This window comes from Poromitra crassiceps (assembly GCF_964638095.1).
Source record: "Poromitra crassiceps genome assembly, chromosome: 11".
Taxonomy (NCBI): Eukaryota; Metazoa; Chordata; class Actinopteri; order Beryciformes; family Melamphaidae; genus Poromitra; species Poromitra crassiceps.
This window is the reverse complement of record NC_139643.1, coordinates 10,696,695-10,768,783: the sequence shown is the minus strand read 5'-3', so window position 1 is coordinate 10,768,783 and position 72,089 is coordinate 10,696,695. Positions and strand designations below refer to the sequence as shown.

At 44.7% G+C, this 72,089-nt stretch overlaps 1 protein-coding gene and 1 pseudogene across 2 annotated transcripts; one reads left to right on the top strand and one right to left on the bottom strand.

Moving 5' to 3' along the window:
* Positions 1 to 32,764: 32,764 nt before the first annotated feature.
* LOC310784826 ((3R)-3-hydroxyacyl-CoA dehydrogenase-like) lies at positions 32,765 to 40,262 on the bottom strand (annotated as a pseudogene). Its single transcript has 7 exons — positions 40,178 to 40,262; positions 39,765 to 39,967; positions 39,009 to 39,123; positions 37,797 to 37,892; positions 36,621 to 36,706; positions 36,414 to 36,498; positions 32,765 to 32,788 (listed from the first exon to the last, which is right to left on the bottom strand). The product of its transcript is annotated as a (3R)-3-hydroxyacyl-CoA dehydrogenase-like (transcript).
* A 14,585-nt stretch (positions 40,263 to 54,847) lies between these two features.
* LOC310784825 (class I histocompatibility antigen, F10 alpha chain-like) lies at positions 54,848 to 64,332 on the top strand (the record flags this gene model as incomplete). Its single annotated transcript, XM_083645865.1, has 5 exons — positions 54,848 to 54,914; positions 55,442 to 55,714; positions 55,963 to 56,253; positions 59,865 to 60,149; positions 64,223 to 64,332. Exons 1-5 carry the CDS (start codon positions 54,860 to 54,862, stop codon positions 64,330 to 64,332), a joined length of 1,014 nt encoding a protein of 337 aa, XP_083501991.1. The 5' UTR covers positions 54,848 to 54,859.
* Positions 64,333 to 72,089: the final 7,757 nt, after the last annotated feature.

The window sequence follows — 72,089 nt, the reverse complement described above, 5'->3', positions numbered from 1 at the left end:
GGAATAGGTGAAACGAGAGATCGGACCAAAAAACAGGAGGTTTTGCCACGGATTGAGAAGCGGCGAAAAACACGCCAGCGTCCTCTCACATAAATAATTGTCTTTGACTGTCTGTGTGCCTCCCTCCCTCAGTGGTGCCTTGGTGATCTTGTGAGTAAACGGCTACAGTCGATTGAAGAGGCCTATAATGATCAACTCGAGAAAGAAAGGGTGAGGATGACACTAAATAAGAATGAGTACAGCTCCATCTTTGGATGCACAGATACTGAGACAATAATCTCAAACTCATCAAAGAAATCCGAAGCCCACTCAGAGTTATCAAAGAAATCCTCCACGGTCTCTGAGAAACGAGCAGACGCAGAAGCCGAACTTGCAGCAAAACTTGAACAGGCCAAAGCTATGCAGAAAATCCATGCTCAACAAGCAAAACTGTCTAAACTGGAGAATGAATGGAAACTAAGTGAAACAAAAATGATGGCGGAAATGAGGAAAAAGGAGGCCCAGATGCAACTAAGGCTGGAAGAGGAGAAGACAAGGTTACAAGTGCTACAAGCAGAAAAGGAGGTTGACATAGCTGCAGCCAGAGTACGGGTTTACAGCAGTCTTGAAGGTGATGATTGGAATTACGATAAAGAGACTGATCATGAGACTTACTCTGTTCACCAAAAGTCCAAATCCAAAATATCACTAAACCCAAAAGCTATGTCATTCCAGCCTCAACAAGGATTCCCTGAAATATCAACAAATCAGGATACAGTCAACCTAGCTCAGGCTATTGCAAGCTCTCTAAGCATAAGCCGGTTGTCTCCCCCAGAACCAACAACATTTACTGGTGACCCCTTAAAATTTATAGATTGGAAGATGTCCTTCATAGCCCTTATTGACAATAAACCCATCCCAGCTTGTGAAAAGATGCTCTATCTTAAAAATTATCTTGCTGGAGAGGCACGTACAGCTGTGGAGGGATTCTTTTACAGAAACTCTGAAGATGCATACCAGGGCGCCTGGACAGTGCTTCAGTAGAGATATGGAAACCAGTTTGTCGTACAAAAGGCTTTCAGAGACAGACTTGTGAAATGGCCCAAGATCGGAGGAAATGATCCTCTTGCACTTCGGGAATTCTCAGACTTCCTAAAAGGCTGTGTTGAGGCTATGCCTCATGTCAAAGGATTAGCCATCCTAAACGACTGTGAGGAAAATCACAAGCTGCTTAAAAAGTTACCGGATTGGATTGTACACAGATGGAGTCGAATTGTTGTGGGAGAGCTAGACGCATCTGGAGACTACCCAAGCTTTGCACGCTTCACAGAGTTCATGCAAAAGGAAGCCCGGATAGCTTGTAACCCCATCGCCTCCCCACTCTTGTTGAACCTCAAGAGCACAGATGATAGGCTCCCCAAAAGAGCCAAGGCTCTAAACACAAGTACTCAAATAAAAAATCCCACTTCAGGATGACAAACAAAAACAACCAACTTTAAGCCAAAATCACCCTGCCTAGTATGTCAAGATGAAATGCATGGCGTGGCTAGGTGCCCCACTTTTGCAGCAAAATCTATTGAAGACAAAAAGGAATTCATACATGAAAACCGTCTCTGCTTTGGCTGCTTGTGGAAGGGACATGTCACCAAAGACTGCAAAAGGCGTCACACTTGTGGCACATGTGGACGTCGTCATCCAACCTGTCTGCACGAAGAGAAAGGCAGTGCGTCTATGGAAGCATCTAAGAAAAGCCACACTCCCAAAGAAGACTGTGCAAGGCAAGAAGTCCACAAGGTAATGTCCCACGCAGTGAGTCAATTTAAATCCTCCACATCCAGTATTGTCCCAGTGTTTCTGTCATCAGTGGAAGAGCCACACAGAGAAATACTCACATATGCTCTACTCGACACACAGAGTGATTCTACATTTATTTTGGAAGATCTACCGTAAATTCCGGACTATAAGACGCACCGGTCTATAAGCCGCGGGACCAAAATTGACTATTTTTTTCTTCTATAAGCCGCACCGGTCTATAAGCCGCGGGTGTTTTGATGTTTAATTACCATATGAAAGGGTTCGTGCACAGAGAGGAATGTCGGGAAAGAGATGGCTGTTTTGGGGAAGCTCCCATTTATTAACATTTCAACAAAACAAAACAAAAGTCAGGTCACTAATCCCCAGACAAAATCACACAACAATAGGCTATATGTGCAGCAAACCTGTAACCAGAGAAGTCAAGTCACTAATCCTCGTCTTCCTCTTCTTCCTGCGTACTGAAACCACCAAAGTCCTCATCTTCAGTGTCGGAAACGAACAGGTTCAGGGTGGCTTCGTCAACCACTCTCCTCTCTCCTTCATTGTCACTCAAAACCAACAAACTCCTCTTCATCACTGTCGGCATCGAACAGCCTCTGAAGCCTCTGACGGCCCTCAGCGCCAGCTGTGGCGGCATCATCCTCTTTCATCCCGCAGCAGTCCAGCGTTTTGGAACCCGTTGGTGATTGTGGATGTTTTCACACTCCTATAATATTCCGTGCTGAGACAGTTCCTCCTGCTGCACCGTCCAACGCCTCACCATTGACTCATCGATGCCCAGGTTACGCGCGGCTGCTCTGTTTCCCTCTTTTAATGCGAGATTGACTGCTTTCAACTTGAAAAGCTGCGTTGTGTGAATTTCTGCGTACCTTCCCCATGGTAAGTGAGAGTGTTGCTTCTACTGCTCGTCTTGTTGTGAATATTCCTTGATCTTCCTTTGTGTGAATTCGCCGAAGTTTGTGATTTTCTCCTGGTAGTCGGGGGAGGGAGTTGATGGCCGAGTGGCCGTTTGCTTACCGTAATTACCATATGTAAGTGGTCACGCACAGAGGGGATTGTCGGGAAAGAGATGGCTGTTTGAGGAAGCTCCCATTTACCGTATTACCGTAACATTTCAACAAAACAACATAACACAACACCACCGTTGTTTATTTTTACAGTGCACACAGTGTCCGCGGTGTGGTGAAAAGAGGGCAAGAGAGGAAATTAAAACAGAAGTGGATTTATAGTTAGAAAGAGTGCTAAAAAAGAGAGATTTTATTTGTATTTTTTTTTTTTTTTCTGAAAAAATCCATAGATAAGACGCACCGTTATATAAGCCGCAGGGGCCAAAAAACGGGAAAAAAGCCGCGGCTTATAGTCCGGAATTTACGGTACTCAATGAGCTAAATGTGACTGCTCCACCTGTGCAACTGAAGCTTAGTACAATGACTGCTATTGGTACCATCATACCAAGTAAGATTGCCCGTTGCCTACAAGTCAGAGGAGCCAACTCTGAAACCCACATTCAGCTATGCCAAGCATACACTAGGGACTTCATCCCAGTTGACAAATCTCACATCCCAACTGACAAGACAGCATTGCAGTGGCCACACCTGAAACACTTGGCTGACAAGTTATCACCACTCCAAGACTGCGACGTGGGACTCCTGATCGGATATGACTGCCCGTCGGCACTAGCACCCTTGGAGGCCATTACAGGTGGTGAAGAACTGAGCTCGGCTGGAGCATAACTGGGTCATCTAATCCCCATCTTGATAGACAGGGAAGCCAGAGCTTTGTACATCGTGTTGCAGTGAAGCAAATACCAGCCCCATTAGCCACTGATGTCCTCAAAATCCTAGAGTCAGACTTCAATGAGAAGAGTTATGAGGACAAGTATGTGTCACAAGACGATGTTCGTTTCATACAGCTCCTTAGTGACAACATCAAGCAGAAGGAGGATGGGCACTATGAGATGCCCCTCCCATTCAAAGGTAGCACTCCACCCTCACTACCTAATAACAAGAGATTGGCCACTATTCGCTTGCAACATCTGAAGAAGAAACTGAAAGCCAACAAACAGTATTATGATCACTATAAGACCTTCATGGAGGAAATGATCAAAAGAGGTGATGCAGAGCCAGTCCCCACAACACCTGACGGAGAGACTGTGTGGTATATCCCCCACCACGGTGTATACCACCCGCAAAAGCCAGACAAGCTAAGAGTTGTTTTCGATTGCTCAGCAAAGTTCTGTGGTGTTTCATTAAACGACACTCTTCTAACCGGCCCTGACCTAATTAACCCCCTAGTGGGAGTTCTTTGTCGTTTCCGGAAGGAAGATGTGGCTGTGATCTGCGACATTGAAAAGATGTTTCACCAGTTCTTTGTTTCGCCTGGAGCACGGAACTACCTGAGGTTTCTCTGGTGGGATGGCGCAGACTTGGAAACAGAGCCACAAGAATATCGCATGGCAGTTCACCTTTTTGGCGCTGCCTCATCCCCTGGATGTGCCAACTTTGGCCTTAAGTATCTGGCACAGCAACACAAATCTGACCACCCTTCAGCATCAGCCTTTGTGGAGAAGGACTTCTATGTAGACGACGGGCTCACCAGCGTGCCATCAGTCAATGAAGCCAAGAAATTGATCTTTGAAGCACAAAAACTGTGCAAAAAGGGAGGTCTACGTCTGCATAAGTTCAACTCGAACAAGGAAGAAGTGCTCAACTGTGTGGATCCTTCAGAAAGGGCAACAACTGCCAAACCTCTTGACCTCAGTCTGGATGCAGCACCTGTAGAGCGTGCACTTGGTATCCAATGGTCAATAAAAAATGATACCTTCAGCTTCAACGTCAACTTGAAGGACCAGCCTCCTACTCGCCGTGGCATTCTGTCGGTCATCGCCTCACTGTATGACCCACTGGGGTTTGTCTCCCCATTCACCCTGCGTGGGAAATTCATTCTACAGGAACTGTGTCGCATGGGCATTGGATGGGATGATCCACTTCCTGAGGATTTACACCCACGGTGGGAGGAGTGGAAAGATGGTCTTCAGAAACTGAAGGAAGTCACAATACCAAGATGCTACCACCCACACGACTTCAACAACATCATGAGGACAGAACTGCACCACTTCTCGGATGCTACTACTGTCGGCTATGGTACTTGTTCCTATATCAGGTACATAACTGACAATGATGAGGTCCACTGCAGCCTTGTGATGGCTAAGGCAAGAGTTGCTCCAACAAAAATCACAAGCATTCCAAGATTGGAACTTTCGGCGGCTGTAGTCTCTGCCAGAACAAGTGCTATGTTAAAAACTGAACTTGAAATGAAAATCGACGAGGAGTTCTTTTGGACAGACTCTCAGGTCGTGTTGGCATACATCAACAATGATGCAAGAAGGTTCCATGTATTTGTCGCAAATCGCCTTCAACTGATAAAAGAAATAACAAATCCCAGTCAGTGGCATTATGTTGACACAACAGAAAACCCAGCTGATCATGCCTCGAGAGGTCTTCATGCCTCAGATATCTCTTCAACAATCTGGATGTCAGGACCCAAGTTCCTGTGGGAGCGAGAAGTGAAACCAAGACCTACCTTCTCTACTGAACTACTGGTTGGTGATCCTGAAGTCCGAGCAGTTCAGGTAACTGCGACCACGACCAGTGACTGCATCGACATCCTCAGCTGTCTGAGTAGATTCTCCTCTTGGACAAGGCTCTTGAAGGTTGTTGCGAGAATTAAGAGGCTGGCATCCAAGCAAGAACATCACAGTGACCTTGTGAGTATCGAAGAACGCGAAAGAGCGGCTGAGGTGGTAATCAAGCTTGTCCAGCATGAAGCCTTTTCCCAAGAGCTGAAGACACTTCAAAAGGGAAGCAGTCTTCCATGCACTAGTCCTCTTTTTCGCCTTGATCCTATTGTGGATAAGGGACTCCTTCGCGTTGGCGGGAGGCTAAAGCAGTCATCTCTGAGTCAAGAACTAAAACACCCGCTCATTCTTCCAAAAAGCTGTCACATCACCAAGCTCATTCTCTTACACTACCATGACAGAATTTGTCATCAAGGCCGAAGTCAGACTCAAATGGAGCTCAGAGCCAATGGGTTTTGGATAATTGGTGGGAGCAAATCTGTTGCCAAGCTGATACACAACTGCGTGAGATGCAGAAAACTCTGACGACCAGCAGAGGAACAGCAAATGGCCGAGCTCCCGAAGGAACGGGTTGAAGCCTCAGCACCGTTCGCATACTGCGGTATGGATGTGTTTGGCCCATTTATCATCAAGAGAGCCCGTAAAGAATACAAGAGGTATGGATTAATCCTAACTTGCCTCTCCTCTCGAGCTGTTCACATCGAAATGCTCGACGATCTGTCAACAGATACATTTATCAATGCCTTAAGGTGCTTCATTAGCCTCAGAGGGGCCGTTCGTCAACTCCACTGTGACCATGGCACAAACTTTGTGGGAGCGAGGAACGAGTTCAAAGCAGCACTCAAGCAATGTAACACCGAGGAACTTGAGGTTTTCCTGGCTGATAAACAATGTGAATTCATCTTTAATGCTCCCTCAGCAAGTCATGCTGGCGGCGTCTGGGAACGCCAAATCAGGACTGTGCTTAACGTGCTGAATGCCACCTTCTCTCAATGTCCAGGCAGACTTGATGACGCTTCACCTAGAACACTGTTCTACGAAGCTATGGCTATCGTTAACAGCCGTCCGCTAAATGTAGATGGAATAAACGATCCTAAATCACTGGAGCCTTTGACGCCCAACCATCTCATCCTGATGAAGTCTAAAGTTGCTCTACCACCTCCTGGGAAATTTGTGAAGGAAGATATGTATGCAACAAAACGATGGCGCCGGGTGCAATATTTGATTGAACAGTTCTGGAGCCGCTGGAAGAGGGAATACCTCCTGAACATTTCTACACGGCAGAAGTGGCATGCACCCCGGCGCAACCTCAAAGTAAATGACATTGTCATCATCAAGGACGACACTCTTCCAAGAAACCAGTGGCAACTAGGGAGAGTGGTTGAAGCAGTCGAACAGGGTGATGGCCTAGTGCGCAGAGTCAAGGTACAAGTTGGAGAGCGGAAAGCACCAAGGAAAGTGGATAGACCCTCCAAGCCTTCCATCCTTGAACGGCCCATCCAAAAGTTAGTGCTCCTTCTCGAGAGTCCATGATTCTCTTATGTGATTCCCTTCTGCGAAACCTGTAAATATTTGCAAAAATCAATAAGCAATAACATGTAGGCATTACAAACTAAACTAATTGTGCCACCTTAAGACATTCATTATCATCTGGAAATCATGTATGATTCATGTAGTCTTTATGGTCATAACTATACTCATTCATCATAACATGATTGGTGGGAGTGTAAACGACAGTAGGTCCTGTCGCTTTAAGAATGCCATAGCAACAACCAGTGTTGACGTAGCAACCAGTTGTCGCCACAGTGACGTCAGCGGAAGAGCGCGCTGTTGCAGAATTTGCGGGAAGCGAGATGGCCACGTCTTTTTGCCTTTCCTTCCCCTCTCTTCTCTTTTAACTGTTTTATAGTGCTGTCACCAAGAGTTTACAGAGTAAGTTTGCTTCTTTTGACTGTATTCTTGGCTGTGTGTTGTTGCATTGTGACCGATTGTGCCATTTTATTTATCTTACTAAAGAGATCTGCTATTGTTGTTGTTGGTTCATTCAGGCAAAGCTACTGTCTCACAATACGCCGATATCAACGAGTTTCCTACATAATAGCACCCTTGGTAAAGTGGAGCAAGGTATGTTCCCTCAGTTTATGAGTCAAGCTTGAAGCATGTGGTTTTTTGGTTTGTTTTTGGAGTGTTGTTCAAAGGGAATGTTGCTTCTAATTAACTTGAGATCAGTAATTCTACATGTCATGGTCAAACAGCACTAAATTGTCATGTGTCTGTATTTGGGCTAAAATGTGACTTTGTTTACTAATGTCATGTTGTGGAGTGTGTTAAATATGCTTAAAATACTATAAATACTACACACTTAAAAACACTGAAACTGTACATTAAGACATGTTTATTTTTATTATGCATTTCATTGTGAAACTGTCAAATTTAAGCATTTGTCCTTTGTTCTGTATTTTCCATTTATAGTTTTCACGGTGCTCATCAGTGCAAAGAGACAATTAAAAGAATTAAAGCACCCGTCAGAAACTCTCCTGCGTTGAATGATTCCAAGGGCAGCTACAAGTATGATGTGTTTGAGAAGAAGAAGCTAAACAGCTCATGTTCCTTTGCTGTGACCACAATGTTTGTTTCCTGTGACAAGACACACCCTCATCTAATAAAAGCATTTCCACATACATGAGCAGCTTTGATGCTGTGCCTCTGAGACAAGATAACAACTAGCCTATAACCTCATCTTCAGAATAAGGACTTATCAAGGACAAAGCTAAAACATACAAACAGGACTTAACTGAATGTCACTGACATATCTTTATTGTTAAATACAACTTCTTTATGAAAACAAGATGAAGGAGTTGGTTTTGTTGCTGCTTTTGTTTCACGATGCATCTCCAGGTAAGATCACATTTCAAATCTTTCCTTTAAACATGTTGTTGTTATCAGTGAAATGTGATTAGGCTGATATCATGTTAAGATGAATTATATTCACATCTGCTTTTAAGTGTATGAACGTGAATAGCCTACATTTGAACCTTCCTAGTATTGCTAAGTTAAATGGAGAATTGATGTGAATATATATTTTCTATAGCCTGTTGATGCTTTCAGATGATCACTCTTGACTCACATCACTCATATTATAGTATTATTTCATCTGACAATGTGTGTCCACTCACCAGCAGCATGTTAGAGTTTTTACTCCACTGGTGAGTTTATCAATCTGTCAAAATGAGTTCAGTTCTCCTGGAGGCTGCTCACTGTAAAGCAGTTTAAATCTATAGAATGGTTTGAAAGAGTGCATTAATAAATTGAATTAAGTGTAATTTGGCGACATCATCACTGAACAGATTTAAATTCTTTATTGTGTTGTTAGTGTACAAATGTATTTAAAATGTAAATCAAAAGCTGAGTTTCTTCCCTGTTTGTCCCACAGTGACTCTCTCTGTGAAGTTTCTCCTGACTGGATCCTCTGGAGTCACAAACAGCACAGAGTTTGTGAAGGTTTGGTTTGTTGATGGAGTTCAGGTGTTTCACTGCAGCAACACCATGAGAGCAGAACCCAAACAGGACTGGATGATCAACGCAACAGCAGATTATCCACAGTACTGGAAGAGACAAACTGAGAAGTGTCTGAGTGACCAGCAGATCTTCAAAGACACCATTGAGTTCATAAAGCGGCTCTTTAATCAAACTGGAGGTTTGTTTATGTTTCACTTTATTCTGCTGAAATGTTTTTCATCCACGCACGCACACACACGCACGCACACACACACGCACGCACGCACACACACACACACACACACGCGCACGCACGGTTGCATGACGCACGCACTCACACACAAGAACGGCGCACGCATGCACAGACACACGTGCGCACGCGGTTGCATATGCGCGACGCACGCACACACACACGAACGCACACACACGAACGCAAGCACGCACAGACACGCGCGCGCGCACACACACACGCACAGAGACACACACACACACACACACACACACACACACACACACACACACACACACACAGTACAAGTGACTATGCTCGTCTGGTGTTTCTGTCCATCCCATAATAACAGAGATTCTCTCTCTCTCTCTCTGTCTCCCCACCCCTCTCTCTCTCTCTCCCTCTCTCTCTCTCTCTCTCTCTCTCTCTCTCTCTCTCTCTCTCTCTCTCTCTCTCTCAGGTGTCCACACCTACCAGAGGATGAATGGCTGTGAATGGGATGATGAGACAGGAGAAGTTACTGCTTTCAAGCAGTATGGCTATGATGGAGAAGACTGGATGGTGTTGAACATGACAACATGGACATATATCGCTGCTAAACCAGAGGCTGTCAGCACCACAGAGAGCTGGAATAAGAACACAGCTCAGTTAGCAGCAGACAAGAAGTATTATTCACAGACCTGCATTAATGACCTGAAGTGGTATCTGTCCTATGGGAAGAGCACTCTGCAGAGAACAGGTAGAGTCACATGACCTGATGTAGTTTCATCAACACAACAATGTTCATCTGTCTCTTCTGTTTCTAATGTACAGAAACATGACAGTGAATATGAACCAGCACACACACACACACACACACACACACACACACACACACACACACACACACACACACACACACAGTACAACTGTCATACTGTACAATGTTTTTCCGTTTGCACACATCTTTTTGTCTCCCAGTTTCTGTCTTCGTCATTCTCTCTCTCTCTCTCTCTCTCTCCCTCTCCTCTTTATCTGTCTCCTCTGGCCCCCCCTCTCTCTCTCCCTCTCTCTCCTCTCTCCGTCTCTCTCTCCTCTCTCTCTCTGCCCCTCTCTCTCCCTCCTCTTTATCTGTCTCCTCTGGCCTCCCCTCTCTCTCTCCCTCTCTCCCTCTCTCCTCTCTCTCTGCCCCTCTCTCTCTCCTCTCCCTCTCTCTCCCTCTCTCCTGTCTCTCTCTCTGCCCCTCTCTCTCTCCTCCCTCTACCTCTCTCTCCTCTCCCTCTCTCTCTCTCTCTCTCCTCCCTCTACCTCTCTCTCCTCTCCCCCTCTCTCTCTCTCTCCTCCCTCTACCTCTCTCTCCTCTCTCTCCTCTCCCTCTCTCTCTCTCTCTCTCCTCTCTCTCTCTCTCCTCCCTCTACCTCTCTCTCCTCTCTCTCTCTCTCTCTCTCTCTCGCTCTCCTCTCTCAGTTCAGTTAATTTCAGATGCTTTATTGACATGAATGTAACAGGTAGAATGTTGCATCAAGCAAAAAGCATAAAGCATCAAGTGCAGAAAGAAAGAGAAAAGGAGAAAAGTACAAGTCAACAATAGAAAACAGTGAACACAGCTCTGTGTTTGTGTGCTTGTGTAAGACTGTGTGTGTGTGTGTGTGTGTGTGTGTGTGTGTGTGTGTGTGTGTGTGTGTGTGTGTGTGTGTGTGTGTGTGTGTGTGTGTGTGTGTGTGTGCGCGCACATGTCATATTCAGTGATGTTTATGTGTCCCTCAGTTTGTGACATGCAGTCTCATATTGTGCAGCTAAATGTGCTGCAGGTTCCTCTCCTAATTTAATCTGTTGTTTGTCGTTGTCATCTCGCTCTGTAAAGTTTGGGATTAACAAATCTAATTTCTTAAATTATTCTACTCTTATGTTTTTATATTTGTCACATTTGAAGAGAAAGTGCATCTCAGACAGTCTCTACCTCACCTGTCGTGCAGTGACCACAGACTCTTTGCTCTGGAGGTAGCCAGGAGTTCTTGTGTCGTCCTTTCTCTATGGCTACTGTGGTCACTCAGTCTGTATTTAGTCAGAATCTCTGCTTTATATCTCTGATAGTAAAGAGATACTCTGCCAATTTATATTCATGGTTTAGGGCCAGATGAGTTTTAGTTTGATTGGTCCAATCTTCCAGATAGGCATATTTTGTTATTTTAACAATTTGGTTGATCTGATTAGTGGTTTGAAATCAGTGCTGGTCTGAGGTTTGACAGGGGGGTTATGTGATCAGTAAGTAAGTCTCAGGACCAGCTGGCAGAAGGGACTCTTTTGGGGGTTCAGTTCTGGAAACTCAGGGTGTCTTAGGGGCTGGATTTAAGATGCAACCAACATTTAAGTCTTATTTTTCTAATGTTAATATAATCAATGGATAACGAGCTAATTCTGCCCTGCATGTATTGGTTGGTGTTTTTCTTTGGATGTTTAATCATGTTAAACATGTTTACAAATGTTTACATCAATTAATATGGACCTATATGCAGGGCCTCTGTGGGATGCTTGTCCCATCTAGTGTAGTCCTGATGACTGAGTGAACCATCTAGTGTAGTCCTGATGACTGAGTGGACCATCTAGTGTAGTCCTGATGACTGAGTGGACCATCTAGTGTAGTCCTGATGACTGAGTGGACCCCAAACTTCACTGCCATAAAGGGCGATTGGTTGGATTACACTGTCAAATATTTTTGTCCAAATTCTAACTGGCATGTGTATTTTGTTCAAATAACGAAGAGGACAGCACTTCAAGTTTAAGGATGTATTGCCCCACACAGTGGACGTTTCGAGCAAAAGCCCTTCATCAGCATGTGATGGCAATTACACGCTGTGTATTTCGTAACATTTTCTTCTAATTGCATAAAAGGATTACATGCTTTCTGTTTTAGTGCATTCACTGCCAGACCAAAGTTACCTGAGGCACTGATTTTGAGCCCCAGGTAATCATAATACAGGGCTCTATCTTCCCACCGGCGGTATTTTTGCGTTACCGCCCGATTTGTGCTGGAATAACGCTGCGCAAACCCCAATAGGCGTATTTATGCCCATATTAACATGATTCACCACAAGTTGAGATCACTCCCCTTAAAAGCCACAGCGTCGCCGCCTGCACGTCTGTGACAGGCAGCAGCTTCTCTCTTGCTTAATGCAAGCAGAGTGACAGAGTGAGAGAGAGAAAAGAAATTAATGAATGAATGAATGGTTTATTTTCGGGCATAGGTTATAATGAACCACAAACAAAATGTAACAATTTGTGTGAATATACAGCAAGAGAACATCATCATACATGTACATATCAAACCATTTGACACAAATACAATTTATACAATCAATGACCGAAAAAAGGAATAGGCTGAAGGCTTATTTTTTGCCTATCCTGTAAGAAACAGGGAGAGAGTCAGAGAGAGAGAGGGGGGGGAGAACGAGAGAGGGAAGAGAGAATTGGAGGATGAACCAGTTTAGATTCATAATGAAAATTGATGCTTTTGTAATTAGTAGCCTTTTAATGAGTCGTTTCGCTCATATAGGCTATAACATACACATTTAAAAATATGTGTTTCTTTAATAGGGTAGGGATGTGTGAGATTTTAAAAACCTCTCTTTGCGCTCGGCACATACCGACGGTATCTTCCCCACAGCGCTAAATGACACTTGCGTGAGACACATGATAGGCTAGAGGCCCACCGACACGCCTGGGCCACGCCTACACCTGTGTCATCCCAGCGCAAAACTAGACGGTGGAGGCAGATATCTGGGAAGATAGCAAGCTTTTGGAAGATCATGATTTTAGATTTGTTAAAGTTGACTGTCAGGGCCCAGTTCTGACAGTATTGCTCCAGCAGGTCTAGGTGCTGCTGCAGCCCTTGTTGTGTGGGTGACAGCAGCACCAGGTCATCAGCATAGAGCAGGCATTTAACTTCCTTGTTGTTAAGGGTTAGGCCAGGGGTTCCAGACTGCTCCAACATGCTAAATCATGAATGTAGATGTTAAATAGAGTTGGAGACAAGCTGTTGCCTTGAAAAACCCCTCTCCCTTGAGTGAAGAAATCTGTAGTTTTGTCGCCAATTTTGACTCCACACTTATTACTGACATAGATTGACTTAATTATGTCGTAAAGTTGACCCCCTACACCGATTTGGAGAAGTTTGTAATATAATCTCTCTTGCCAAATAGAATCAAACACCTTTTAAAATAAAACATGCAACAAATGTACCTTTCTTTTTGTCTTGTACACGAGGATTAACTCATTGAGTGCCAATGACGACTAAAGTCATCAATTCAAATAGTAACGTTCAGTGCCAATGACGACTAAAGTCGTCAATTGCGTTTTTTGACGGTGGGACGTGGATTAAAGCCTGATCCATCTCCTGTGAAAGTATGGTGGATGTTGAATGTGTAAAAGCTATTTTACAGACCCATTAGGTGGCGACAGTGCTCTCCAGATTACAGAAAGGCGAGGAAAAAACAGAGAAGAAGTCATGGGGAAACGGAAATCGCATCCGTATGCATCGATATGCATGAAGCATAACGTTAGCTGTGCCTGCAGCAGCCAATCTGCTGCCACAATTGAGCCCCTCCGTGTCCGCTGCGATAGCCCAATCCACATGATTAGTTGTGGAGTTGTTATTATTCTCAACTGGAAGCATGGGAGCATACACGCGGAACGCTGTAAAAAAGCTGGATGTAGCGCACTTTTCAGTACAGAGCAAACGCAGCAGAGAGCCACCAGAGACACTCCCACGGAGGTGGGGTTTGCAGTTGAGCGGGGTGGGGCACGCAGGGCAGCTACAACACTGACCCAGACAGACCCAGACAGCAGGACAGGATTGGGAAACGCAAGCTAGAATATCTGATGCCCACCAGCAGTAAATCAAGACCAGCAAGAAGCTGCAACCAGCAGCGCACGCAGGGGCCAGCGCTGCTGGTTGCAGCTAAAAAATATTATTTTGCCAAACAAAATTCCTTTGTTTTCACTGTTTTATTGAAGGAAATTATTTTTGAGGTGTGACTACATCAGAAAATATTAGCTTCAGAGTCAGTCATGTGCTTGAAATGCTTCATTTCACAAAAGGCTACTTATCTCAGCTTCTAATTTGAAACGTCTCTTTTTGCTGAAATCAACCTATCTTCTCCAGCTCATAACTAAAGAACGGAAAATGATATCAATAAACTTTTTTTTGCTGATGATAGAAGAGAGTCTTATCGTTCTTTGGGCATGTTCGGTGTTTACATAGTAATATCACACAATATTCTGTGGGCCTCGAGAAATCACTGAAAACGCTCTGAAACTCTGGCACTGGGAGCATCCGTTTTCCAAAAGTGGCTGGCACTCAATGAGTTAATGAGAGTGTGTAGAGTGTAAACGTGCTCAGTAGTGCGGTGATTTGGTAAAAAGCCAATTTGCACTTTACTGCGGACATTGTGTTCCAGAGGTCCGGATTCATGACCCATACTGCAGCCAGCCACCAGAGGGCAATCAAGATGTCTTCACTTTTTGGGAGCTGACATGATGTCCATATTTTATACAGTCAATGGTGGAAAAAACTAACTATGAGAAAAAACAGAGATACAAAGTTAAATTAACTCACCTGTAGGTTTATGGTGTCTGAGGTCCCCCTCGTGTTTGAACCTGTGGAACAGACAGTAAAGATTTTTATTGTGTGTGTGTGTGTGTGTGTGTGTGTGTGTGTGTGTGTGTGTGTGTGTGTGTGTGTGTGTGTGTGTGTGTGTGTGCGTGCGTGCGTGCCTTCGCGCGCGCGCGCGCGCGTGTGTGTGTGTGCGCGTGCGTGCGTGCGTGCCTTCGCGCGCGCGTGTGTGTGTGTGTGTGTGCGCGTGCGTGTGTGCGTCTTTCTCTCTCTCTCTCCAGAGCTTCCCTCGGTGTCTCTCCTCCAGAAGTCTCCCTCTTCTCCAGTCACCTGCCACGCTACAGGATTCTATCCAGACAGAGCCATGTTGTTCTGGAGGAGAGATGGAGAGAAGCTTCAGGACCTCATGGACCAGGGAGCAATCCTCCCCAACCACGATGAAACCTTCCAGACGAGCGTTCAGCTGAACGTTTCATCAGTCAAACATGAAGACTGGGGGAAGTACGAGTGTGTGTTTCAGCTCTCTGGTGTCAAGGAGGACATCGTCACCAAACTGGACCCAGCAGTGATCAAGACCAACAACCCAGGTAAGACTGGCATCACAGCTGATGGAGGAGGAGAGACACATTTAGTTTACTTCTTACACCTGACTTGCAGTGCATGAAGGAGTGAGTTTATTTGACAATTTCATCAAATCACAGTTCTGCAAAGAAAAAGAGAGTTAAGCAGTGAGCGCTGTTCTTGTTCTACCTTCTGTAATGTTTTGTGTGTAAACATTAATGTCTCTCCAGTGGAGCAGGCAGTAATGACACCTTCTTTGGAGTTCCAAAGTTCCAGGGTTCAAATCCCCTGGTGGACAAGTCCTACTTGCTAACTAGGTTGCAGTATTACATGACTTCTCCCTTTAGTTAGATTATCCTCACTAAACCTATACCAGGGCCCCGTTCCAATACCCATACTTCCATACTATTTAGTAGGCAAAAAAAGATTTAGTATGTCCCAATACATAGTATGTCAGATGCAGTATGCCAAGAGTACCAGGATGTTGTACTACATCAGCTCCTATTTCGGAGTATGCATCGATGCATGCTGCTTCAGCCAAACTTCCCCACAATCCTTTGCGCAGCAGGAAGTTATGTCTTCTTCTTCTTCTTCTAATGTTTTATGGCGGTTGGCAAACAACCTTTTGTGCATTACCGCCACCTACTGGAGTTACGTCGCACTGACTGAGCTGCGTGTTCATGAATGAGATAATTAACTTTAAGAAAGCCTTGAAATATGTTAAAAACATATTATATTATATTATATTAAAACATATTATATTATATAAGATATAAAACATGCATATCTTGATTCCTATTTAGATCTCTGACTTAATGTTTTTGCTTTATTTATTTTATTTTGTTTATTTGATTGTCTGTTCCAATTTTGTAAATGTTTAGTCTGAATTTTTTGTTTATTACTTTGTTTATTGGAAAAAAAAAAAAAAAACTCAAATGTGGCGCTGCGGATGTCGGCGGAAGTGAGCAAGAGGTCGGAGTTCAGGAAGCTCACGTGACGACAGATGTAGTGTGTCCCAATAGTATGCATTTTGCATGCATGCTGCACACTACAATCCATACTTTGTGAGGGCAGCGGCAGTACATACTACAAGAAAGAAGTACAAGTATGGGTATTGGAACGGGGCCCATGTTTATTTGGCTCAGTAGGTAAAGGCTCAACCTTTCATGTGGAAGTTTGTGAAATCTAATCCAGACATGTCCGTTCTAAACTCATCAGTTATTAAGGACAAATAATAGGAAGTTTGTCAGTTGTGAACAACTCCATCAATGTGATTATAATGAAAACATGAACTTGACAGAAGTCATGTGCCGACACTAACGGCCACATTCCACTGAGTCCGTGTTCGGTCCGTCTGCGCTGCGGTACGGCTTCGGAGCCGATACGTTTCCACTCTAATCATTGTGTCAACTCCCACCTACTCCGCTGCGTTGCGTGTCTACTCCGTCCCAGCTCCGACGATCCGGAGCTCTCCGAAAAAGATACGCAAGGCTTCTATTTTCCACGGATGTCGGAGCAAAGCTGCAGCAAGTTGGGCGGAGCCAGGCATGGAGTCAACAGGGCAGAGGTGTTTACAGCATTCAATATCAAGCCAGAGGACAATTATGTACAAGGAAAAGTTCATCATTGAAGTGGAAAACCACAAAATAATATATGACACGACACATGCTTTTTACAAGGACAACACCAAGCAAGTCCACCCCTCCTCTGCTTCGCCAGTTGGGAACAATGATCTTGTGCCTGTTTGTTGTTGTATTTATCCCACATACAAATTGTCTCGCGCGATTTCACCGCGAGAACTTGACGGTCTCGTCACTCTAGCTGTCTGGCGGAGCGGAGCCGTGACGTGCTCTGCACGCAGCCGGTTAGTGTTGGCAGAGCACAGAGCACGTAGCAAAACCGGAGCACAGCAACAACGCAACGCAAATGCAACCAGTGGGATTCCCCATAAAGCTAAGACTGCATGTCTGAACTTCACAACACTGAGTTTGTGTGTGTGTGTCTTTGTGCCTTCTTGATAGAGGGGGACACGGGAGTGGTTCTTCACTCCCGTCACGTCCCACTCCCACAGAAATATTCCCATCCCGCTTTATTTTAGAATGACTCCCGTCCCATCAGGCTTCTCCCCCCACACCCCCCCCCCGCGGTGCCGTTAGTCTTTAGGCAATGCAATGATTTGGATTTGATGTTCTCCCTCTCCTCTTTTTACTTTACTTTGTGTTCTACTGCAGGTTTCCTTCAAACCTTTACAAAAAAAAACGAAAAACATACAGAATAATGCTATAAAAACTGGTCTATTGTTGATTCCCGTTCCCGTTGACTTTTTTCCCACCCCGTCCCAATCCTGTGATGCCCCCGGATCCCGAAAAAATCTACTTCTGGAATGTTTGATCTATCTGCTTTGTCTTTTCAAATTGGACCCCTCAGATGCCAACTTGCAGCTACATGTATTATTATTATTAGGGGTTCAAGCCCTGAAGGGGCTGAAACCCTATTGTTTTTGGGCTGGTTTATTATCGTTGTTGTCCTTGTTCATCTGCCCCGACGCAAATTCCCGTGAGTTGGTAAATGGTAGAGACCTGAAAGTTGGCCCAATGACAGATATTAGGTGCTAGTTTCTGCTCAAGAAATAGTTTTTGAATCGGCCTGAAGGTGGCGCTATAATCAAAGGTTTAACGTTAAAGGCCATAACTTCCACGCCGTTTGTCCAATTTTCAAACTTTTTCTTAGACATGTTCAGGTGAACCTGCTCTACAAATTTGCCTCAACGACCCTTAAGGTCCATCTGGAAAAAAAATTGAGATATTTTGAAAAGTTTGGAAAACACATTTTTGACATCTCCTCCTAGACCGTTTGACTGATTTCCACCAAAATAGGAAGCATCTACAGTATGGACGAGCTCTACAAATTGAAACCTTTGACATCTACTTTCGTTTCGAAGATATTAACCATTAAAGTTGGGAGAGGGCGTGGCCTCTCAGCTAAATTGTCATAACGACCGATTAACGAAACTTCACGAAAACTTGTTGGAGATCTTCGGAGATCATCACAGACCATGTCTCTCAAATCTTGTGCAATTCGACCAAAAGGCAGCGCCATAAACGGCAGAAATGGGTGTGGCCTAACACAAAAAAGGCTGTAACTCCGCACCTGTTTGTCCAATGATCGCGAAACTTGTCAGATATATCAAGGAGGATGTCTAGTCAAAACCAGACGTTTTGTCATCAATGGTGAAAGTGGGCGGGTCTATGGTGTAAGCATGTAATAGCGGTAAGTCAAGTCCATTCACATATTCGGTTGCAAACTTTTCAGCCTCATCTGGAATGGCATTTCTAACATGCTATTTTGCGATCTGAGCAAAAGGGTGCGCCGCAGACGTAAAAAGTGGGCGTGGCCTATCACAAAATATGCCGTAACTTCACACCCGTTTGTAACTCCCAGGCCGTTTCTCCAATTTTCAATTGCTCAAGTGCTCTACAAATTTGCCTCAAGGACTATTAGGTGCATAGGTGTAGTGCCCGTAGAACACGGGGGAACGGCGTTCCCATACTTCTCCATGGGGTGTTTTGTGTGTGTCTGTGTGTGTGCATGTCGAGCCAATAATTCGAGTGAAACTTGGCAACGTTGTCATTCGTCCTATATTTAAGGTGGGCTGAATTATTCACACGGCATCAACTCGCGGCTTGAAGAAAGAAGGAAACATTCCACCTTAACTATATTTAAGGTGGGCTGAATGATTCACACAGCATCAACTTGTGGCTTGAAGGAAAAGGAAACATTCCACCTTAACTAGCTACAGCGCGCGGGAAACCTCAGTTTAATAAAAGCTATACTGAAACAGCTACTGGCTTTTTCAGCATCAAAATATATTTTTTTCCACCAGTACTACCTCACTATAACAAGTAAAGATGAAAAAGGCAGCCAAACATCCTTTCATTTTTCGGACCAGCTGCTAAAAAGGTACGTTTACAAGCATGAAGAAACAATGTTAAAAGCGTGTTTCTTTTCAACACGGTTGAATCAAAAGTTAGCGTTAATCACCCCATTGCAATTTGCATCGCCAGAATTCGCCACAAAATTCTAAAAATGCCGGCCGCCGTGCCAAATGATGATCAATGCCTTGTGCAACTTGTGTGATCGCTGGTTGAGAGATTGTTTAGCTGTTTGTGTTGATAACTGAGTCTGCTCTGCTGTGCCCATATAGGCCTACGTCTTTTTGTTTCAGAGCTGCAAATGTCATGGGCTACTTCTGCAGTGTTTATAGAGGACACAATAAGTTAAGTCGTGTGTCAGTGACAGTGGTTTGCAGCACTTGAGGAATCCGTGAGTTTGCTCGTTTAATTCGTTGATATAAGCGATTGCCCGAATGATTAATTAATTAATAGGCTACGTGAATGTTAGCGTGTGTGCGTGCGCGGGGGAGGGGGGGGGTTGTTGGGACCTGTGCGTGTGCAGGTGTTCCCCATATAGGTGCGTTCCCCCACTTCTCTAGATAGCACTACACCTCTGACTAGGTGTTCAATTCGCGCAAGGCTTGAACCCCTGCCATTGCCGCTTGCGGCTATATTTAGGGGTTCAAGCCCTGAAGGGGCTGAAACCATATTGTTTTTGTGCCGGTTTATTATTATTCTCGTTGTTCATCTGCCTTGACGCAAATTCCCGTGAGTTGGTAAATGGTAGAGACCTGAGATTTGCTTAAGTTACTGCACAAAAAAGATTTTTCGAATCGGCTTGAAGGTGGCGCTATAATTGAAGGTTTTACATTAACGGCCATAACTTCCACGCCATTTGTCCGATTTTCAAACTTTCTTTTTCCACATGTTCAGGTGAACCTGCGCTACAAATTTGCCATAAGGACCCTAAAGGTCCGTCTGGAAAAATTTTGAGATATTTTGAAAAGTTTGGAAAACACATTTTTGACATCTCCTCCTAGACCATTTGACCGATTTCCACCAAAATCGCCAGGAAGCATCTATGGAGCAAGCTCTACAATCCAGAATGTCAGATTTTTTAAATCTACTTTCGTTTCGGATTTATTAATCGTTAAAGTTGTGATAGGGCGTGGCCTCTCAGCTAAATTCTCATAACTTCATGACCGATTGACGAATCTTCACGAAACTTGTTGGTGATCTTCGGAGACCATGTGTGTCAAATTTTGTGCAATTCGACCAAATGGGGGTGCCATAAATGCCATAAATGGGCGTGGCCTAACACAAAAAAGGCCGTAACTCCGCACCTGTTTGTCCAATGATTGCGAAACTTGGTAAATATATCAGGGAGGATATCCTAGTCAAGATCAGTTTTGTCATCATTGGTGAAATTGGGTGGGGTCTATGGTGTAAGCATGTAATAGCTGTAAATCAAGTCCATTCACATAATCGGTTGCAAACTTCTCAGCCTCATCTGGAATGGCATTTCTAACATGTTATTTTGAGATCTGCGCAAAGGGGGCGCCGCAGACGTAAAAAGTGGGGGTGGCCTATCACAAAATATGCCGTAACTTCACACCCGTTTGTAACTCCCAGGCTGTTTCTCCAATTTTCAAACAACTTTTTTCCACACGTACACGTTCACCTGAATGTGCTCTACAAATTTGCCTCAAGGACTATTAGGTGTTCAATTTGCGCAAGGCTTGAACCCCTGCCATTGCCGCTTGCGGCTATATTTATTATTATTATTATTATTATTATTATTATTATTATTATTATTATTATTATTATTATTACTAACAGTACAATGCCGCATTACCAGCATTGCACTGACAAATTTAGATGGAATCCAAGCACACCTCTCATCTCCCCATTTTTTACAAGTTCACTGGTCGGTGCACACCAGTCCTGAAAGAAGGAGCGCCTCCCCCCCAAACAACACAAAGCGACCGTAACCCACATGAGGTAACTCACCTCTTAACTCACCGTGGTTCAAGGTGCTCTGCGAGCAGGGTGGAGGGCGCTGCCCCAGGACACGGCACGCCGATTCACCAGGACTGTTCTTGACGCCAATAATGAAGCATATTCTTCTTATCAACAGATGAGGTGATGGCAAAGGATTCCACAGACACAACAAGCTTTAGTTTGAACAAGCTTATGGTATCAGGCATGAAACTGCAGCTTTCATGGAGAGCCAGCGGTCAGGTCAAGATGTGCTCGCTCTGAGGCCAACAAAAACATCCAGCCTTTTTATTAACTAAATGACGTACTGTAGATCATTAATTAGCATTGTACTTTAAACCCAAATTAGGTGAAGACTGTTCAAACTGACCACCCCTTGCTTCACCCATTAAGGCAATTCTAACTCAGACATGTGAACTCGATACTGCATGTCCCCTGAGTCCATGCATGTCTAGTTTGTATAGGTTTGGCTATGATAAATGATGCTTCTAACATCAACAGTTCCATATAGAACATTCCTTGCTAGCTTTTAACAGGAGAAGAGTGGCTGTGGGAGTGAGGCCCTCAGGCCCTCTTGCTCACAGAAGCACAAATACTATTTTAGAATAAGAAACAGGATGGTCACATTAGTAGACTATGGACTGTTAATAAAATACCTACATTAAAATGATGGTATATAGAAAATACACATCACTTACAGGCAGCATTATCCCCTCTAAACAGTTTATTTTGTCATGAGAAATGAATGATTGTGACTGCGAGTCCAAAACACAGTAAAATCATTGTCAAAACTTTATTTAAGAGTTGGTGGGGAGCGGTGGGGAGACGTGTAATCGGTTATTGATTTTTATAAACGGATATGAATTAGTATCCGGTTATCCGTGTACACGGTGACAGCCCTAGTATACATAGATACATGTATACATGGTTTTTTTTCCTCTCACCAGGCCGTTATTGAAAATAAGAATTTGTTCTTAATTAACTTGCCTGTTTAAATAAAGGTTGATGATGATGATGATGATACATAGAAAGTAATGTCTACTGCGGAAAATGCATTCATCGCACAGAGCAATTTTTCGACTGTACAGCCCAGATCAGCCACTCCCACTCCCTCCGTAACAGGTAACTTACACTCATTAGAGGTATGTGGGAACCTGATGAGCTCTTAAACTGCTCTAAGATGACCAAACTGAACCTTACGTTTCAGTTTCAGGACGAACTGCGACTCTCTCGACATGCATATTTATCTTTTAAATTGACCAAGTATGTGTACCCCGTGCCACAATTAAAATGGGATAAAGAAAGTAACGTCTGTCTCGTTCACCACCATTCGTATTTGTTCAGACGCTGGTACACAGAGAAAGGCAGGGAGTGACGTTCACTTTGGCTCTCTATACACTGAATGCAATACAACTATTTGAAATCACCACCAGGCGGTGCCAAAGAGCCCAATACACCAATTCCAATACAAATCGTATGTTCCCTTCATCTTTTTGCACCCACTCATCTAACTCTCTCTCTCTGACTTGCTCTCTTTCTTCCTCCCTCTCTCTCCCCTCTTCCCCACTCTGCTTCTAAGTCTCTCGCCCAGGTGACTTCCTGGTTTTGACTGTGTCTGTGACTGTTGTTGCTGTTGTGCTGTTGGCTGTCAGTTTGCTGCTGCTCTACAAATGGAAGAGAAAGAGGGGAAGTGATAGTGAGTTACCTTCACACCCTCTCAATCTCTATCATCATCATAATCACACACACACACACACACACACACACACACACACACAAACAAACAAACAAACAAACAAACAAACAAACAACCATTGTACTGTCTGTCCACAGGTTCGCACAGGAGAAACTCAGACACGAACAACTTGCAGGTGACTTTTTTTCCCTTTGTATCTATTTTTAAGCAGTGCAGCCGCTTCTATAAGTGACTTTGTGTGTGTATGGTGAGATTTGGGGAGACTGGCTCGAGGCGGAGGAAGGGGTGTGGCCCTGACCCCAGCTCCCCGGTCTGCACCATGGTCTGCACAGACATACAGAGGCACAGAGCATAGAGAGTGAGAGAGAGATGTGTGGAGTACAATAACATTTCGTCGGTAATTCACGCACGCACACACCCACAGTTTTAAGACACGTCTGGAGATTAACTCATTGAGTGCCAGCCACTTTTGGAAAACGGATGCTCCCAGTGCCAGAGTTTCAGAGCGTTTTCAGTGATTTCTCGAGGCCCACAGAATATTGTGTGATATTACTATGTAAACAGCGAACACGCCCAAAGAACGATGAGACTCTCTTCTATCATCAGCAAAAAAAAGTTTATTGATATAATTTTCCGTTCTTTAGTTATCAGCCGGAGAAGATAGGTTGATTTCACCAAAAACAGACGTTTCCATCTAGAAGCTGAGATAATGAGCCTTTTGTGAAATGAAGCATTTCAAGCAAATCACTGACTCTGAAGCTAATATTTTCTGAGCTGAAACATCTGAACAGTAATTTCCTTCAATAAAACCGCACCCCCACCCCGCTCAACTCCAAACTCCTCCTCCGTGGGAGTGTCTCTGGCGGCTCTGCTCGCTCTGCTGCGTGTGTCAGGTGAGTCTCTGCTGCCTGCTATGGCAGGCTCTGCTGCCTGCGGATCCACGTTCGGATGGCGGCCGCTCGTCGGGGGAGTCTGGATCGGGCTCGATGAGTTTGTCTGCGTTTCTGGGGTTTCGGTTGTGAGCTGGGATGAAGCTGCGTCCGATTCTAGGCTTTCTGCTGCGCGTTTCAAAGTGCGCTGCACCCAGTCTATTTTCGGAGCGCTTCGCCTTGTGCGCCGGCTCCCAGCGCGACACCGAAAAGCCAAACCATTCTCATGAGAATGGTTTGGCTTTGGTTTTCTTTTCTGGCGGCTAATCGTGTGGAGAAACTATTGCAGCAGAGACAGAGGGGCTCAGTTGTGGGAGCGGATTGGCTGCTGTTCGCAGCTAACGTTAGCTCCAGCCAGAGCAATCTGTGCCGCTCTGGCTCATGCATCGGTTTCTCTTTCATCACGGCTTTTTCTGCTGTTTTTCCTCAACTTTCTCTAATCTGGAGAGCACTGTCGCCACCTAATGGGTCCGTAAAATAGGTTATACACCTTCAATAGCTCCAATATTTTTACAGGAGATGCATGAGGCTTTGATCCACGTCCCACCGTCAAAAAACGCATTTGACGCCGATCGACGTCATTGGCACTCAATGAGTTAATGGCCAAATCATTTCCTCATTGGCGAGACTTTGGCATGCTATGGAGAGAGCGGCTCGATAAACACACACAAGCTGCCTGTCAGACTGTCACATGGGGGGGGGGGGGGGGGGGATGGGCTCTGCAGTATGGCTGCTGTCACTGATGATCTATGAGCAATTCAGCATTAATTTTACAACACTGAGTGACAACAACCTTGCCCTATCACGAGACACATTGACCAAAAATAATCTTTCCAAGAGCCACAATCCCCGCAAAATTGCCTTTGTTCCCTTTATTTTGATTTAGTTAGGCTATTTATTCATTCATTCATTTATTTAAGTGTGTCTTAACTCATTAAGTGCCATAGACGACCTAACTCGTCTTACATAATCCAGCGCTTAAGTGCCAAGGACGAGCTAACTCGTCTTACATAAACATTTTTTTTTTTTGACGGTGGGACATCAATCAACCCCTTTTACATCTTCGAGATAACTATTTGGAGCAAGAGCATGTGTGTAATCTATTTTACCGACCACTAAGTGGCGACAGAGACCGAGAGAAGACACAGCCACGGGACCCAAAAGCCACAAAAGCAGCCGCCTCCCGCGGAAATGGCTTGGCGATTTTACAGTCAGAAGCCCGGACACACACACACAGAACGGACAGAGATCCCTTCCCCCCAGAGCCGCGCACACACACACACACACACACACACACACACACACACACACACACACACACACACCGCGGGAGCAAGCCATTCAAGGAAATGGCGACGCGATTTTACAGTAATCCATTTCAGACTCGTCTTGCCCGACAGGCAGACAGGCAGGCAGGCAGCAGCAACGCGCTTCTGACACGCCCGCTGTTAGAGTCAGAAGCCCGGACACACACACACAGAACGGACAGAGATCCCTTCCCCCCAGAGCCGCGCACACACACACACACACACACACACACACACACACACACACACACACACACACACACACACACACACACCGCGGGAGCAAGCCATTCAAGGAAATGGCGACGCGATTTTACAGTAATCCATTTCAGACTCGTCTTGCCCGACAGGCAGACAGGCAGGCAGGCAGCAGCAACGCGCTTCTGACACGCCCGCTGTTAGAGCCAGGAGGAAGGAGGAGAAGACACACGGAGGGAGGAGTTTGAATGAGAGGGGTGTTTCCTGTTGTTATGGAGGAAATTACTGTTCAAAACTATTGTTTAGAATGTCTGACGGTCTTACTGATGCCAAAAATGAATGGTTAAAGTGACTGTTTCACAAAAAGCCATTTATCTCTGAATAAATTTCCAGACGCTGAAACCATGCTGTACTCAACGGCTAATATCTACATAACTACTAACTCTGCAAACTAACTCTTTTAGACAGAGAAAGCACACATTCTATTAGTTATTTTTAGATGATTGGTGTTCATGAATTCTTAACAGAAAAGAATCCTCGGCTGTTCTAAAATGAGCCAGAATCGTCAAAAACACCCCTGGCACAACTTACCTACAGGAATGAAAACATGGCTGGCATTCAATGTGTTAAAAGAGCCAGAACTACCCATAAAGGAGCCGTATGTGGCTTTTGAGCCTCGGGTATATCACTGCCCTACAAGTAGCCTACACTAGCTAGATGAATAGTTATCAAAGCCAAATTGTGCAGTTGCAGTTATTAAGTCAGTTGTATCATGTAATGCTATGCATTGCCTGATTGCCTAGAAGACCCTTGTCAGTCATCATGTGTGTTTGATCAAAATTCAATTAGCAAATTGTGAAATTACATCGGACTGAAAGAGAGAGAGAGAGAGAGAGAGAGAGAGAGAGAGAGGGAGAGAGAGAGGTCCCTATTGACAAATAAGATGAGAAAACAGTATAATACTTTGTTTTGGCCAATGGCCACATAGGCCTATACCTGATAGTGATATCTGTCTGTCTCAAATTAAGGAGAGCTCGGAAAAGCCAAACTGTGAGTGCTGCCTTCGGGGACGGCTTGGAAAGGGGAATTTCTATATAGAGCGCCATTAGAAATGCATTCAGGGTCTAGAGAGGGCACTTTTTACAGATGAGGAAATCCGTGGCAATCTTTTGGAGTAGCCTATAGCTTATAATCAGCAACTCAATTCACATTCTCAGCCATAATATGATGGCTGGTCAAACAGTAGCATATTAAGCATGATTTTTTCAGTTTACCCATGATTTTTTCAGTTTAAAAAGTCGGGGGGACATGCCCCCCCTGTTCCCAGTGGAAAATTCGCCCCTGCACACACACACACACACACACACACACACACACACACACACACACACACACACACACAGACATGCACACACACACACACACATGCAGACATGCACACACACACACACACACACACACACACACACACACACCACTTAGCTACTACAACAGCTGGGTGTGATTGTGACTGTCCTTGTTGGTTTGTGCTTCCAAACATGACAAGAAAGGAAAGAAAAGAGAGACAGGAGAGAGAAAAGAAAGGGCAACAGTCACCCAATTTGGCTGGAAATTAACCTGTTAGCTTAGCATTACCTTTGCTCCCCTAACATACTTTAACTTTATATCTTCACAGAAAGTGTTTACAGTGTTTACATTACACTCCTCTTTTAGCCAACATTTAATCAACACCAGTGGTGGCTGGTGAGCTTGGAAACAGGGGAGGAAGCTAGTGCGGCGCCCTAAGGTCGCCGCCGAAAAAAAGTTTGGGCGTTTTTTTTTTCTCGTGTGCGCGCCATACCTGTATACAGTGTGGCATAATTGTGCTTTAAGTAAAACAGTTGTCTAATGGTAAAGTAAAGGCGAAATGAATTATTCAAAGGACAAATAATGTGAAAACGAATAAGCAAGAATATGAAAATGGATTAAAAAATGCACATTTTAAATTGCATTTTGCAAATCAGCATCAGTCTTTCATTTGTCAAATTAATTAATTTAATTTAAATGGCTAATTTATAAGCATTTTTATTAATAAGGTTTATAAATAGTTTTATCAAACAGCTCATTTAAAAGCATTTTTTTCTTCTAGAAGCCGTCTGGAAGGTGATGTAGCCTACAGTAACCTAAGTAAATTACTGAGAATTAGCCTACTGCTTTTCATAATGCAGGAGACAGAGGGAAAAAAGCACATTAGATTGTGCACAAAAGAAATCCATGCAGTCAGCAGAGAAATCCTTATCCAAAGCAAAATATTCCCACCAGGAATAAAAGAACAGACACCGAATTGGGCACTGGGTGGGCAGACAAGACAATCAAATGCCATCTTGAAAACATTCCTGAATGAACGATGAACCAGCAAATCTCTCTCTCTCTCTCTCTCTCTCTCTCTCTCTCTCTCTCTCTCTCTCTCTCTTCTTCCCCCTTACGTCTAGCTTGACACAACACAGACCGTCCAATGTACCCGTCTGTAAACGGTGCAGCCGAGCTGATAAATGCCGACTTGTTCAACGAGCAACAGGTTAGCGCAGTGGTTCCCAACCTTTTTACACAAAGTACCATCTGAGAAAGTAGTTGGCTCTCCAAGTACCACCATATGACCGACGTTAAAATACAGTCTATTCAGCTATGCACAGTTCACGCAGGAGGCAAATTTATTCCAACCTGCAGCCTATGTGCAACCTGCAGCAGCTGCACTTGTGCTGGGTTGACTGCTGTCTTCACCTCCTTGTGCTTCATCGTTGCTGCTCTCCTCTACTACAGCTCTTTTACGATTCCCTCCCTTACGATCCACTTTAGCATCCCTCCTCGTCTTTGTTCACCACTTGTGTAACCATACGGGCGGGCAGGTAATTGTGCATGCGCAACAGGTATAGTGTCCGTCAGAAACAAATATTTGTTTCTAAATCTCAAGACAACAAAATAAACCTCAATTTCAATGATCACAAGTTTATTTTCATTCGTAGTATTATTTTGATAGATAAACATGTTTTACAATTGATTTTAAAGTTGGGTTTATTTTTAATAATTTAAACATTGGGATTCCAGGGATCAAGTACCACCAGCAGGGGGGGGGGGGGCGCAAGTACCACCTACCTTGAGAAACACTGCCAATAATATTAATAATTATTATTATTATTTCACTTTCACATGTTTGAAAAGTACTACTAATGACCACCATGGATTTTGCACAAAAACTTAAAACTTAAAAAAAATAAAATAATAATAATCTCACAGAGCCTTCCAAGTACCACCAGCAGGGGGCGCAAGTACCACCTACGGTACGCGTACCGTAGGTTGGGAACCGCTGGGTTAGCGGATGTGATAGATAACATCATTATCAGTACAGGGGGACACATTCTCGACAGTGCTGCTGCATCAACATGTTAGTTACATTCCAATTATTAGGCTACAGACCGCTTTATAGATCCACACTGTTACAGCAGGCAACATCAATATGCAATATGCAAATTGCATGTTTCGTTGCAATTTGCATAGCAAATTGCTGTTTCGTTCCACGCTGGTTCCGCGCTGCCAAATTCAGTTAAAAAATGTGCGAGTTTAAGATCGCCAAATGGCGGGCTATTCAGCATAAAACAATATAATACGAAAAAGTAGCACTGCTTGGTGGACGCCGAATTTAGTAGAAGACCCGGATAACTCGAACTGAATTGACTTACTTGAATATCCATGCAGTCTGTAGCCGGTGCGAGTGCAGTCGATGAGGTTAAATTATCCCAGTGTTTGCTTCTGAGCCTCTGTGTGAACCACGCTGCCCTCTCTAAACTCTGCGTAATACAATGCAACGACTGTCTGGCTTGTGAGCTAACTCACTGCTTGATAATATAAAACATAGGAAAAGAGAAAGGGGAAAATATAGGTGCTACTGTCTGTAAATCTATCTATTAGCCTGTCAGGTCTTCATTTCCTGTATTTCCAATGGAGCGCTGCGGATTCAACAAGATTTTCAGACGTAGGCTATTCAGCATTGGACAATACAGAATGTCAATCACTGTCAGTCATCTATCCAACCAACAACCAATTAGATTTCACCTGGTTTAACCAGGGTAAGGGCGTGCGAACCTCCAGCTCAATGTGATTGGTGGGAAAACACATCACTCTCACGTGTTTCTGTCGGTTTCTGTGAATTGCAAGTGTTTTTCAACCAATCATATTTTTCATTAGATAAATGACCAAATAAATAAACACCCACAGGGCGAAGTTTTTTTATCTGCCTACTAAAGGCTGGGACCAGGGCCAGAGTGACTCTCTGCATGGAGCTCTCCTTTCCATCAGTTCAGGTCACTGTTGTTTAAGCATTTTAAGCATATAAGAATATAATGAATGAAAAAATGAGCGTCTGCACATAAGAAAAAACACATTTGATTGATATTTTATTATAATTTTTTTTTTGAAAAATGAAAAATATAAAAAATAAAAATAAAAAATTATAATATTTTTTTTTATATAAAATCCCCAATCTAATAGAGGAGGACCATCCTCCTATGCCTCACTGGAAAAACCTCCTCTGATCAACACAGGCAAACTAAATCAGTTGTCTCTGTCCCTGCCTGGTGCCAGGCCCAACAGATGCAGCTTCTCCCCACCTCCTCTACCAATGAGACAGTCCAGCCCTGCTCCCAACTGAAGCCCTCTCTCTCCATCCCCTCTACCAATGAGACAGTCCAGCCCTGCTCCCAACTGAAGCCCTCTCTCTCCATCCCCTCTACCAATGAGACAGTCCAGTCCTCCTCCCAACTGAAGCCCTCTCTCTCCATCCCCTCTACCAAAGAGACAGTCCAGTCCTCCTCCCAACCGAAGCCCTCTCTCTCCATCCCCTCTACCAATGAGACAGTCCAGCCCTGCTCCCAACTGAAGCCCTCTCTCTCCATCCCCTCTACCATTGAGACAGTCCAGCCCTGCTCCCAACTGAAGCCCTGTCTCTCCATCCCCTCTACCAATGAGACAGTCCAGTCCTCCTCCCAACTGAAGCCCTCTCTCTCCATCCCCTCTACCAATGAGACAGTCCAGTCCTCCTCCCAACTGAAGCCCTCTCTCTCCATCCCCTCTACCAATGAGACAGTCCAGCCCTGCTCCCAACTGAAGGAGGTGAGCAGCATTGTGTTGGATGTCAATTGGCATAAGTGCCAGTGGGATTATGATGATGATGATTGTTGTTGTTGTTGTTGTTGTTGTTGTTGTTGTTGTTGTTAGTGTTGTTGTTGTTGTTGTTGTTGTTACTATTACTATTGTTATTATCGTTATTATGAAAAGAAAATATGTTAAAAATGCATTTTCAATTAGAAGAATTCAAACACTAATTATTTTTTCCACAATGATCATTATATGAAACTGAAACAGCCTATAGTCTGTCTGTATTGGATACTTTTGATTGATTGATTGATTGATTGATTGATTGATTGATTGATTGATTGATTGATTGATTGATTTTCTGGATAAAGTACAACAACATCCAAGGGATATACAGTACATGTAAAAGTGTAAACACTTATTTCCAACATCCCTGGTCCTTTTGGGGGCATTTGGGGAGGTAGCAAAGCTGAGTTCCAGTAAAAATATAAAATAGTTGAATATCTCGCTCAATATACAGTAAGCGTGATATCGAGTAAAACTATTTTTTTCCCCCTAACAAGTCTTGAGAGATTAGTTGGAGTGAAATGCTATGGTCTCTCTTGAGCATTTTATGAAATGTCTATGGAAAAATAAATGGTGGATCATGCCAAACCCTGAAGAGCACGTGACTTTGCCACTCTATTGCATCGATGAAGTGCTGGTTTGGAGGACATTCAAACTATGGATGATACACTGCTGTACAACATGGAACATTTTATTATGATACACTGCTGTACAACATGGAACATTTTATTATGATACACTGCTGTACAACATGGAACATTTGATTTTCTAAATTTGAAGCTACTCGAGGGGACATTTTAAAGGAGAATTTCTTTATTTTTCAACCTGGACCCTATTTTCATATTTATGTACAACTAAGTCATGTGATCAGATTTTTTAAAATTGGTGCAGTATTGACCAAGATCTCTTCAGTCGCTCTCTTCAGATTGTTATTGTAAAAGAGAGAAAATGAACACTTATATTGACCTTGCAGCAGCGTGTTCAGCCTGTCCCTGTCTGCTGTCCGTCACATTGCTGTGTCCAGTCTGTCTCTGAATGCTGTCCGTCACATTGCTGGAGATACAGTAGAAGCTCCCGTTGCCCCAACTCTTCAGTTTGTAATCAGTATAACATAATACGGGCGGACATCAAATTCAAATGTCTCGTCCATGTTCTCCAAATAAATATTCAAGCATAACTTACGAAATCATTCAGCTACGCGATCTGTTACCCCAAACAAACATGGCAGCTTCCAGTTCCAGCTTTCCACCCCACCACAGCTGACTTCCGGCAAACAACGCAACTCTTGTGAGACTTGAGTGAGATTCTCCTATCTGATAATCTGATCCTGTCAGTGGTCAAAACAAGCTCATTTAGTGTAGGGGCATGTGGGAAAAGTGGCTGCCAACTGAAGCTATCTTGGTCAATACTGCACCAATTTCAAAGATTTATGTTCACATTACAGTTATACATCAAATAAATAAATAAATAAAATATGGTCCAACTTAGAAAATACCAAAGTTCTCCTTTAAACATTGGTATAGGCCAGTGGTTTTCAAACTTTTTGTACCTGAGGTACACCAATGGGCAAGACAAAATCTCAAGGCACACCTACTGTATTATATCCGTGCAGAATAGCCTCTATAACATGTGATATCACTCGTATCACTCTAAATGTTTTTATTTCCTCATGCTAAATAAAATGTATCAAACAACTATATTAATCGTGAGTCGTGAAATATTTATGATCAAGATAATTCAGGAATTAATTTGAAACTTAAAATGACTACATCAAAGCAACAACACACTTTTTGTATAGTTGTAGGCTATATTTGCCTCAAAGCCAGTGTGCCTACTAGGCACACCATTTGGGAACCACTGGTATAGGGTGTGATGTGATGAGATACATTTTTAGGTTGAGAAATTGCACAAATTTTGCTTTGAGTTGAAAATATCCTTTGATTTTAGCAGGGAGCAACGAAGACGACAAATAAAGAGAAGCTGTTGGAAACACTGGATGACTTGGGAGAGGAAGAGTTCAAGAGCTTTAAGTGGTTCCTGCAGCAGGATGACATCTTGGAAGGTCTCCCAGCCATCAAAAAGAACCGACTGGAGAAGGCAGGCAGGCAGGACACAGTGGACCAGTTGGTGCAGACCTACGACCAACGCTCTCTGGAGGTGACCAAGAAGATTCTGATGAAGATCAACAGGAATGATCTAGTGCACAGGTTGTGAAACAGCAGCTCAGGACCCAAAGGTAACTCATGAGGAGATGAAAATATAAACCTGTGAAAAACAGAAATGACACATGACTCATACGTTTATAATGCAGAGTCAAGAGGTAAAGACACCTGCTAAGCAGCCACACCACCAGACATAAAGTGACATTTCTGTCCTGTACATCTCTGTACACGCGTACAGCCACACCAGAGGAGGTTTTTCCAGTGAGGCATAGGAGGATGGTCCTCCTCTATTAGATTGGGGATTTTATATAATAATATTTATTTTTTATATTTTTTATTTTTTATTTTTCATTTTTCATTTTTCATATTTTTTATAATATAATATCAATCAAATGTGTTTTTTCTGATGTGCAGACGCTCATTTTTTCATCCATTATATTCTTAAAATGCTTCAATAACAGTGACCTGTATGGCACTGATGGAAAGGAGAGCTCCATGCAGACAGGAGTCTAGCCCCAGCCTGCAGGGGGTAGGTAAAAAAAACATTACCCCTGTGGGCGTTTATTTACTTGGTAATTTATCTAATGCAAAATATGATTGGTTGAAAAACACTTGCAATTCACAGAGAACGATGTGAGAGTGATGTGTTTTTCAACCAATCAGATTGAGCTGGACAGGGACCCGCCCTTACCAATCAATACCAATCAATTAATTTATTCAACCAAATTGGTTGTTGATTGGATAGATTGGATAGATTGCTAAGATTGACATTGTATTGTCCAATGTTGAATCCGCTCCATTGTCAGTAGGAAATGAAGACCTCCACTTTGCTGTGACAACCTGACAGGCTAATAGATAGATTTACAGACAGTAGCACCTATATTTTCCCCTTTCTCTTTTTCTATGTTTTATATTATCAAGCAGTAAGTTAGCTCACAAGCCAGACAGTCGTTGCATCGTATTACGCGAGCGCATCAGCACGACTTTCTACAACGAGTTTAGAGAGGGCAGCGTGGTACACGGAGGCTCACGGAGGCTCAGACGCAAACACTGGGATACTTTAACCTCATCGGCTGCACTCGCACCGGCTACAGACAGCATGGATATGCAAGTAAGTCAATTAAGTTCGAGTTATCCGGGTCTTCTACTAAATTCGGCATCCACCAAGCAGTGCTACTTTTTCGTATTGTTTTATGCTGAATAGCCCGCCCTTTCCTAATAAAATGGCGATCTTAAACTCGCACATTTTTTTACTGAATTTGGCAGCGGGCAACTCGCCCCTTCCATGCAATGGAATGAAACGAAACTTGTAGCCTATGTTGGAAGTAGTGAAGTGTTTTTGATTGATTTGTTCATCCATCAAACCTTTTACTGACAGACTAACTGTTGCCTAAATATCTTACTTTATTTTGAGGTGCATTACATTGCTCAGCCAGAAATTATTCCCACTTCAACTCTCTTTCTCCTGGGTGCGCCTAACGTTAAAATGCACCAGATGACAATCCATCTTATTTGTCCTCAATCTGCATTGAAAATGTGTGAGAATTCACCTTCTTGCAACATTTGTAGCCTAAGCTAGTGGTTTTCAAAGTGGGGTCCCCAGCAAAAAGGGGGGATTAATCTATGTTCACTATAATTCCATCCATAAGTAACACAATCACAGAATGTATGACTATTTTGGTCATGGGTTTCATATAATGTCTGTGATAAAACATCTAAAAGCAAAACTCTTATCAGATGGGGGACCCTGGAACAAAATTGTATCTATATGGGGGTGCGTGGTGTAATTTGTGTGATTGAATTAAACTGAAATTAAGTTTGATGTTTCCTGCTGTAACAGTGTGGATCTATAAAGCGGTCTGTAGCCTAATGATTTCTATTGATCTTGTTTCCTTGAAGGAGACTGGTGCTGCTATTGAGATTACATTAGGGTATAGGAGTGACATATTTGGGACCCGTTTCTGGCCTACCTTGATGCGGTGGGTGACTTGCTCAGCTGGTTTGTCTTGGCCCCTTGTATGGGAACCCATATGCTTTTATAAGCATGTAAGCACCCTTATATGGGTGGTAGCACCATATTATAATTGTCAATTCATTCTCAAATACACTACTGCCGCATGCGCTAGGACGTGTCATCAGTGATGTTATCTGGGGTCGTAAGGTGTTTCGGGTCTGTCAACATCATACACCCTCGCCCATTAGACCCAGCCGAGGCCAATTAAGACCCCGACTCACGTCCCAGAAGCCGCTACGGATCAGCCTTACTACTCTATCTGCAACGTTGCCCGCGGGAGGGGTAAAAGAGAACCCAATCCGCTGCAATAGAGCTAGTGCTACGCCGCAGTATTGGCCCTTCGGTGCATGGAGGATCTAGGCTCTGTGGGTTTCTCCCGGCCGTGCTCCTCCTTCGTCTCACCAGACCCCCCTCATGTCAAAGGCAATCCAGAGGCTGAAGGGATGCCTCAAGGACGCCTCAAGAGGGCCTGTGCGCTGCACGTCATTTACCTGCGTCGAGCACCTCGCTCTAGCCTGGAGGACCCCAGGCCGCGCCGATCTTGCGCAGATTTTCAGGAGGCTAATCCGTAGCGTTTGTGGATTTCTCCCTCACGAGAGAGCCAAGATGGGGTGCTAATCCCATCCCGTACCGGGTTGCCGTCTCTCCGGCCGTCAACTGTCTCTCCAGCTCGTCACCAAACTATACTTGGTTGTCACCTAGTCTTTCCTAAGTGTCACTGGCCAGAGGCAAGCCAGGATTCTACATTCTCAAATACACTACTGCCGCATGCGCTAGGACGTGTCATCAGTGATGTTATCTGGGGTCGTAAGGTGTTTCGGGTCTGTCAACATCATACACCCTCACCCAGTAGACCCAGCCGAGGCCAATTAAGACCCCGACTCACGTCCCAGAAGCCGCTACGGATCAGCCTTACTACTCTATCTGCAACGTTGCCCGCGGGAGGGGTAAAAGAGAACCCAATCCGCTGCAATAGAGCTAGTGCTACGCCGCAGTATTGGCCCTTCGGTGCATGGAGGATCTAGGCTCTGTGGGTTTCTCCCGGCCGTGCTCCTCCTTCGTCTCACCAGACCCCCCTCATGTCAAAGGCAATCCAGAGGCTGAAGGGATGCCTCAAGGACGCCTCAAGAGGGCCTGTGCGCTGCACGTCATTTACCTGCGTCGAGCACCTCGCTCTAGCCTGGAGGACCCCAGGCCGCGCCGATCTTGCGCAGATTTTCAGGAGGCTAATCCGTAGTGTTTGTGGATTTCTCCCTCACGAGAGAGCCAAGATGGGGTGCTAATCCCATCCCGTACCGGGTTGCCGTCTCTCCGGCCGTCAACTGTCTCTCCAGCTCGTCACCAAACTATACTTGGTTGTCACCTAGTCTTTCCTAAGTGTCACTGGCCAGAGGCAAGCCAGGATTCTACATTCTCAAATACACTACTGCCGCATGCGCTAGGACGTGTCAATCAATAGTATGCTTTGCTTTGTTTTCCAGCTGTGTCTGAGCTTTTGTTTTGTTTGTATGTTGTTAAAATCTGTCTTCAAACTGCAAAAGAGAAGAAAAAAAAACGCCCAATTTTTTTTCGCCGTCGACCAAATTGCCAAGCTCACCAGCCACCACTGGTGTGTGTGTGTGTGTGTGTGTGTGTGTGTGTGTGTGTGTGTGTGTGTGTGTGTGTGTGTGTGTGTGTGTGTGTGTGTGTGTGTGTGTGTGTGTGTGTGTGTTACCTTGCTAATATCCTTCTCTGGTACTTTCTCTGTCATAGGAGTGGATATGAAACCTGGCAGCACACAGTTACAGCGAATCCCAAACCTGAAGTGAAGGAGAAAAGGTGATTGACTGAGGATTCATTCATTTTCTCTTTCACATAATTAAACTGGAGCAGCTCAGCTCCATCAGTCCAGATGCTCATGGGTGCATCTGGTTGATCTGACCTGCTGAGTTCTTTGGCAGCAGTCCTGGTTAACCCCTCCACCCCGGCTTTAGAGGAGGCGTAGTTTACCTGGCCAATGTTCCCCACCTAACATGAATAACAGAACACAGTCTATAAACAGGGGAGCTTCAGTCACCTGGTAACATGAATAACACATAACGGTCTACAAACAGGGGAACTTGAGTCACCTGAATAACACAGAACACAGTCTATAAACAGGGCGTTATTATGGAATCCACCACAGTTTTGGGCAGACCACGCCCTGCGCCCGCCTACACTGCAGTCAAGCGCCGGGATTGGCCAGGAGCAAGCCTTTTATTGCTCTGCACCCAGCCCAGCGATTTCATTAACCATTGGAATTACTCTTGATAGAGGACATTGAAATAAATTATGGTCACGGATTGTGCAGTGATCCCCACACCCCAAACATGAGTGGAATGTGGAATTATCACCCTAAGCGGGGCATGTATATATATATATATATATATATATATATATAACTGTGCGCCATCAGATTTATTACATCACTGATGACATCACAATTGCTCGAGGGACATCACTAATGACATCACAATTGCTCGAGTGACATCACTGATGAGATCCAATTGCTCGAGTGACATCACTGATGACATCACAATCGTGACAGACACAGAAAGGCACCGCCACCGAGGCGAGGAGTGACAGGAGCGAGATCTCAGAGGAGGATTGGTACAAGACAGAAGGAGGCGGTAATGCAACATAAAGGATGCCAACTGCCATAAAACACCACAGAAGAAGACAGAAGACATCCCCACCCCAATTTTAACGAAGATGACAATCATCTGTGGGGGGTAGGGCTAGGCGAAATAGACCAAAAGTCATATCTGGGTATTTTTAGGCTGAATGGCGATACACTTTCAATCACTTTTTAGGTTCGACTGTTTTTGAGTTTTTCTTAGAAAGCAACACTCCCTGCAAACTGAAAGATATGTGGCTCTGCAGCAAAGTCACTGCCTGGCCCAGGTTCAAAATACATGGAATTCTCTATCGTCCTCGACTGCAGGATTCCACTGCTGCACTTTCTTTTGGGATCAAAGTTCCAGACGAGTGTCCCTCACCTTGCCCACGATGCTGCCCACCGTGACGAGTGTCCCTCACCTTGCCCACGATGTTGCCCACCGTGACGAGTGTCCCTCACCTTGCCCACGATGCTGCCCACCGTGACGATGGAGCCCTTGGGTGCCCCGCAGGCCACCAGAGCCTGAGCCACGGCCTGCGTGATCAGGAAGGAGCCCTGGGGAGAGGAGAGGTGGGTGACGCACCGGGAGGGAGGGGGACAAGAGAGAGGAGGGAAGACAAATGAATGACTCACTCACTCATCCCACTACTGTGTCACTATGAGGTGTGACTGTTTCACACAGATCCACTGCAATCTGTTATCCAGCACTAACACATCCCACTGACCCTGATGTCAAACTCAAAAGACTTGGCTTGACTAATGTGGAGAACATGCTACATCAGCCTCGACTTGGAGCAGCTAGACCTCTATACTCGCACGTCAGCATGACGAGGAGGTCGTAGGGGAGTCCCCAGCAAAATGTGTGATTTCACTAGGATTTCAAAGACTAGAAGTTAGCCCAGGGAGAGAAAGGTAAAGTCCCACTGATTGTCACACACCTGAGTGTGCGAAATTTGTTCTCCGCATTTGACCCATCCCCTGGGGGAGCGGTGAGCAGCAGCAGTGCCGCGCTCGGGAATCATATGGTGATTTAACCTCCCAATTCCAACCCTTTGATGCTGAGTGCCAAGCAGGGAGGCAAATGGGTTCCATTTTTATAGTCTTTGGTATGACTCGGCCAGGGATCGAACTCACAACCTCCCAGTCTGAGGGCAGACACTCAAACCACAAGGCCACTGAGCTGGTTATGTAGTGCATTATGTAGAATGTAGTGCATATACTTGGTAATAGCTTTCACTCTCCTGTTACCTCCCCATCTATATTATATTATACTTCAGCTGCGTTGAGTCACATTTTCGAGGAGCTGCATGCTAGCCGCGGCGCAGCCCTTGGCGCATACGGCGCAGGCTTTGTCGCTGTAGCGTGTTTTCCGTTCAAGTTGGAGCACTTCCTGGTTTGTTAAAGTTTTTTCAGCACAGAAAGCTTTAAAAGGGCTGAGCTGCAGTCCGAAAACAGCTGAAAACAACCAGCTATTGTCTTAAAACAAGTTGTAAACTACAGTCTGTGAAGTGACCCAATTGTAAAATTCCCTCCTGATATTCCCAGACTTCGGCAGAGAATTTACCAAAATCCATGACTTTCCCTTTCTGGAATACACTCCCCAAATGCCATGAGCAGGGGAAAGCCTGGCCAATGACAGACCTGAGTGGAGACGAGGGCCTGTCTGCGTACCTTCAGGTTGACGTGGATGACTTTCAAACTGCTTCTCCTCCATCTTGAGCAGGAAGTCGTCCTGGGTGATGCCTGCCGCATTCACACACACCGAGGGAGGCTGGAAGAAACGGCCCTGCGGAGGGAGAGGAGAGGAGGAGGGGAGAGATGAGAGGAGAGCTGTGGAGAGGAGAGGAGTGGAGAGGGGAGGAGAGGAGAGGAGGAGGGAGGGTAGAGGAGTGGAGAGGACTGTATGACTGACTGTTAATGATGAGAGAAAGAAGGAGAAAGAGAGGAGGTGTTGGTGTTACGGGAGGTGATTCTCTTTCTTTCTCTATCTTTGTAGCTCAGCTTCACCAAAGTTTAGAAGGTAAGAGACACATCTCAGGTGCTTTTTTACAGCACAGAACCATGACAGAGACACGCCATGACCAGGAAGAGCACAGGCCATTTCAGTGGAGGTGCTTTTATACAGCACTTTGTAGGCGGGACGTTCTACTGCTGTCATTACGGTAGTCTCCTTCAGGCCAAAATGGCGGGCGCAGAGCTCTGTTGCCGTGCGCTGATGTTGCAATCGAACAACCGCTTAGCTTTCAGTTCTTCTCAATGCAAGTTCTTTGGCCTCACTGTGGTGTTTCAGATCACCTGTCAATCAAACAGTGTGGGCGGGGCTTGGATTTTCTGCTGATCCAGTCTGAGTTTCTCTGTCACTACTCATGCGACACACACACACACACACACACACACACACACACACACACACACACACACACACACCTGTATACTTGTAACCAACTTCTGCACGCTCCGTTTGGACGACACATCCACCACGGCCGCCATGTGGTCCTGCCCTCTGAGGTCACGTGACAGGCTGCCCAGGGTCTCATTGGCTGACTCCTCGCTGATGTCGGCGACCACCACGGAGGCGCCCTCAGAGGCGAAGCGCTGGCACACCGCCCGGCCGATCCCGCTGCCCCCTCCTGGGGGAAGGGAGGAGCAGGGACTCACACTGGGACCACCTGACTCTTTTGGACTCGGACCAAAGCACTGTTGCTTGTCAGGTCAACTTAATTAAGAAAATGTATCTGCAACTTTTTTTTTTAAATAACTGATTAATTGTTGACTCATTTTTAAGAAAGGGGGGGGGGGCACAAAACATGTTCTTGTTCCAGCTTCTTAAATGTGAATACCATATTTTCTGGTTTCATTAGTCTCTATGACAGCACACTGATTCTCTTTGGGTTGTGGACTGTTGGTCAGGACAAAAGGAGACATTTGAGAATGTCAATTGGGCTTTGGGGGAAAAGTGATCAACATCTTTCACCATTTTGTGGCATTTTATAGACCAAACAAACTAATTGATTAGTCGAGAAAATAACTGACAGATTAATCGTGTGTGTGTGTGTGTGTGTGTGTGTGTGTGTGTGTGTGTGTGTGTGTGTGTCAGCGGCACAGCTATAGGTGGGCCTGGCTGGGCCTAGGCCCACCCACTCCTTGCCTAGGCCCATCAATCATGAGACTTTAAAACCTTCTAAATGGCTGACATTACTGTCTTTCAGAGGCTATATTGGGCTCATTTTTAGAGAAAGAGTGAGGGTCCTGCTATCATATGAAACTAGAAGACCTAAGACATGTATTGGTGCCTGCTATCATATGAAACTAGAAGACCTAACACATGTTTGTTTTTTTGTTTTTTTAACCTTTATTTATACAGGGGGAGTCTCACTGAGAGCAATGCTCTCTTTTTCAGGAGCGCCCTGTTCACATTCACACACACATTCACACCTGGAAGCTGCCCAGTACAACCACAGTCTGATCTGCTGGCCACTGAGCAGCTCCACTGGAGCAGTTGGGGTTAAGGGCCTTGCTCAAAGGCACCTCAGTGGTGCTAATGAGGGAGGGGCAAGCACTGCCATTTCACTATCCACACCCAGATTTATCCTCCCGGTCCCGGGGATTGAACCGACGACCTTCCGGTCACAAGCTTGCTTCTCTAACCGTTGGGCCACCACTGCCCTAAGTGGCCTAAGTAAGAGGACCTAAGTATTGGTGCCTGCTATCATATGAAACTAGAAGACCTAAGACATGTATTGGTGCCTGCTATCATATGAAACTAAGACCTAAGACATGTATTGGTGCCTGCTATCATATGAAACTAAGACCTAAGACATGTATTGGTGCCTGCTATCATATGAAACTAGAAGACCTAAGACATGTATTGGTGCCTGCTATCATATGAAACTAGAAGACCTAAGACATGTATTGGTGCCTGCTATCATATGAAACTAAGACCTAAGACATGTATTGGTGCCTGCTATCATATTAAACTAGAAGACCTAAGACATGTATTGGTGCCTGCTATCATATGAAACTAGAAGACCTAAGACATGTATTGGTGCCTGCTATCATATGAAACTAGAAGACCCAAGACCTGCATTGGTGCCTGCTATCATATGAAACTAGAAGACCTAAGACATGTATTTTTGCCTACTATCATATGAAACTAGAAGACCTAAGACATGTATTGGTGCCTGCTATCATATGAAACTAAACTAGAATACCTAAGACTTTGGTGCCTGCTATCATATGAAACTAGAAGACCTAAGACATGTATTGGTGCCTGCTATCATATGAAACTAGAAGACCTAAGACATGTATTGGTGCCTGCTATCATATGAAACTGGAAGACCTAAGACATGTATTGGTGCCTGCTATCATATGAAACTGGAAGACCTAAGACATGTATTGGTGCCTGCTATCATATGGAACTAGAAGACCTAAGACATGTATTGGTGCCTGCTATCATATGAAACTAGAATACCTAAGACATGTATTGGTGCCTGCTATCATATGAAACTAAACTAGAAGACCTAAGACATGTATTGGTGCCTGCTATCATATGAAACTAGAAGACCTAAGACATGTATTGGTGCCTGCCATCATATGAAACTGGAAGACCTAAGACATGTATTGGTGCCTGCTATCATATGAAACTGGAAGACCTAAGACATGTATTGGTGCCTGCTATCATATGAAACTAGAAGACCTAAGACATGTATTGGTGCCTGCTATGAAACTAGAAGACCTAAGACATGTATTGGTGCCTGCTATCATATGAAACTGGAAGACCTAAGACATGTATTGGTGCCTGCTATCATATGAAACTGGAAGACCTAAGACATGTATTGGTGCCTGCTATCATATGAAACTAGAAGACCTAAGGCATGTATTGGTGCCTGCTATGAAACTGGAAGACCTAAGACATGTATTGGTGCCTGCTATCATATGAAACTAGAAGACCTAAGACATGTATTGGTGCCTGCTATCATATGAAACTAGAAGACCTGACATGTATTGGTGCCTGCTATCATATGAAACTAGAAGACCTAAGACATGTATTGGTGCCTGCCATCATATGAAACTAGAAGACCTAAGACATGTATTGGTGATTGCTATCATATGAAACTAGAAGACCTAAGACATGTATTGGTGCCTGCTATCATATGAAACTAGAAGACCTAAGACATGTATTGGTGCCTGCTATCATATGAAACTAGAAGACCTAATACATGTATTGGTGCCTGCCATCATATGAAACTGGAAGACCTAAGACATGTATTGGTGCCTGCTATCATATGAAACTGGAAGACCTAAGACATGTATTGGTGCCTGCTATCATATGAAACTAGAAGACCTAATACATGTATTGGTGCCTGCTATGAAACTAGAAGACCTAAGACATGTATTGGTGCCTGCTATCATATGAAACTGGAAGACCTAAGACATGTATTGGTGCCTGCTATCATATGAAACTGGAAGACCTAAGACATGTATTGGTGCCTGCTATCATATGAAACTAGAAGACCTAAGACATGTATTGGTGCCTGCTATCATATGAAACTAGAAGACCTAAGACATGTATTGGTGCCTGCTATGAAACTGGAAGACCTAAGACATGTATTGGTGCCTGCTATCATATGAAACTAGAAGACCTAAGACATGTATTGGTGCCTGCTATCATATGAAACTAGAAGACCTGACATGTATTGGTGCCTGCTATCATATGAAACTAGAAGACCTAAGACATGTATTGGTGCCTGCCATCATATGAAACTAGAAGACCTAAGACATGTATTGGTGATTGCTATCATATGAAACTAGAAGACCTAAGACATGTATTGGTGCCTGCTATCATATGAAACTAGAAGACCTAAGACATGTATTGGTGCCTGCTATCATATGAAACTAGAAGACCTAAGACATGTATTGGTGCCTGCTATCATATGAAACTAGAAGACCTAAGACATGTATTGGTGCCTGCTATCATATGAAACTAGAAGACCTAAGACATGTATTGGTGCCTGCTATCATATGAAACTAGAAGACCTGACATGTATTGGTGCCTGCTATCATATGGAACTAGAAGACCTAAGACATGTATTGGTGCCTGCTATCATATGAAACTAGAAGATGTAAGACATGTATTGGTGATTGCTATCATATGAAACTGGAAGACCTAAGACATGTATTGGTGCCTGCTATCATATGAAACTAGAAGACCTAAGACATGTATTGGTGCCTGCTATGAAACTAGAAGACCTAAGAAATGTATTGGTGCCTGCTATCATATGAAACTAGAAGACCTAAGACATGTATTGGTGCCTGCTATCATATGAAACTGGAAGACCTAAGACATGTATTGGTGCCTGCTATCATATGAAACTGGAAGACCTAAGACATGTATTGGTGCCTGCTATCATATGAAACTAGAAGACCTAAGACATGTATTGGTGCCTGCTATCATATGAAACTAGAAGACCTAAGACATGTATTGGTGCCTGCTATGAGACTAGAAGACCTAAGAAATGTATTGGTGCCTGCTATCATATGAAACTAGAAGACCTAAGACATGTATTGGTGCCTGCTATCATATGAAACTGGAAGACCTAAGACATGTATTGGTGCCTGCTATCATATGAAACTAGAAGACCTAAGACATGTATTGGTGCCTGCTATCATATGAAACTGGAAGACCTAAGACATGTATTGGTGCCTGCTATCATATGAAACTAGAAGACCTAAGACATGTATTGGTGCCTGCTATCATATGAAACTAGAAGACCTAAGACATGTATTGGTGCCTGCTATCATATGAAACTGGAAGACCTAAGACATGTATTGGTGCCTGCTATCATATGAAACTAGAAGACCTAAGACATGTATTGGTGCCTGCTATCATATGAAACTAGAAGACCTAAGACATGTATTGGTGCCTGCTATGAGACTAGAAGACCTAAGAAATGTATTGGTGCCTGCTATCATATGAAACTAGAAGACCTAAGACATGTATTAGTGGCTGATATCATATGAAACTAGAAGACCTAAGACGTGTATTGGTGCCTGCTATCATATGAAACTAGAAGACCTAAGACATGTATTGGTGCCTGCTATCATATGAAACTGGAAGACCTAAGACATGTATTGGTGCCTGCTATCATATGAAACTAGAAGACCTAAGACATGTATTGGTGCCTGCTATCATATGAAACTAGAAGACCTAAGACATGTATTGGTGCCTGCTATCATATGAAACTAGAAGACCTAAGACATGTATTGGTGCCTGCTATCATATTAAACTAGAAGACCTAAGACGTGTATTGGTGCCTGCTATCATATGAAACTAAACTAGAAGACCTAAGACATGTATTGGTTCCTGCTATCATATGAAACTACAAGACCTAAGACATGTATTGGTGCCTGCCATCATATGAAACTGGAAGACCTAAGACATGTATTGGTGCCTGCTATCATATGAAACTAGAAGACCTAAGACATGTATTGGTGACTGCTATGAAACTAGAAGACCTAAGACATGTATTGGTGCCTGCTATCATATGAAACTGGAAGACCTAAGACATGTATTGGTGCCTGCTATTATATGAAACTAGAAGACCTAAGACATGTATTGGTGCCTGCTATCATATGAAACTAGAAGACCTAAGACATGTATTGGTGCCTGCTATGAAACTAGAAGACCTAAGAAATGTATTGGTGCCTGCTATCATATGAGACTAGAAGACCTAAGACATGTATTGGTGCCTGCTATCATATGAAACTAGAAGACCTAAGACATGTATTGGTGCCTGCTATGAAACTAGAAGACCTAAGAAATGTATTGGTGCCTGCTATCATATGAGACTAGAAGACCTAAGACATGTATTGGTGCCTGCTATCATATGAAACTAGAAGACCTAAGACGTGTATTGGTGCCTGCTATCATATGAAACTAGAAGACCTAAGACATGTATTGGTGCCTGCTATCATATGAAACTAGAAGACCTAAGACATGTATTGGTGCCTGCTATCATATGAAACTGGAAGACCTAAGACATGTATTGGTGCCTGCTATCATATGAAACTAGAAGACCTAAGACATGTATTGGTGCCTGCTATCATATGAAACTAGAAGACCTAAGACATGTATTGGTGCCTGCTATCATATGAAACTAGAAGACCTAAGACATGTATTGGCGCCTGCTATCATATGAAACTAGAAGACCTAAGACATGTATTGGTGCCTGCTATCATATGAAACTGGAAGACCTAAGACATGTATTGGTGCCTGCTATCATATGAAACTGGAAGACCTAAGACATGTATTGGTGCCTGCTATCATATGAAACTGGAAGACCTAAGACATGTATTGGTGCCTGCTATCATATGAAACTAGAAGACCTAAGACATGTATTGGTGCCTGCTATCATATGAGACTAGAAGACCTAAGACATGTATTGGTGCCTGCTATCATATGAAACTAGAAGACCTAAGACATGTATTGGTGCCTGCTATCATATGAAACTAGAAGACCTAAGACATGTATTGGCGCCTGCTATCATATGAAACTAGAAGACCTAAGACATGTATTGGTGCCTGCTATCATATATAACTGGAAGACCTAAGACATGTATTGGTGCCTGCTATCATATGAAACTGCAAGACCTAAGACATGTATTGGTGCCTGCTATCATATGAAACTGGAAGACCTAAGACATGTATTGGTGCCTGCTATCATATGAAACTAGAAGACCTAAGACATGTATTGGTGCCTGCTATCATATGAAACTAGAAGACCTAAGACATGTATTGGTGCCTGCTATCATATGAAACTAGAAGACCTAAGACATGTATTGGTGCCTGCTATCATATGAAACTGGAAGACCTAAGACATGTATTGGTGCCTGCTATCATATGAAACTAGAAGACCTAAGACGTGTATTGGTGCCTGCTATCATATGAAACTAGAAGACCTAAGACGTGTATTGGTGCCATGTCATGTTAACTTGAAGGGGACTAAATAATGCCCCTTCAAATAATGCTCTCAATTTAAACTAGATTTTGGTCAGGGAAAAAGTGGCATGGCCATTTTCAAAAGGGTCCCTTGACCTCTCACCTCAAGATATGTAAATGTGAATGGGTTGTAGCGGTACATGAGTATCCCCTTGCCCATTTTCTGCTAATCCCCATGCAGTTTTGCAAAAAACATCTTTTTTTTGCATGCAGTATAATTCTTTTCCCCACCTATTCTATTTGAATATTGTCTGCATATACTGGGGTCCCTAAATTGCAATTGCATAAATTGGGTCTGAGTGGAAAGATGAGACTTGTGTTATTAGAATATACTGTAGGATAGTAGAAATGATGTGATGATGCTGCCATGCTAGCATTACTTATGTTATTAGAATATACTGTAGGATAGTAGAAATGATGTGATCATGCTGCCATTCGAGCATTACTTATGTCAGCATGTATTTTGAGCTGAGCTAAGTACTGTTTGAATCCTCTACCCAAAAGGCTTGGTCAGTGTCAAAAGTGGGGTTTTGCTAGGTGTCAAAAGGGCGTACGTGCAATTACACCCTTTTGACAGCCAAACAAACTTTGAATAACTTTGCAGTAAACTATATAATGATTTCCCTGACCCTGGAATGACCTGCCATGTGACCTAAGGAGCAGCTAGAGCATGTGTCCCAGGACACATCACTTATTGATGTGTCCTGGCTGGGACACATTCAAAGAACTGTAAACCCTGTAAAACTCTTCCTATCAGAGCTCATCTTGACCAGTTCACACCCCTAACATTATAAAATAACATTTGAATCTATAAGCCTAAGTGTTTAATGGGAATATTAACATTTGTATTCATCTAATATTGACCTAAAATATGAATTAGAATATAGGATAGTAGAAATTATGTTATCATGTTGCAATGCTAGCATTACTTATGTCAGCATGCATTTTGAGCTGACCTAAGTGCTGTTAGGATCCTCCAGTCTACCCACAAGGCTTGGCCAGTGTCAAAAGTGGGGTTTTGCTAGGTGTCAAAATTGCGTACATGCAGTAACACCCTTTAGACAGCAAACAAACCCTACTTGTACTGTCTTTGCAGTGAGCTATACAATGATTTGTACATTATACAATTATTTCTGTATCTTACTCCTCCTTATAGTGGACATTCTACATAACACTTATTGTATATAATGAAAATAGCAGTTAACCGTACCTTTGAGTCCTTGTTTGTTCATTTTAGCTTGCATGCATACCTTTTCTTCTCCTTTCAAAGTACATTAAGAGCAACTTATACCGGAGTCAAATTCCCTGTAAGTCTACATACATACATACTACAATAAAGCTGATTCTGATTCTGTTCATGCAAATTACGTCAATAGTGTGGCCTAGTGTCCTCTTAGAGAGAGTGGCGTCAGCGGAGGACCAAAATGCGTGACTCATTAGCCAATGAACAGCCAGGAAAGGGTCTCGCGCTACTTTTCAATGGTAAAATAAAGCTGATAATGTACAATTTGATAAAAAAAAAAAAACTTTCAAAGTACAACACAAACTGCCCATTTTGCTGCAACTCGACAGTGCTGCTTAATCCAGGCCCTTACTTCCTGGAGTCAATGGATGTCGCGACTCTTCTATACACAGCTCTGGTGTCGCCCAGCCACTTTGATTCAGGCCCACTTGTAATTTCATTTCTGGCTGTGTGTGTGTGTGTGTGTGTGTGTGTGTGTGTGTGTGTGTGTGTGTGTGTGTGTGTGTGTGTGTGTGTGTGTGTGTGTGTGTGTGTGTGTGTGTGTGTGTGTGTGTGTGTGTGTGTGTGTGTGTGTGTGTGTGACTAAAAACGACTTAAAGGAAGTGAAGTGTTGTGGTTAGAGTGAGCCGTTCTCAGCTCTGCAGATTCCTATCAGAGTTCATCTTGACCATCTTGACTCCTCCTAACATGATAAAATAACATTTTGAATGTATAGGTCTTAAGTACGTGATGTGAATATTAACACAAATACACTCATCTACTCATCTAGACTCTATGGAAGGACCTCAGTGAACTTTGTGCTGGACTATTCTCATGATTCCTCTGTCTAAAGACAATTAGTTTATTCGTCGGTCCTCCGACTACTGTATAGGCTAGAATTAGCTTTAAGCTTCAGTGCTGTTTATTGTTTATTTGTTCCTGTGTTCAAAGTCTTCAAGTAAAGACGTTTATTTGACTCCTGACTCTGTCGTCTCTGCTCCTGGGTCCAAACAGTTACACACAGCATAACAGGTTTCCTCTTCAAGCAAGCAGCAGTTGTTGATTGTGGTTTAAACACACAGCGCTCTCCCTCTCTCTCTCTCTTTATGTATCTCTGTCTTTCTCTTTATGTCTCTCTGTCTCTCTCACCACATCTTTCTAGAGTTGGCCTGACCTTTGACTTCGTCCCTAATTCCCTTCCCCCCTCCGTCTTCATCTCTCACCTCCCCCCTTCACTCATCCCTCCCTCCTTCCTCACCTCCTCCTCCCTCCTTCCTCACCTCCCTCCTAACCTCCTCCTCCCTCCTTCCTCACCTCCCTCCTAACCTCCTCCTCCCTCCTTCCTCACCTCCTCCTCCCTCCTTCCTCACATCCCTCCTAACCTCCTCCTCCCTCCTTCCTCACCTCCTTCCCTCACCTTCTTCCTAACCTCCTCCTCCCTCCTTCCTCACCTCCCTCCTAACCTCCTCCTCCCTCCTTCCTCACCTCCTCCTCCCTCCTTCCTCAGCTCCCTCCTAACCTCCTCCTCCCTCCTTCCTCACCTCCTTCCCTCACCTTCTTCCTAACCTCCTCCTCCCTCCTTCCTCACCTCCCTCCTAACCTCCTCCTCCCTCCTTCCTCCCTCCTTCCTCACCTCTCTCCCTCACCTCCCTCCTAACCTCCTCCTCCCTCCTTCCTCACCTCCTCCTTCCTCACCTCCCTCCCTTACATCCCTCCTAACCTCCTCCTCCCTCCTTCCTCACCTCCCTCCTAAGCTCCTCTTCCCTCCTTCCTCACCTCCTCCTCCCTCCTTCCTAACCTCCCTCCTTCCTCACCTCCCTCCCTCACCTCCATCCTAACCTCCTCCTCCCTCCTTCCTAACCTCCCTCCTTCCTCACCTCCCTCCTAACCTCCTCCTCCCTCCTTCCTCACCTCCTCCTCCCTCCTTCCTCACCTCCCTTCCTCCTCCTTCCTCACCTCCTCCTCCTCCTCCTCTTCCTCCTCCTCTCTGCATGTTGTTTGATCTCCATCTCCAAGGAATCAAAGAGTGATTCATTAAGGAGGCGATGTTTCACGTCTTGTTTGGTCTGCGACGGGGTGCCATCATCACCATCATCATCACCTTCATCACATCATCATCATCATCATTACTATAAGCAGCAGCAGTGTGACTCTGCTGTGCTTTAAATGGGTTCTCCGCTACACGAGGTTAGCCTCATTTGCAGGCCTTAATTGTTATCTTGCTGAGTCTCTGTGTGTGTGTGTGTGTGTGTGTGTGTGTGTGTGTGTGTGTGTGTTTGTGTGTGTGTGTGTGTGTGTGTGTGTGTGTGTGTGTGTCAGGGGCCCACCCACTTCTTGCCTAGGCCCAGAGATAGGCAGAATTTTAAATACATGTATTTAAAATACGTATTTAAAATACTTTTTTGTATTTTGTCATTTGTATTTGGCTGGATTGAGAAAACTAAGATGTAATTTGTATCAAAATACTTTCAGACCTTGTATTTTGTGTATTTTAAATAAATACAATATTTATTTTATTTTATGTCCTTTATTCTCAAATTGACACATTTTAAATATTGACACATGTTTAAACTGTGGAATTCAAAACAAATGCATTGTGAGATTTCACTCCTACTCTGCCTCTGATTGGCTTAACCTCAGAACAAACTCAACCACAAATCAGAGGCAGAGAGGGTTGGTCACTTGGTCTTGAGTCAGACTCCACATCACTTCTTCGTCTAAACTAGTACTGACACCTTGTGTTGGTGGACATTCCCACAGTGATAGAGTACTCATCTAAATATGATGATTATATAGAGAGCCGCAGGGATGACGTATTTTTGTAGTCAGAACGCGGAAGTCCCAAACTTCCTGGTTCTTCACTGTTTCTGCCTATGGGATTTTTGAATGGGTTTTGGGCATCGCAAGCCTAATCAAACGCGAACCAGAGTTCAGTCGGATAATCTTCACACATGAGGACCACTTTCATGAGTTTTGCAGCGTAAATGCGAGCCCTAGAAGTAAAAAGCTTGAGCTAAGCTAATCCAGAACTACACACTGTCGCATAGGCTTCCACGTCACGTCAGCACTCAACCTGGACTGTTGTTGATGTGTGCGCTGCTGTGCACTGATTACCCCGGGCTGAACGAGCTGAACCAGGTGAGGGAAAGAGAATTTCCGTGTTCGTCCTTTGAAGTGATGACGTTATTGACATATAATATCCCCGTCGACTCAACAGTGTAGTCTCATTTAGCCGTTTGCTAGCTAGCCGCCCTTTTAACGGCACGTAAAAGCTTCAAAACTCATAAAAGTGGTCCTCATGTGTGAAGATGATATTACTAAACACTGGTTCGCGTTTGCTGGTTTAAGCTTGCGTTGCCCAGAGACCTTATTAGAAGCATCGCGCCAAAAACCCATTCAAAAATCCCATAGGCGAAAACAGTGAAGAACCAGGAGTGTTAGCATCGATGATTTCCGGACTCGTTCCTGCGGCTCTCTATATTGCATGCTAAGGCAAGCTTACTGAATGACACTAAAACACAACAGGACAAATCTAAACTGCAAACGCGGTAGTGAATGTGATTAACGCGGAAGCGGGAGGTTGCGGGCGGCTTGGAAACTTGGATGGAAACATGGAAGTGAAGCGGGGAAAGCGAGCACAACACAACTGAAGAACAACTAGAACTGAACTGAAGTGAAACCTCAGCTGGCACGGGCTTTTCACCCTCAACGTCACTCAGCAGCTCAATCTGACTGGTTTGTCTCTCCATGTACAATAGGTGAGACTTGAGAAGGTGGAAAATATAACTTAGAAAAATTGTTTATATTAGGCTACTTAGAATGTTTTCCCCAATAGGATGAATCAGCGTGACGTCACTTGACACCCAGAAATGCTGAACCCCGTGGCAGTTAATAGTATGAGTTGTGCCAAACAAACGTTAATATCTCAAAAACTATACATCACATCGCTTATATTTTGACATTCTGAGTGAGAGCAGAATTAGCTCAAGAGTTTGATTTTTAATATATGCATGTCGTGTTAAAGTTGTGTGAACTGTCGCAGTTTTTAAAATGTAAACAGAGTCAAGCCGGCTAGAGCAGACACTCACGCCTCACGCCACTTGGGCTCCATAGGGTTCCATTGCCGTTGCCACCCAGTGACGCGGTTTGTTTACCAAAATGCTGCTCGGCTGATCCCTCGTATACAATTTCCCATAGAAGTGAATATGTTGGTTCAACAAAAGAGCTGTCTTCAGTGAAAAAGGCTGGTGAACAGTGAGATCAAAATGATACAATGTCCGGCGTTGAAGAGAGATTACATCTTTTTATCAGTTTGTCTTTACAAAAGAATCAAAAGAGAAAGACTTGACTATGACTATTTTGCCTAATACTTATAACCATGTGAAGATGGTTACTTTACTTTACTTTATTTGTTTATTTGGACGGGACAATGCACAATTAATGAACACATGAAACATGAAACAGATACAGTCACCTGAAACATGGTCAAAGTGTCAAAAGTGGTGGATTTAGCATGAGGCTAGATTCCATCTGCAGTCCTAAAACATCAAAACAGAGGAATATAAAACAGTAAGAGCTACATACATCATTAATAGAACACACTCAAAAAGAAGCATAGATAGTAAGGTACACTCAAAAATACAAAAAACACAGAAAACATACTATAAGTGATTACATGTCTGGTTGGCTTTCAACCATTGTTTGAATGTATTTCTAAAAGTGGCCAGGGTGGGGCTTTCCCTCAAGGAAACTGGGAGACTGTTCCACGTTTGACTGACTTTTATAGACAGGACGTTTTGGCCAAACGTGGTCAGTCTACGATGGACCTCACAGTCACCTCTGGTGTTTGACCTGGTGCCAAATCCAGTGATTCTTTTCTTGTGGATGAATTCCTGAACAGGAGGGGGGGCTAGACCGTGTAGGTATTTGCAGATAAAACAAGCACTCTTAAAGATCTTGACGTTCTCAAAGCTTAAGAAGTGAAATTGTTCCAGAATGTTGCAGTGATGGTATGATCTAGAATGTTATAGTGATGGTATGATCTAGAATGTTACAGTGATGGTATGATCCAGAATGTTACAGTGATGGTATGATCCAGAATGTTACAGTGATGGTATGATCCAGAATGTTACAGTGATGGTATGATCTAGAATGTTACAGTGATGGTATGATCCAGAATGTTACAGTGATGGTATGATCTAGAATGTTACAGTGATGGTATGATCCAGAATGTTACAGTGATGGTATGATCCAGAATGTTACAGTGATGGTATGATCCAGAATGTTACAGTGATGGTATGATCCAGAATGTTACAGTGATGGTATGATCCAGAATGTTACAGTGATGGTATGATCCAGAATGTTACAGTGATGGTATGACCCAGAATGTTACAGTGATGGTATGATCCAGAATGTTACAGTGATGGTATGACCCAGAATGTTACAGTGATGGTATGATCCAGAATCTTACAGTGATGGTATGATCGTGGTTTTCTAGCAAATACCTTGATGGCTCTATTAAACAGCTGTTCAATGGGTTTTATGACTGTGGCACCTGCAAACGACCAGTTAGTGAAGCAATATTCAATGTGGGGGAAAAAAACATACAATGAAGATATGGCTTCGCACGGTCAACTGTTAGGAAGGGCCGTTTTAATTAATTTAAATATATTGAAATTAATTGTGGTTTTCACCTTTTTAATGTGTTTCCTGAAAGATAGGTTTGAGTCCAAAGTGACTCTGAGGTACTGGAACTGGGATACCAGTTCAGATACCAGTACCAGATAACGTGGCCCATGAATATATTGCAATGCACAGGTTATCCGTTATTATGGTTGTTATAAGCATCACAAACAGCACGTCCAGTTCAAAGAGAAAACCTTGCAAGAAGCATCAACTCAGTTCGTTCTTCACTCTTTTAAGTTGTGATAACGATCTCTCACCCTTTACAGCAGGCGTTCAGCCAATTAATCTAGTGTCGTGGGTTTCTCATAATAATACAATAAGAATAATATTTCCATCGGAATCGGATTACAGTGCACAGTTATTATCTGGTTTCTAGCCAAGTTTGTTTTTTCAAGTGTTTTTTTCTCTCCGAGTTTTTTATTTATTTATTTATTTATGATATCAAACATAAAGGTAACGCTTTAGAATACAGCCCTCAAATAAGCATGTAGTTATAGTATAACTAGGGGGTACAAGGAGTGCAGTTACAAGGAGTGCAGTTACTACCCCGTAGTTATACTATAACTACACTCCTTGTACCCCGTAGCTATACTATAACGACACTCCTTGTACCCCGTAGTTATACTATAACTACACTCCTTGTACCCCATAGTTATACCATAACTACACACATTGTACCCCGTAGTTATACTATAACTACATGCTTATTTGCGGGCTGTATTCTAAAGCGTTACCAACATAAAGTAGACAATAAGAAGAGTCAATATTTACAGTGCACAGTCAGCCACTTGAATAAATAAACAACATAGAATACACTAAATGTAGGCATTTTAAATTGTAACCCCCCTTTTTCTTTTTTAAATAAATGTAACTGTAATCTTGATTACATCTTTTTTTCTGTAACTGTAAGGGATTACAGTTACCTTTTTTGTATCCTGATTAGTCAATTTAGCCCAAGCCTGCTGATCATGCGGTGCGGTGCGTTCAAGTTATCCTTTTCCGTTTGTAAACGTGTCTGTTATGAAAGCCCAGAGATTAAATTATTCAAGAGCTGATTTCACAATGAGCCCTTCAACCATAAATGGACGTACTAATTAGTTTATCTAGGTTGTTCTAAAATCACTACAAAGCATAAACGACTACACACATGGGTGATCTCACTCATTCAATAGTGCCTCCTTTCTTGGTGAAGGTGTGTCCAATTATAAGACATACAAAAGGAACAATATGGAATTAAAAACATACATAACAACATAACTAATCACAGTCACACCCAGCACTCACCAATTTTTAACAAGCTGCTTTACACAGTTGGTATCCGTATATTGTTTATTTTTACCCATTAGCAGGACATTTGCTCAATAAAAAATATTTACATTTTCATGTCTCTATTTTGGTGGTTAAATTGCTAATACATTCCAAGCAGTGCCAAAAAAGTCCTAGTCTGTCATTTAGCTTCTGAAACCTGTGAGAGGATGCAGCACAAGTGGTCGGATTTACGAGCAGCACCTGAATGCGTCGTAGTTAGTTACTTGCTGCGGGGCGAAGTCGAGGCAGCAGAGACGCGGACCTGATCATACCGACTCACAACGTTAATGTAGTCTGCTCTGTGCTCAACATGGATTTCATCTCATATTTGGTGCTGTTTGGGACAATGCTGACTGTAAACAGCGGTAAGTTAAGAGTTTCATGCCTTTCACTGTGTGAAAGTAAAAATGGACAGATCTTTTGAAATGTGTATTTCGTTTGATATTTTGAGTTTAAATTGTCAAATGGAATGTTTAAAACATGTTTTTATCCGTTTAAAAAATGTATCCCATACCGAGAGAGAGGAAAAAACACAATTCCGGTTCACACATCCTTAGAAATAGGACGAAGAGTCCCCATATATATCAGTCAGGGAGAGAGAGGCAGTTATTTGGTGGAAGGGGCAGATTTATTTCTGGAATTTTTATTTGCGCTTCTTGGTACAGCACAATGTCATCAATAACAATACTCTGTTTTCCAGGAAGTAAAAGTAATGAGATGTAAAAATACAAGAACATAATTTCTTCTTGGCATAAATTGTTGGCAAGAGTCAAAACTAAGTTCTATCCTTCAAATAAATGCTTTATTCATTCCCAGTGTTTTTCCATATATATTAATAATTATCTGTCTGTCTGTCTGTCTGTCTGTCTCCGTCTGTCTCTGTGACTCTCAGAGATACATTCCCTCACCTACATCTACACGGCCTTCTCCAAGGACGTCCAGCTCCCTGGCATCCACCAGTTCACGGCCATGGGTCTCCTGGACAACCGGATGATCGACTACTATGACAGCACGAGCCAGAAGAAGGTTCCCAAACAGGCCTGGATGAAGGAGAGGCTGAGTGCAGACTACTGGGATAAAGGCACACGGTCCCGCCAGAGCAAAGAGCAGTGGTTTAAAGTCAACATCGACATCCTGAAGGCACGCATGAGGCAGAATGACACGGGTACGACATTAGTATGGAATCTTGGGTAACATCTGACTGTAGGAACCGTTTCACCATTCAAAATTCAGGGTTTGGTACATTTTCGATACAGCAAAAAATAATGAAACGCCAAAGAAATGTCCTTGATTTTAAAATTAGTAATTTATTTCCATTAATTTTACTTATTTATTTTATTATTTTCACAGTATAATTCATTTTTTCCATTAGCCAGTATTTACCACTGAAATTGCCAATCCATCTGGTTTCAGACACCCATGTTCTTCAGTGGAGGGTCGGCTGTGTGATTGATACCCAGCCTGACGGCTCCAGCAGGTTCACCCGCGGCATGTGGATGTACAATTACGACGGAAATGACTTCCTGTCCTTTGATGACACCAACTCACGCTGGATTGCCCCGGATAACTATGGCCTACCGACCAAGAGGAAGTGGGATGAGGTCCGCGTCCTGAACGAGTACACCAAAGGCTACCTGGAGAAAGAGTGTGTCGAATGGCTCAACAAGTTCCAGCAATATAGTGTTCGTCAGCTCAAAAGAGCTCGTATGTATTACTCCATATTTGTTTAGCTTCTTTAGTTTTTAATATAGTTGTAAAGCTACTGTCATTACTTAGAGTAATTATAATATGTGTAGTCTCAGCTATAGTTCAGTCAGAGACACTTGCATCAAAGGAGATTGGACCATTCAGAACACTAGTAATGCTGATGCACTTGTATTGTTGGAAAAGGCTGAATCCAGGCAGCATGTGAGAGATTCTGCAGGGAGCAACATAAACCCCACAAGGCAGACATATCTTTAATCATATGAAAACCACATCAAAACAGTTATAATTTGGAGATAGTCTTCTGTACACGCATCCTGTGAACAGATAACAGCAGGAGGTTGGGGAGGTGGACTGGGTCAACAGCAGCAGTGCCATCACTTAACCAGCAGGGTGAGCTGTCAGACTGTAAACGGCACCTCATTGACTTGTTTCAATGTGAATGATGGTGAGAGTCAGCTGTTGAATTGGACAGCTGGTGATAAACGTTCACGACTTCAGTGTTCTGCCTGAACTGGTGTGGTACGCCATCATGTGGCCAAATCATCCAGCCACTATCAGCAAACACCATAATACAAGTTTGGCATTGGACTGTGATTTTGAAATGGAATGTGTCAGAATGATGTAGTAGTGTTTGCTTTTGCCATTAGTATCATTGTTTGTTGTAGAATCATTAATGTATTAATTCATTCATTCATTGTATCATTAATGTGAGTCTTTGTATCATACACATATTCTGCGGGACAGACAGACACATTTGCAGTAAATTCAGCAATCGTGGAATCCTGGGGGGTCTCATTATTGGCTTTAGGTGTAGTAGCTGTCGTAGTAATAGCAATATTATTGATAAGTGATTAGCAATGAACTTCAAACAGCTATCCATTTCATGTGATGGTGGCTTACTGCTACCTCCAGCTGCCTGACCACCAGAGGCCTGTACTACAAAGCAAGATTTAGGTTGATCCTGATAAGTTTGGGTTTAAACCTGGTTTAGCCGTACTACAAAGCAAGTTAACTTCTTACCGACATATATTTCCATAGCAACTTATGCTTCACACTTAACCTGGTCCACAGCAGGTTAAGTTGCAAGGATAAGATTAGACCTTAAATACATCGCCCACGAACCAATCGAATCAGCAGTTTGGAAAAATCGCCAACCCCTTTCTGGACGGGTTTCCCATCGAGGAAGGAGCACGAATTGTAATGTTGAATTAATCAAGGACTAAAGCCTTGCACTTGTTGCAGGCTACATTTTAATTAAGCCCTACTTACCACTTTGGAATATGTTTTTATATATTCATTTGTGTGCTCTCAAGTAGCCTAGATACGTTGTTTGACCCCGCTGATCGATTGCAGCTGAATAGTGAGTGGAGAAATATCACTAAACCGGCATAAAAAGGTTACATAAACGTCTCCAAAGCGCACGGTGCCGTGTGCGCAACGGGGCTGAGACTGACGTTGGGTTGGAATTGAAATGGTCATAGCCTACATGCTGGAATAGCCTACTGCATCTAAGCAATTTAATATGGGATCACCTGCACACAGGCGATCCCATATTAAGATGATTCATATCTAGGCTACTCCTGCATTTTGCAGCTGCAACTGTGTTGCTTTTGGCCTGTATGATGTGATTGAACTTCATATTTCCAGCATCATTATATGAAATATGGAGATATGCGACTCTGCTGACAATAGCCTATATATGTGACCACAGAATAGGCTAGTTTTTATCAATGAAAACTATGCCCGCATCGTCCCAATTCAGTTCAGCAGTTTTCGCTTTTATATTAGGATATCATTATTTTATATATGAATTATTCGATCAGTGCAACCACACACATAATGAGTGATAGAGATCATTATTCATTGAGCATGCGTTTCTAAATCTATGGTCTAAATAGGCTTACAGATTGTGGAAATTTATAGACTGAGATTACACATTTACATTTACACTCGCAAAAAGCTGCTGTAGGAGACAGAAATCGCTGATCAAAGTAAATCAAATGACTGATGTGAATACAAGCGGCAGCTTGAGACAGTCGTTCAGCAGACTATATCCAACGCGGATTTTCATTCTGACATAGGCTACATTAAATATCCGCTAAAAACTCTGATCACACTGTGCTTTCACTGAATGAGGAAATGGGTGTGCCTGCCATGTCAACTCAGCTGTTCATAATGTGATTGGCTAGCGCACCTCTTTCGCGTGGACGCGCGCCTGTGCACGAGCGAAAAACGTGCACGTGCACAGGCAGATCCCAGATAAATCCAGCTTCAGTTATCGAGTAGAAAACCAGCGTCGTAGTATCGTTAAACTAGATAGCTTTGATCCTGTTCAGTCAAACCAGATCAAAGTGACAGACCGCGGATCTGTTAAGGGACCGCTCGTTATTTAGAAAAGGGGGTCACTGGAGGGATTTGGTGTGCTCTGAAATAAAAAGCTGTGCCCCTTCCCTGATCAAAATATATTTTTCCTTGACCCTCCCGAAGCGATTTGAAAAATATGACCCTCCCCAAACAATATTGTGGCGAGCTTGCGTGGAAGAATGCAGACTGACACATATGACGCAAATGTTATCTTACTTTTAACCTAACATTTGCAGAAACTCCGGCCAGAGGTGATCGAACACACTAACAGTCTCAGTCATGGTGGCTACATTGATAGTAAAACTAAACATATCCTGGCCACACAAACATTGCCATACCACATAATGCAATCAAAACATGAGCACAACATCACTAAACCACGTTTTAACTGTACAGTAACATGCTTCCCACAAGAACATGGAACTCCCATAATCCTTTGCGCTGCTTAGAGCAGAACTGTCACCAATCAGAGTGACCGCCTCCTCCGGTCGCTACATAATGCTGTTTTCGCTTGTGAAACAATCTTCAGTCTGTGTATATCAATATTTGTCTTTAAATAGCGGTCAATGACTGATGGAAAAAAAGTTCGCCGGTTCTATTATTGTGCGTAAAAACACAACCCTATGTGAAACATATATGTCATCCTGGTGGTATAAATATCCCTCGCAGACTTAAGGTAATTTAGGAGATGAGTGAGCCGTAACTCGGTTCAACTGTGACTTCCTAAGACGACTTATCTGCGCATAGAGCCCATATATATTTTGTGATGCCATGTCTGTTTGTTTGCTCGACTTTGTTCCAGTGGGTTATTGTACTTCCATAGTATCACCAGAAAAGCGCCACCGATTCGCCAGATACTGTACACGCCCACTGTCTGGATAGGCCAAGCACAAAGATTGACAGATAGGACCGCCAAAAAGAAACAATGCACTGGGACATACCAAACAGTTTGGACAGGAGGGGTGTAAATGAAGCAACTCAGTAGTTATTGAAGTCCGAAAAGCAAACATTACACACACAAAAAAAGTTTATATATTTTTATCGAATCAACATTGTATACCCCTCCCCTGGACTCAAATTAAAGAGAGTGTACCCTCCCTCAGACTAAATTTATAACAAAATTACCCTCCCCTATTTTCCTCCAGTGGACCCTTCCCTAAATAACGAACGGTCCCTAAGATAGCTTCGTAGTATAGGGTACAGGTGCAGGTAGGCTAACTCAGTGGTCCTTGTTGTCTTTGCAGCTCCACCAGACTTGTATGTGTTTTCAAAGCAGGCCAGAATTGAGGACCACCTCATCTTGACCTGCATGGCCACAGGTTTCTACCCAAAAGACATTGAGATGCTGATCAAGAGGGACGGCCGTGTCATGACTCAGCTGGAGGGGTTGATGTCCACAGGCGTTCGGCCAAATGGAGACGACACCCACCAGCTCAGGATGAGCGTTGAGATTTTAAAGAGTGACCCTGCTAACTTCACCTGTGAAGTGAAACACACAGCATCTGACATGTACCGTTTCATGGAGTGGGGTAAGAGCCTTCAAAATAGAATAGTGTTTTTGTTGTTGTTTTTTGTCTGCATGGTCCTTTACCAGCATCACCCTTCTTCACATTAATACAATTTTACACATCCACAACTAAAGCCTAATTTATACTTATTGGAAAGTGTCGCTCAACACATGGTCACCGACAATAAATAAAGTGTCGCCCATGTTGCTGCATTTATGCTTCTCTCCTCGGCTCAACGGTCACGTGACACTCGAACCCTATAAACAGAGAACTAGTACAGACTGCCAGTGAAACCACGTCGGAGGCAAGATGTAACATAGGTTACTTGGCTGCAGCCGCATATAACGACACACAACCACACAACTCACCTCCTCTCTCCCTGGGAAGTTGGTCACGGTGTTCTTTGTGATTTTCACGAAGTCATACATCAAGGACATGCTGATACAAATAGGGGGGATACGTTCATTAATTTAATTTCAGCGAAAACCAAAATAAGGAAGCCAAGCGTGTGACGTCTATATAGCCAATCACACTTGCCCAACATTATGTGACGTAGTCAGCGACACTAGAAATTTCACTAGGTAGCAGACACCTCTCGCCGACACTTGAAAGTGTCGACTCAAGTCCTCATTTCTGCTTCCACCCATGCAGTGCTTGCAGGGGCGGGAGCATGGGCGGGAGTAGTTGCGTTGACAAACGCCTTCAGCCAATCAGCGGAACAAAACAAGTGACATCGCAGTGCGCTGTTCAGTGCAGAGCCAGCCATTTAACTCATTGAGTGCCAATGACGACTTTAGTCGTCAATTCAAATAGTGACGTAGAGTGCCAAAGACGACTAAAGTCGTCAATTGCGTTTTTTGACGGGGGGATGTCGATCTAAGCCTCTTACATTGCCTCTTACAATATGGGAGCTATTGAATGTGTCTAACCTATTTTACAGAACCCTTAGGTGGCGACAGTGCTCTCCAGATAACAGAAAGGCAAGGAAAAAACAAAGAAGAAGTCGTTGGGGAAATGGAAATCGCATCGCATCCGTATGCATCGATATGCATGAAGCATAACGTTACTGTAGCTGTGCCTGCAGCAGCCAATCTGCTGCCACAATTGAGCCGCTCCGTGTCCGTTGCGACAGCACATCCGCATGATCAGCCGTGGAGTTGTTATTATTCTCAACTGGAAGCATGGTTGCCGGTGACAAACACACGCGGAACGCTGTAAAAAAGCTGGATGTCGCGCACCCTTCACTGTGCACAGCAAACTCAGCAGAGAGCCACCAGAGACACTCCCATACGGAGGAGGAGTGTGCAGTTGAGGCGGTCGGGGGGGGGGGGCACGGGGGGGGGGGGGGGGGGTGGGGGGGGCACGCAGAGCAGCACACAACACCCAGACAGACCCAGACAGCAGGACAGGATTGTCAAACGCAAGCCAGAATATCCGATGCCCACCAGCAGCAAATCAAGACCAGCAAGAAGCTGCAACCAGCAGCGCACGCAGGGGCCAGCGCTGCTGGTTGCAGCTAAAAAATATTATTCTGCCAAACAAAATTCCCTGGCCTTCACTGTTTTATTGAAGGAAATTATTTTTGAGGTGTGACTACATTAGAAAATATTAGCTTCAGAGTCAGTGATGTGCTTGAAATGTTTAATTTCACAAAAGGCTCATTATCTCAGCTTCTAGAAAAAAATTGCTGTTTTTGGTTAAATCAAGCTATCTTCTCCGGCTCATAACTAAAGAACGGAAAATGGGATCAATAAACTTTTTTTTGCAGATGATAGAAGAGAGTCTCATCGTTCTTTGTGCGTGTTCAGTGTTTACATAGTAATATCACACAATATTCTGTGGGCCTCGAGAAATCACTGAAAACGCTCTGAAACTCTGGCACTGGGAGCGTCCGTTCTCCAAAAGTGGCTGGCACTCAATGAGTTAAGCATGTAGCAACATCAGCAAGCTAGCGAAGTAGCATTATGGCTGAATCTGCTGTAAATGATTTTAGCCAAATCCAGTTGGAAGAATAGTGAAAACGTCTTTTCCGCCGAGAAACTCTGCAAGTGCCTATCTCTTACTCTTGTTTACTTGTTGTTATTGAGACTATTTCTGCAATAACTTAGGGCTGTGATTATGCTAATGTTAACGTTACTGCTAGTGAAGCTGCCCTGTATCATCAACTAGGTCAGTCTGTCCCTAATTGGCCAACTTGCGCTGTCAATCACAGGGCACTGAGCGCAGTCGCTGATTGGCTTGTCTGCTTTGCATTTTCTGCTAAAGCCCTCCTAGGGCTTGAGGCCAGACGGTCCCGCAGAACAAAATGAAATGTGAGTTCATGTGACCGGCTGGTTTACCAGGCTACCTTTTCACTGGGGGCATTTTGTGTCAAAAAGGCAGGTTAAACACAGGTGCAAAAAAAACAGTAATGATGGTTTCCATCTTCCAAACATGGAAGTTGGAAACCCTCATTAGTGTTTTGCTTACCCTGCCTTTTTGACACAAAATGGCCCCCGGGAAAAGGGTGTATTGTTGCAGGGCTGTAGCGGCAATATACATTGAGAACGACAAATCCCCCCCCCCCCCCCCCAATATTTAAGCCTGATAAAATGTGTCCCCCCCAATAAATTGATGTAAAAAAATAAGAAAACAGATGTACTGCGCGATACAGCTGTTCCTCTCCTAGGGGAGAGCAGAGCAAGGAACTAACCATTCTACTATGTCAGGGGTATATATACCACTCCCATAACATGTGTGTATCACTTAGGGTGTCGAGTCTTATGGCTCATTTCCACCACATATACAGTAACAGCACAGTTACTAGACTACAGTCTACTCGACCTGGTCTTACTCGTCTCTACTTGATATAGACTCTTTTTTCATAGCAAGTTTACTCACCTCCGCCCACACCTGGTCATCATAGCGACCGCATATCTGCCCTCCGCCCATAGCCGAAGTAGGCTATAACGTATAACGTTAAAATTAAATCCATACATGGAACTTTTCAACTGGAATACTGGTGCCTCTAAATTACCGACAGTGTACATGGGCAAATGTGACAATCAGCCAGGAGAATGGATATCACTTTGTTGTTACTCAAACGCACATGCATGCGCTGCGCGGGGGACGGGAGTCACGCTACGGGGAGAAGTGAAGCCACTTCCCCAGTGGCAACTCACCAGGCAAGACCGCGGCAGCGGCAGCGCTGGAACCTCAACAAAGCAGGGACCAAAACTAGCACGACTCAACGGCGACTCAACCCGGGCTGTCCACGTTTTTGATCGGTGGAATGAGACAAAAAAGCGAGACGAGCTGGGCGGGGCCGCGTTGATACCAGCGGTGGAAATGGGCCAATAGTCTATTTTTAATTTGTCTTTATTGAATGTTTCAAAACTGCATGTTTAAATAAGAATAGGCTAATTATTATTTCCACCCACCACTCATTTAATTTGGTTAGTTACTTTCATGTAAAAAGTTTGGAAGGTGTAAGGCTGACGTTTTGGACCCAAATGCAGAGATGACAGACACAAATAAGTTTTCAAGTCTTTTACTGATATTCAAAAAGGTTTGCCAAGGCACAGCACAACCGAGAGGTCAAAGACGGGGAGCCTGGCCACAAACGAGTCGGACGGCCGACAATAACTAAAAGTCTTTATAATCCAAACTAAGGGGGGTGGTCCAGGCATCCTCCGGTAAAGCAGGTGAACGTCCTTTCATAGGATATAGAGCAGGCTCGGGGTTCTTTCGGCGAGCTTTCACAGAGACGAGGAATCGAGGAGACAGCGGGTTCAGGAAGCACAGCACAGTTCGCTCTCAGGAAGGTGTTTTAAGATCAGCACCGTTTTCTGAAATGACAAGTGGTTATATAGACCGTCAACCAGGTGCATGGCAGTACTGTGTTTTGACAGGCAATTACGGCCCCTTTTGCCATTGGCTGTGGCGCTGCCTCCTGTTACTGTAGCGCGAACGTTGCGTTCACTCGCGGGAAACCTTTCCTCTGAGCGGCCGCACAGGTCTCTCCACGCAGCCAGGGGAACAAACAGAATTAGGCTATGTGGGACAAACAGAATTCAACTATGTTTCTGTGGGCGTGTCAACTTCCCCCTCCCTAGGGACGACACCTGGCGTCCCCACGCCCCGTCCCCGGCGGAGAAAATCCTGGATAAGGGTCCGATCCACGATGTGTCTCACCGGCACCCAACACCGCTCCTCCGGCCCGTAGCCCTCCCAGTCAACCAGATACTGAATGCTGCGGCGTACCCGGCGGGAATCCAGGATCCTGCGTACCGTATATACCAACCCACCCTCCACCCAGCGAGGGGGAGGAGGAGGTGGGACAGGAGGAGACAAAGGACTAGAGAGCACAGGTTTTAGTAAGGATACGTGAAATACTGGATGTACTTTCATAGCAGCAGGCAATAACAATTTGTAGGCTACTGGACCCACCTGTGCCACCACCTCAAATGGGCCAACGAAGCGTGGAGCGAGCTTCTTATTCTCCACTCTCAATGGAAGATCTCTGGCCGAAAGCCACACTTTATCTCCAGGCTGGAATGGGATCGAAGGTCGGCGTCTGCGGTTTGCTTGCCGGGAATGTCTCACTCTGGCTCGCAACAGAGCTGCCCTGGCCGCCCTCCAGGTCCGAGCACACCGCCGCACAAACTCCACCGCTGTTGGTACCCCCACCTCGGGCTCCTGGTCTGGGAACAGTGGCGGCTGGTATCCCATCTGACACTCAAACGGCGACATGCCTGTGGATGAAGACTTTAAAGTGTTATGCGCATATTCAGCCTATATTAATTGTGTGCTCCATGTAGATGGGTTCGTCGCGGCCATGCAATGCAACGTTGTCTCCAACTCCTGATTGATCCTCTCTGTCTGCCCATTTGACTGTGGATGAAACCCTGGCAGTAGCGCTGATGAGCATGCAGAAGGCTCTCCAGAACCGTGCGGTGAACTGGGGTCCCCGATCCGATACCACGTCACGTGGGAGACCGTGCACACGGAACACGTGATGCAGTAGTGCTACTGCAGTCTCACATGCTGATGGGAGCTTGGCTAGAGCGATGAAGCGTGCTGCCTTGGAAAACCGGTCCACCACCACCAACACTGCTGTTTTTCCACTCGACCTAGGGAGACCGGTGACAAAGTCGACAGAGAGATGTGACCAGGGTCTTCTGGGAATAGGTAATGGGCACAACAAACCTGCTGGTCGTTGCCGTGAAGTCTTTTGCTGGGCGCACGTGACACAGGCCCCCACGAAAGAGGACACATCCTTCCGAATGGTCGGCCACCAAAACTTGCGTGTAACAAAGTCCAGTGTCCTTCTCTCCCCCGGGTGCCCCACCAGGTGCGACGAGTGTCCCCACTCTAACACCCAGGCCCGCACTCCCGAAGGCACATATAGCCGATTCTGCTGACCAGTGTTTGGGCCTGGGTCCGCGTGCTGCGCTGCCCTCACCTCCGTCTCTATTCCCCACCGGACCGCGCGATGATGCGTGATGGTACCAGAATGGGTTCGGGCTCGGAAGCTGCTTCTGTAGAATCGAACTGGCGGGACAAGGCATCCGCCTTGATGTTTTTACTGCCGGGGCGAAATGATAGCACAAAGTCAAATCTGTTAAAGAACAGGGCCCACCAGGCTTGTCTTGAATTCAACCGCTTGGCACTCCGAATATAGGCAAGATTTTTATGATCTGTCCATACTATAAACGGGTGCTCGGCCCCCTCCAACCAGTGTCTCCATTGCTCGAGTGCCTCCTTCACGGCCAACAGCTCCCGGTTACCCACATCATAATTCCTCTCGGCTGGGTCCAGACGTCGAGAGAAAAATGCGCACGGGTGGAGTTTGTCGTCTGCGGCGGATTTCTGAGAGAGGATAGCCCCCAGACCCACCTCCGACGCATCTACTTCCACCACAAAGGGTCGGGCTGGATCCGGATGAATAAGAACAGGGCCTGTGGTAAAAAGCAGTTTTAGTTTGGAGAATGCCTCAGACGCCTGCGGCGTCCAATGGAACCGAAAGGGAACCTTCTTAGTCAAGGCGTTCATTGGTGCTGCAATGGAACTAAATCCTTGAATGAAGCGTCGGTAAAAGTTGGCAAATCCCATAAAACGCTGTACCTGTTTTATGGAGACAGGCTGAGGCCACTCCATCACTGCACGCACTTTTTCTGGATCCATAGACGTGCCGGAGGGGGAGAGGATGTAGCCCAGGAACGGGACCTTGGCAACGTGGAACTCACACTTCTCTGGCTTCACGTATAGGTGGTGCTGTAGCAGCCTTTTCAACACTCTCCGTACATGTTGCACATGCTCTGGGTAGGACTGAGAAAATACAAGAATGTCATCGAGATAGACAAACACAAACTTATTGAGCATATCTCGGAGTACGTCATTAATTAAAGCTTGGAATACCGCCGGAGCGTGTGGAGGAAAAATACCCACTGCTATGTCCTGCCGATTCATCAATAATGACATATCCGTTTTAAATGGTGGTGAGGTCTTTTTATTTCCACAATCATGTCTCCGTGCACGGAGGTCTCCTCTTGTCTACATTGACAATGCAAGAGCCCCGCATCCTTGTTTACAACAGTCCATATACTAAAACCAATGTTGCCCGCCCCCCAGCGTGGAGGGCAGTGATTTTCCACTACTGTCTAAAAGTTCCATTCAGCCTAGTAAGTTTCCATTCAGCCATGTAGCTAATCTGATGTTCACTAGAATACATAACAAATCCAGTCTAGTCACAACAGGACACAGGTTCTCACAGGAAAACTCTGTACAGCAATCTTCTACAATGTGGTGAAAAACACAGTTCACAAAATACATCTTAGAAGGGCCATAATTAATAATTAATCAATCAATACACACTTGATCAATAATTTGCCATTACAAGCGTTTGACAGACCAAAAGGCATGACCAAGTATTCATAGTGTCCCGTAGGTGTGATGAACCCCGTCTTCCATTCATCCCCCTCTCTAATACGAACCAGGTTGTAGGCGCAGCGCAGGTCGATCTTAGTGAAGATGGAGGCCCCTCGGAGGTGTTCAAACGCTGTGTTTAGCAGAGGAATAGGATAGTAATTCTTCACAGTAATGTCATTTAAACGTCTGTAATCAATACAGGGCCGGAGAGTACCGTCTTTCTTTCCCACAAAAAAAAAACCAGCTGCTGCAGGGGAAGTCGATGGCCGAATAAATCCCATCTCGATCGCCTCCTTTATGTATGCCTCCATTGCTGTCGTTTCCGGGGCAGAGAGTGAATACAAGTGTCCCTTAGGTGGGCTGGACCCCACTAACAACTTAATTTCACAATCATAGGGCCGATGTGGAGGAAGAATAGTAGCCCGCCCCTTGCTACAAACCTCTTTGAGGTCATGATATTCTGGCGGCACGTTAGTCAAATTTATAGTCTCTTTCTTCTTTATCTTAGCCGTGCCCCGGGCCGCCTCCTAAGGGTTTTTCAAACAGGAAAACTGACATAACGGCCCCCACTCCTCCACACAGCCAATTGCCCAATCTAACCGAGGATTGTGTTGCACCAGCCATGGATAGCCTAATATCAGCAGTAACTCTGGGGAGTCAATTAAGTGCAAACTGATCTCCTCCCGGTGTCTTCCCCCCAATATGAGTGCAGGATGGGTGCTACTTCTTATTTTACCCGATCCTAGAGGACGACCATCTAGAGCTGTGACATTTATGGCTTCTTCTAATTGTTTGGTGGGAATTCCCCACTCCCTCGCCCGATTAATGTCCAAAAAATTACCTGCCGCTCCCGAATCCAGAAAAGCGTCTAACTGACGCGTGCTCGACCCCCAAGATACAGTGGCTGGGATTACCACTCGAGATGGGGAAGTAGGGATGGCTGCTCGACCCGTCAGTATCCTCCCCTCTACTGGCGGGCCCGTCTTTTGCTGGCCGCTTGGGACATTGAGCGATGAAGTGGCCATTCTCACCACAGTACAGGCAGCAACCCTCTCTCATGCGGCGAGATCGTTCTCCCTGTGATAGTCGAGCCGCGCCTATTTGCATGGGCTCCTCGGCACCCAGGGACGGCTGAGAGGGCATGAAGGAAGCATTGTACTGAGGTGAAAATGTTGCTCTTCCCCGCTTCTCCCTCCGTCTCTCTCGGATCCGATTGTCCACTCGGATGGCCAACTTAATCAGCTCCTCTAAATCATCCTGTTGTTCCCGAGCAGCCAGTTCATCCTTTATTTCCTCCGCTAGCCCCTGCTGATAAGCGGTGAGAAGCGAGGAGGTGTTCCAACCGCTCTCCACAGCCAAGGTGCGGAACTTTACCGTGAACTCCGCTACTGTGTCCCCTCCCTGCCGCAGGGCATACAGGCGTTTGGCGGCCTCTTGTCCTGTCACAGGATGGTCAAACACCCAGCGCAGTTCTACGATGAAAGCATGGAAATCTTGACACACCACGGCTTGCTGTTCCCACATAGCGGTGGCCCAGGCGAGAGGAGGGCCGGAGAGAAGCTGAGTGATAAAAGAGACTTTTGATAGTTCATTAGAAAACTTGGAAGGCTGGGCATTTATTGCCAATTCTACCTGTACCAGGAACTGGCGACAGGTTTCGGGGTTCCCAGAATATTTCTCGGGTGGAGGCAGGTTTGGTTCTGACGCCCGGGTGGGACCAGGCGGGCCGATGAGACCGGGAGCGGCGGCGGAGACAGCGGGAACGGATCCGGCAGTCGGAGCTGGCTGTAGAGCGGCGGTGATGTTGGCCAAAGTTACTCCTACCTCCTGCTGGTGAGAAGTTTGCGTTGTTGTTAAATTCTGCATAGCTTGAGATAGGACATGAATGTTCATCTCGAGAGACCTGAGTCGGGTCTGTTGTTCTCCCAATGTCTGGCTCTGCAACCGCACAGTGTTGCGTATTTGTTCTATCTCTGCTGAGTCCATGATTAAGGCTGATCTTACTGTAAGGCTGACGTTTTGGACCCAAATGCAGAGATGACAGACACAAATAAGTTTTCAAGTCTTTTACTGATATTCAAAAAGGTTTGCCAAGGCACAGCACAACCGAGAGGTCAAAGACGGGGAGCCTGGCCACAAACGAGTCGGACGGCCGACAATAACTAAAAGTCTTTATAATCCAAAGTAAGGGGGTGGTCCAGGCATCCTCCGGTAAAGCAGGTGAACGTCCTTTCATAGGATATAGAGCAGGCTCGGGGTTCTCTGACGGCGAGCTTTCACAGAGACGAGGAATCGAGGAGACAGCGGGTTCAGGAGGCACAGCACAGTTCACTCTCAGGAAGGTGTTTTAAGATCAGCACCGTTTTCTGAAATGACAAGTGGTTATATAGACCGTCAACCAGGTGCATGGCATTACTGTGAATTGACAGGCAATTACGGCCCCTTTTGCCATTGGCTGTGGCGCTGCCTCCTGTTACTTGTAGCGCGAACGTTGCGTTCACTCGCGGGAAACCTTTCAGCACCCTGGACAGCAACGGGGCAGCCTCTGTCCTCTGAGCGGCCGCACAGGTCTCTCCACGCAGCCAGGGGAACAAACAGAATTAGGCTATATGGGACAAACAGAATTCAACTATGTTTCTGTGGGCGTGTCAGAAGGAACAAGCGGCAATGCATCCTGGGAGAAATATGCAAATGTATTTGTCCAATGTGGTCCAATGACATTGCTCTCTGTCAGAACCTGTCCTGATGTTGGTCTTGTTAGTTATGTTGGAAAATGCCACCAGTCTGTGTGTCTGATTAGGGGCAGTTCATTCATTCATACTGTGAGCTGCTGTGCTTTTCTTGATGGCTATTGTTCTATCCTTATTGATATGTAAGCTGCTACCTTGTGTTGATTTGTTAGTTGCTGACTAGCTATTTCAGATGCGCTCATCATCAGGGCCGGATTAACACAGTGTGATGCACCAAGGTGACCCAGACTTGAAGTCCCCCCACCCCCCCACACACACACACACACACACACATACAAAGTGAAATTTACTATGGCAATACATACCACCGATTTACATGACTGTATTGCTAAAGTAGAGCCTCAACACACACATACCAGACACAAGACACAATGTAGATGATGTGGACTAACATCATCACACATGAATACAATTGGGCTAATTGAATTTACAAGACTCTCAGCTTTCCAGTCACACTCAATTTCTGCAATTCCAATATTGTTTAGGGGTCCTATATGCAGAAATATTCAGAATAGGCAAAAAATAACACATTTATAATGCATGCATTTTTTTGGAAGAATAAAATGGATTAGCATAAAGTGGGCATGTCTGTAAAGGGAGACTGGGGTACCAATAGAACCCATTGTAGAAAATGGTCCCTAATGGCCCACCATCAGGCCTGTTCTTGGGGCAATTGACGCCCACGAAGCAAGGCGCCAACGACGTAATGATGATGACACCGCCATGACATCATCGATGATGATGTCAGAGTTCACCTGAGAGGTCATCGGCGATGTCAGACGGTCTAGGCTGACTGTGATGGCAGACGTGACTTTATGAGGTCACCGATGATGTCATACCTCCCCGGACGTTGTGACATCACCAACAATGTCATACACCATATGTCGGGGGGTATAAAAAGGTGTTGTTCTGTTATGATATGTATTGTCTTGGTCCTATGTTCCCTTTCTGCAATCTGTAAGCTCTGTACGTGGCTTCTGCCTTGCTCCTATCTGCCTGATATTTCATTAAAGCTTGAAAGACATCTCTGTGGTTCTAACCGATCACTGCCCGTGAGCCCTTATCTAAGATCCGGCAACTTCACACAAGGCAAGCACATAAACTTCCTTACAAACTGGTCCTTCGAGCCGGATCCGAGGACTTACGAAGCTCCGAGATGGAACAGGAGTCAGGTGAGCTCGCTCTGGGTCCGGCACCCCACCCACCAGAGGAGCAATTCCTTCCCCAGCGGTCCGAAACATCCACGAGTAGTGAGGGGCGGGTCCCCCTACACTCCCAGATGTTCCACCAGGGGGAGGAGCTCATCCGCAGCCACAAGGAAAACCGACTCCCTGCTCAGGTAGCCCAGGCAAGGGCCGATGTAGCCCAGACAAGGGCTGAGTTTGAACATAAGATCGCGCGCCAAAGGGACACCAACCGGGACATCATCGAATACTTCGAGGAATCCAAACGCACTGGTAGGTCCCATCAAGTTTACCACCAGTCAAGTCCGGACAGCGACGCCTATGAATCCTGCAGCCCCAGCGAGCGGACCATGGCCCCTGACGGCGCACCGGCTGCCCAGGCTCTGGCCCGTGACCAGGAGACACTGGAAGGGCAGGGGCCAGCCCGGTATCAAGAAGTCCGGCCCCTTTCCCGAGCAGAGCCCCGGCTAAGGAGCCACAGTCAAAGGAGTCATCATCATCAGCGCGCAAGCCACCGGAGCCATCATGACGGAATATCTTTGGCCCAGGCCCTCGCCTATGACCAGAAGTCCCCAGGCGGAAATGGGTCAGCCCGGTACCAAGGGGTCCGGCCCCTTTCCCGAGCAGAGCCTCGGTTGAGGAGCCCCAGTCACTCTCACCATCATAGCGCTAGCCACCGCAGTCACCATAGCGCATCACAACACTCTAGCGCCAGCTCACGGTCAACCGTACGTTCACACGCCTCCGCCCACTCCTCCTCCTCAGCCCGAGTGGCAGCTTACGAGGAATACAAGGCACTATTGGCGACCGAGACCCTCCACCACCAAATCACGGAGGAGGAGGAAGCTGATGAGGAGTACAACTGGCTGAACGAGCGAACCAGAGCGGCACAACGGGCCCACGCTGAGGCCCAGCGGGCCCAAGAACAGGCCCAAGCAGAGGCTCAGCGGGCCCAAGAACAGGCACGAGCAGAGGCTCTGCGGGCCCAAGAAGCAGCCCAGCAGATCCAGGTGGACGCCCTCCGAGCCAGAGAGTGGATCACTCACCGCCTGGAGAGAAGCCGATGCCTGCGGCAAAGGGAGCAGGCGCAGAAAGCCGCCAGGTTTCGGGCCCAACTG